Raw genomic sequence first — 72089 nt, 5'->3', positions numbered from 1 at the left:
CCTGGAATATTCCCTGGCCGACTAGTGGAGGCTCATATGGTAGGTCGGCCCGACCTAACAACCTTCGCAGGCTATAAAAGCTAAACCCCTTCGCAGCCATCTCACACTCATCTTTCACCTAGTCAGAGTTGTTGTTCCAGCTAGCCTTAAGCTCTTCACCTATCTTCTGTCTAGATCGCCATCTAAGCTTCACACAGTGGAAGCGCACGGGTGGACAGAGCCATCTTTGTATCAGTTGTTTGAAGTTAAAGAATTTACTGATTCTCCTCTTATCTGTTGTGTACTCTCTATCTCTTTCTCAGATTCTGTTCACTGCAACGTGTAATATTTTACATGGTATCAGAGCCCAGGGGGCTCTAGAGATCGGAGAGCGTGCAAGAGGCAAAGGCTTCAACAACAAAGAGAAACTATGTCGACTTTCGGAAGCGGTGCAGGAGGTGGTGTTGCTGTACCGGCTATTCAAACACTGAGGATTCGTCCACTAACCTTCAGCGAAGGCAAGTTAGATGGTACAAACTACACCTTGTGGAAGTTCAAAATTACAACTATCCTTGATTCTTATGAGCTTCTGGAGACTGTGCTGGGGACTGACGCAGAACCACAGCCTACCCCCGACCCATCAAATCCTAGTGTGATGATTCCTCCGAATGCAGATCTTCTACGAGCTTGGAAACGAAGGAATGCAGATGCATTGTGTGCCTTAGTTACAAGCTGTTCTGACAGTGTTTTGACTTTGATTCAACATACAACCAAAGCATCAGAGGCTTGGGATGTACTAAGGAGTCAGTATGAAACACGAAACCAAACAAGGATTCAAAACTTGGAGAATCAACTAGCAGCGGAGAAGTTTGCAAAAGGAGAGACGGTTGAAGCATTCATCACTCGGATTAAGAATCTGCGCGACCAAATGGCTGGCGTTGGGATACAAAAGACTAGCGAAGAGCTAGCTCGGAGGTGTCTTCGGATTTGTCCACAAAAGTTTGATGGACTAGTAACTGCCCTTAATACTCAGGTGAGACCTCAAGCTTTGACTTTTGAGGAGTTTTGTGCATTATTAATGGAGGAGGAGTTGAGGTTGAAAGCCCGAGAAGGAAGCAACAATGGAGATGTTGCATTCTCTGCCAATGCAAAAGGCAAAGATGTTTCCTCCACCAAAAATGATGGTGACAAAAAGAAGAAGGGCGGCAAGAAGAAGTTTCAAGGAGAGTGCTTCTACTGTAAGAAGAAAGGACATGCAATTGCAGATTGTCGTGTCAAGAAGGCAGATGAAAAGAATGGTACCCTTAAAAGTAAAGGGAAAGAGACAGCCAATACGACTGAAGCAGAGTTGGAATTATTCATGGCGACCATTGAGGAAGTGTGCTCCTCGGCGCAAGAAGAATCTACCACTGACTCATGGGTGTTAGATAGTGGGGCCTCCCGTCACATGACCAACAAGAAAGGTCTATACAGTTCTATGCAGCCTCTACAAGAATCCATCACTGTGACGGTTGGAAATGATGCTAAATGCCCTGCTGCGGGCAGAGGTACTATTTCTTTTGTTGCTGTAAATGGTGAAGTCAAAAAGCTTTCAAATGTGTTGTATGTTCCCGAAATCAGGAGAAATCTCTTATCAGTTGCTGCCATAACTGATCTTGGTCATGAAGTGATGTTCAAGAAGACAGGTGCATAAATTATTGATAGTGCTGGCACAATTGTTGGCAAAGGAGAAAGAAGGAACAACCTATATGAGCTAAGTGCTCTTACAGCCACCGCTGGAGTGGGCACAAGTAAGCTTTGGCATGAAAGGTTTGGACACATCGGATTTGCAGTATTGAAGGAGATGCAAAAGCAAGGTATGGTTGCTCACCTACCTACAATAACTAAATTGAAGGAACCATGTGAAGCTTGTATGATGGGCAAGCAATAGAGAAAGGCATTTCCACAAGAAAGCAAGAATAGAGCACAGGCTCCTCTAGAGTTGGTGCATGCTGACTTGTGTGGTAAGATGCCTACACAGGACTTGGGGGGATCTTCTTATTTTATGTTGATTTTCGACGATATAGTAGGAAGATGTGGGTGTACTTCCTTCGTGATAAGGCTCAAGCTTTTGGTAAGTTTAAAGAATGGCTAATACTTGTTGAGAATGAAACAAGGAAAAGTGTGAAGAAATTTAGAACAGATGGTGGTGGTGAGTTCAACTCAAAGGAGTTTGAAGGCTTTTGCAAGAGCAAAGGGATCAAGCGTCAATTGACGACGCCTCACACACCTCAACAGCTGTAGATGCTTGTGTGTTTGTAGAGGGCTATGTGTTTGCAGTAGCATTAAGTGGGTCATGTGTCCATTCCAGAGCAATGTACAATGGATTTCTTGTTTGCTTTTGTAGGGTTGGTGGCTTGGTAGAAATTGAATGTCAATGGCAATGCAAAGTGATTAGCAAGGTTATAAGCAATGGTGGTTATTGCCTTGTAGGGCTGGTTACCACCTTGTGAGTTGGTAACAGGAAAATGTGGCAACTATGTGTTTTGAGTTGGCAATGTAAGTGGGTAACAAACAATGTAAATGCTCGTGTGTTTGTGGTAGGCTATGTGTTTGTAGTAGCATTGAGTGGGCCATGTGTTCATTCCAAAGCAATGTAGAATGGATTTCTTGTTAGCATTTTTAGGGTTGGTGGCTTGGTAGAAAATGATTGTTAGTGGTTACTAGTTAGAGGCATGGCCACTAGCGTGAATTGCAAATAAAGGATGGGTTAGGCTTTGCAGAAACCTCTAGTGGTGCTACAAGTGGATAGAAGATTTGTTATGCTTTGTGGCAATAGCTTGGCAATAGTTAATAGTATAGTAATGTCCATAGCAATGTTGGGTTAGTATCTTGTAGGGTTTGGTGTCAGCAGCAATCATGGCTAGAGGCATGGGCAGACAGTTTTAGGGTTGGTTTGTGATTTGCATAGTGGGTAACATTAAGTGTGGCAATGTTACATTGAGCATGGAAATGCAAGTGGGTTATGTTAAGTGTTTTTAAATGTAGCAATGTAAGTGGCATTAAGTGGCAATGTAAATGATTTGGTCAACTTGCAGTGTTGGTTAGCACATTATAGAGTGACAGTAAGGGTAGTAAGTGTAGTATTGTCAGTAGGCAAGTGCTAATGCTTAAAAGAGACCAATTGGGATTTCTAATAGGTTAAGATGGAGGATCAAATCGCTCATGGTGGTGTGAAATTCACTAAATAGTCAATTCTTGGTAAAACAATCTAAGTCTCTTGCTGCATGATTAATAAAAGAAACAGAGCATGTTTATAATAGCTTAAGAATGGTACCTTGGTCCCACGTCTTTGTGGCTTGGCACTGACGGACATTGTAATAATAGGTAGAGTTATGTGACTTATTCAAGGTTGTTATAGATTATATATCTTCAAGCTTACCTACGTAAACATGAGTTTGGTTGGAATGTGCAATTTTTTCGTTTGGGATGCACTCTCTAATAGGTCATACAATCTTATGTGTGACCTACATGGGGCATCTCTCTTGGGAAACAAGGTTTCAAGTTATATTTAGGTACCCGGCATCTCATGTTTCTTGTTTTTTGTTGGTTGAGCATTGTATTACATGGAGTAATGCATTGAAGACCATGTGAAACTAAGCAAAAGCATTTTAAAATCATTACATTGGCAAGCACTTTAGCAAGCATTACATTGGCGAGCTCACAAGTGAATTAAAATGCAAATGTGTGTGGTTTTCTCTTGTGTTCGACCTAAACGGTCTAAGGCTTGCACTTTTTGCTTTGTCTTGGTGTCTCAATCTTGTTTGGCACACAAAGAAACAAGGCTTTCCTCATCTCTGCATTGTGCATGGTGTCTGGGTCCTGCGTCCTCATGCCTTGGCACTAAAGGGGCACCATGATTAGTGTAGTGCTACACCTGGCCTAAATAAACTAAGGCATGCACTTTCCATTTTGTGTCGGTGTCCCATGCTTTGCTTGGCACACAAAGACAAGGATTTCCTCATGCTCGCATTACGCATGGTATTTGGGTCCCACATCCTCATGGCTTGGCACTAAAGAGGCACCATGCTAATTGTAGTGTTGCACATGACCTAAACAATCTGAGGCTTGCACATTTTCACTCTCTGTTGGTGTACCATTTGCCTAGCACACAAAGACACAAGGCTTTCCTCATGCTTGCACTGTGCATGGTGTCCGGGTCCCCTGCCCTCATGGATTGGCACCAAAGGGGCACCATGATTAGTGTAGTTGTGCACCTGACCTAAACAGATTTGAGACTTGCACCTTTTGCATTGTGTTGATGTCCCAGGCCTCGCTTGGCACACAAAGACACAAGGCTTTCCTCATGCTTGCACTAGGCATGATGTTTGGGTCCCACGTCCTCGTGGCTTGGCACTAAAGGGGCACCATGATTAGTGCAATCGTACACTTGACCTAGGCAAATTGTAGCTTTCTCATTTCAGGGAGAGAGGGGGGAGAGAGAGAGGTAGAGAGAGAGAGAGAGAGAGAGAGAGAGAGAGAGAGAGAGAGAGAGAGAGAGAGAGAGAGAGAGAGAGGCTTGAGTTATCTTATATGTACTTACTAAACTTAGTAGGTCTATGTACTATTGAGAAAAGAATGCAACAATAAAATCTATGTAAATCATATAGGAAGTTGCTTGTTGAAATATGTAAATATGAGTTATTTAGTGCCATTTTAGCTATGGATGATGATGAGATGAGGAAGGTTTGTTGGAACCTTGGAAAAAAGGGATGTGTTAAGGTGCAAGGTGATTTCTAGAACTAAAAAACACACAGAAAATGGAGGCCTTGGACACTTGTTGGGAAAGATAGACTTAGATATCACCATGACTAGATGGATTTCTAGCATGATTGGAGATCTTATGAAAACTTGGAATAAGAGTAAATCTAGTTTTAAGGAAGAGTTAAGTATGAGTTGCCAAAAGCAAATATGATAGAAGTGTCAACTTTCTTGGCAGAAAAAGATGTGTTTTGTGTATGTGCAAAGTCTCGCATACACTCCAAAGATAGGATTTGAAGCACAAGATCTCCATAGTCTTTGTGCTTGTATGCCCAATGTATATACAACGACATATCTGAGTGAAAATGAGATAGTCCAAGGAGAAGAATTGGGAAGAGGTACATATAATCATATGGTACATTATTCAAAGTGAAAATTATAGGTGTAGTTGGGTTTGATCCCAATAGAATCTATTTTGGAAAGTGTTATAAAGAAAAGAATTATAGAATGCAAGCAGAGCAACGCAGGGAGATCATAATGTAGATTAGACACGGAGTACTGGTGTGTGTCATTGTAGCCATTACTGAAGAGCCATTGTGGACAATTACACAGCACTTTAATGGAGGTAGCCTTGGGGGCTTCATGACCCAGCTCCCTTCATCGCATGGACGATTCACAAGATTTTTTCACCCATGTAGGGGCAAGAGAAGGCATGATGAAGATAGTCAATTTTAGCAAGTGATCAAATTAGACGAATCACTATATTTTGCAAATATGTCTTGTATGTTATGCATGCTTTAATTTTGGGAATGTGTTGGCTACACAAAGTGAGGTGGATGCACATAGATTTACATCCAAGAAATATTTTTTTAGATTTTGTTGGTGAAGTGTGCCGTGTGGGAATAATAGACTAGGGTAGGACTTTGGATTTCTCAGAGCAACGAAGGGCATTTGCAAAGCCACCTAGAGAGTGTCATGATGATGATGAAACGTATGCAAGAAAATTGAATAATTGCAAACTAGATCATGCATGAAGGAAATGGCTAGCCCCTGAGTTAGAAGATATAGCATTGAAGGGTTGTTATACACCCATGTCAGATATTTATGCATTAGGATGGGTGCTAAGGGAGATTTGTCAATTCTATGAGGATGCCTCAGACTACTTTGACTTAACAAAAGCTATCACTCCCTCCTTTCAAACCATAAGACACTTGTCTCAAATTTTTGAAGAAAAAATGATGAATACAAATCTAAGAAGTAGGGTTTCCTTTGAAGAGATGAATGAGCTTTTTTGTAGGCATCCTAGCATGAATGGGGAGTTGGCCATGTGCCCCTTTAAGAAAATGGATTCAACTTCCACATGAATAATTTGTGGCACCATGTAAATCATGATACAATAGTGATTACTGACTTCCACTTCACACTATCTTAGGGCATATCTTTTCTGTTGTTCTTTTTTCTGCTAGACAATGGAATCTCTTGCATAGAGGCATGTATCATTTTGACCAAGTATATTTGTCACAGTGAGCAAGAATTAGTGCTTGTACCAAGTAGTGGAACCACAAATCATATCTGCGTTACATGATACAATTACTTGTTATGCACATACTCTTATATAATACAGTCATTTGTGATTTTTTTCCTTGATGTGAGTACATGTTTCCTACCCCTAAGAAGCTATTGATTAATATCATCTCTTTTTCTATCATGTATTTAGATACAAGGCAACTAACAACTCATGGCTTCAAAGACTTGCATGAAGGTTTTTGAGCATAAATCTAGTGAGAAAGTGCTTTTGGGGTATGTCCGAGTTGTAGTTGATTTCACATATGGTGCAATACGACAAGAGATAATACAGAATGGGCTTATTTGTGGTTCATTTAAATTTATCATTGAAGATGAAATGAAAATATGGATGCTGCACACTAAACCCAATACAAAAAGAATGTTGGCATGTAGAAATCAAATTTATTGCTATAAGGAGGGATTCAATCATAGTAGATGAGATTAAGGGTGAGGTTCGACCCACAAAGCAGATATGTAAGGACTTGAGTGATATTGTAGAAATTACAAGCTTCAAAGCAAGTGATAAAGCTATGCACAATCTAGTTGATAACCCAAAGCAAGCTATAAATAAGCTCAAGGGCACATTGCTTTCAAAGTCTACACTTCAAAGTTGGCTAGCCCAATGTGAGAGTACTCGCAAGAAGTTGAAGGAGCTCAATCCACCAAGAGACGATAAGTTTGAGCTTACCATGGAAGATCTAGATGGTGGACCCTTGGTTCACGTATGGTGCCATGAATGTGGATCTCCTTATGGATCAAGAGTAAGCGGCAGGCAATCCTCAAACTCATGCCTTTCCAATTTCATGAGAACCCATGTATTGGAGAATCAAGCACATCAGAGAAGGTATCTAACAAACCAAGGGTTGAAGGTTGGAGCAATATCTAGCTCAAAGGATATAGAAGAAAGCAATGAAGATGACATTATGAAAATTTTAGCTGTTGTAGAGGACATTAATATTTTCAATAGCACTCATGAAGGCAAGTCACTTTTTTCTGAAATTTGAGACCTTGAGTAAACCCTTTAACAATTGCATGTTCAAGCATTTCATAGCTGATCCCTAATCCCTTTGGATATTAACTTTGTGACTTTTAGCTTGAAATCATGCAGGACCTAATTGGCTACACTTGTGTCCTTGAAGACCAAACTTGCAAACACTCCTTACAGAGCATGTAAAGTCAAAGTGTCACATCATGGTTAGAGAGGCAAGGTCATGGAGATACCCAAGGCTGCTGTCAAAGGGTACGAATCACATCCAAGATGGAGATGGAGAATCTAGGATGGGAACGTAGACACATGGATGTCATTTTGTATCACCCTACCCTATGAAAGAAATAACCCAATGTACATGCCATATCCAAGATGGGTAGGGGTGGACCCCGACATCCATGGTCGCTGCAACTTCCCTAAAATCTACAATGTAAATGCTATTAGGCCGGAGGAAGCTCTAGCCCTTTATTCTACAAAAACAACCTAGTACCCTCCATCTCCCACTTCCTTAGCGAATTTCCCTCTTGCCTTGATACTGACTTTATCATAACCTGTAACTACCTTAGGCTACTTAGGGTTTTTCTTAAGTAACCGCCTAGCTCTCATGAATACTGCCTACCACCCCTATTTTTTTATTTGAATTCCGGCATAAACAGTTGCACTATGGCCAACAGACTCATGATGAGAGCCACCCTCCTCCCATCCTTTTGCATGGCCTTACTAGAGGGCATGAATGACAACCAATTCACTAGGTGTAGTCATTCATTTTTGTCAACAACTCCTCTAAATGTATACATGAACCTAAAAGACTATATGAAAAGTAGAAACTTCCTTAGTAAATCGCTTAAGCCCCCAGTCTCCTCCTCTCATGACTCGAAATCCAAGGATTAGTTCCTCACACACATTCAAAAAAAGGAAACAAAAAAAAGAGAAAGAGAAGAAAATCAAAAAAGAGAAAAAAATTAAAAAATAAAAGAATAAGGAAATAAGAAAAATAAAAGAGAAGAAAGAAAAACAGCAGTAAGAAGGAAAAAGAAGATCAAATGGAAAACATGAAAACACACCTCAGTTGATGAGTGCCATAATCACTACACCTAGGGGTATTCAAGTTAGGCACATCCAGTGGCCTTGGTTGGCCAGCTCATTCCCAACCCCCTAGCCCTTTTGCCCCCACTCCACACTTAGGGCACATTAAGGGCAAGACAAAACTAGGGAGGTCACACTCTTAGACCTATCTCCCTAAGCTACACTCACCACATTTTCTCCATACACGAACTGGGTACTCAAGTGTGGGGAAACACCCTAGGCTACCTGCAATTCACAACCCAACTCCCAGTTCCATTGGCACAGACACAATGCATGACATGGTGAGGTAGGCACGCCCCCATGTAGCGCACTCTCTTTTCTTTTTCAGGAGAATCTGACAACCTGCACCTAACCACCGACTTTGAAGGCCCCTCATCACCCACTCAATATACCCTTGGCCTCCACAACCTCAACCATTTTGACATGCTTCTCTTCCATGCCCAATCCCCGCGAAAGCCCCATCATCAACTCACACAACAACCCTTCAATCACCCGAGCCCTTATCAACAAAGTCCCACACGTGCCATGAGACTGGCACTCGACTGGGAGGGGGCAAGATAGAGAAAAAGAAAGCAAAAGAAAATTCAAGAAAACTCGAAAATGAAAAGCAAGGCAGAAAAAGGTGGCCCCCGACTAAAGAATAAGAGAGAAGAAGAGGCCAAAAGCACAAGGGCAGCCTTGAAAGTTGAGGCGAAGGCAAAGGCACATTTTGAAATGTAAAAGCGCCCCCAAATTTTTGTAGAAGAGCACCAAGCTCCCTCATGTGCAAGTTGTAAGTATAGACAGGCATAGGTAAAGGCATAATGTAGTAGAGGGAAATAGGAAAAGAGGACCTTGGCAAGATGTCCGGTCATGTAAAAAAGGGGATAGGTGCCCAAGGGGATGAGGGCATGTATAAAAGCCAAAAAGTGAATAGAGAAGCTCATTCTTGGTGTGTAGCAAAAGTGGCTCTTTCTTCTTCTGGCTTGCTCATGCTTGAGCTTTGAGAGAGGGAGTGTGAGGGTGTGAGGATGAGGAACTGTGTGAGGGTGAGAGACTGTAGTGGTGGAGAAGCTCTCCATCTTCTCCTCTCTTCTTCTTCTCTTCTCTTCTCTTGTGCATGGCTATGGGAGGATGGAGCTTGAAGGTGGAGAATTAAGCTTGCTTGAGCTTGCATCTCAGATAGTGGAGCTAATAGTGTGCTTGAGAGAGAAGCGTACTCGATCGGGCATTGAGGTAAGCTCACTACATTTGTAGGCTCTAGAGCATGTACAGCTATGTGAGAGGTAGCCATTAGCATTTGGCTTGAAACGCTTGAGTAATAAGCAGTCCGTGGGTCTTGGTAGTCAAGCAAAACCTCCCACATGAGCTCCAAGAAGGCATTCGTCCAGCCTTACAAATGGTAATCTAATGACTTAGGATTCAAGAAGATGCATTCCTAATAGTCAAGCAGGTTCTAGGAGTGTGGTAGATTTACAAATCCAAAATTGGAGAGAATAGTTGAGAGCAGGTTTTAAAGACCTTAAAGTGCAAATTAGAAGCGGATATGTGCAAATTTTAGGCGGAAATTTAAAGCCAACGGAAGCGAAGCATGAAGATCCGACAATTTTAGAGATCAAGGAAGAAGGAAATGCAAAACATCGGCTATTGCAATGGTTGCAGATTTTTAGTAAATTTTTCAATTACCGGATTGAAGAGAGACAACTTCTCAGCCATTTTGGATGTCGAGTTGGTCATGCAAGATTTTTCAGAATTCAGTTCAAGCGTGGGAGAGATGAAGCTGGGCGCGCGCCATAGGCCAAAAGTACCAAGAAGTTTTAAAATTTGGGCATGTAATTTGGGGGGGGCCAAGGGCCCAATTAAAATTCATAATTTTGGGGGGGGGGGGGGGGAGGGGGGCATTTTTTGAAACGGCATAGCGTAAAGCTACCGCCCCCCTTTCACAATGATTTGGTTAGGAGAGGCCATGACAGGTTGCAAAGAAGCCAAAAATCAGAGCAAGGCAATGAAATTCCTTCAATTTTTGCTCTCTGACACTGCCTTTGAATCGTACAATTGTTGCCTAATCAGAAAGCTGGAATTCTAATATTTCTCTCTCCTCCCTCCTCTCTCCTCTTGAGGGTTGTTCACATGTATGGATCTATACAAGAAAGAGAAGAAGGTGGATGTGAGATGCTAATGAAATAATGGTCCCGAGGCAGAGGACATCATAGACCAGAGTTGGAGAGAGCATCAGCGGCCTCCCGACCATTAAATACGTGCCTCCAAAACCGGGTTTCTATGTGTAAGTACTCATTTTATTTGTTTCATGAAAGACATTTAATGAATTTTTTTTGTAAATGGATTCCTTTGATTGATAATGCTGAACTTTATCAAAAATCTAGAAGAAAACCAAAAAAATTAGTCATTTAATAATTTACATTAAAACATGCAAAACCCACAATTATGCGATTTTCATAAAAATGATTAATTTTGGGAGTTTTGTTGTGATTTTGGGATTCATATGGAGTGGAAATGAATATAAAATCAATGCTCAATAATTGTGATCAGTCTCAACTCATAAATTAGAAATATCAATTTTTTATTTAAATAAATGAAGAAAAATAATAGAAAAAGGAAAAATTTTAGTTTTTTGCACTTAAGAAAAATTATGTTTTATGTCCATGAGTGTACAACATGGCTAAAGCATGAGGGATAAGCCTCAGTTTAGTTGTGTCTTCATGTTAAAGTCCATTTTATCACTTTTTACAAGAAAAATACATGGAAAATCCACTCTTTACACCTATCAATGATGCACAACCTAAATGGTAGGGGGGAAGAGGGGTTTTGATACTGATTAGTTACTGAGAACATTGGGAATTTTGATCTATTTGTTTGTGCATACCATATAGGACGTTTATAAATTAAGCTAAAAGGGGTTAAGTAGCGCGAGGATGCTTGGGTCTCTGACCCTTAGCAACGAAGCATGACATGCAGGCTGAAATCATGAAAAGAAATGTTTGTTGCACTTCATAATGCTAATTTATAAATCATAAAATGTTTGAGCACGATGGCATTCACAGTTGCATTGCGCATATCACATGGTAACTCCTGGATGCATTGCAATTGGTTTTTATACATATGACCTACGCTGGGTTGTGAGGCACCTAAGCTGTAGGTTTAGGTGCTTGGATTCCTTGGGAAATTGTTAAGTGAGAAAATATATTATCTTATGAATCATTTAAAATAAGAGTGGAGCTTGTTACGTCCGTATCATTTGTGTTTGCGGTGTATCAAGGGGCCAATCCCGTTGGTGTAGGAGAGCTGTAGTGGGGCCACGGCATCCAACCGGGGGGTGCCTCCTTTTATTTGTGATTACGATGTAATTTATATCAATCTGTGTGTAGGGACTCCCTCTGAGGAGTATGGAGCTTAATCGTTGGACTACAATTCAAAACAAACGTAAGATTCACAATAGCAGTTAGGGCAAAGTGTCCCTTATACAGTCTTGGCTGCGAGGTCGACAGGGTGTGGTTTTTTTAGTATAGAGAGGCCCGACTAGTGCTTAGAGCCAGTGTCGGGCTTGTTTTAGGTCCCGACAATGAGACAATAGTCAATCCAATCAAGAAGGAATCAAATCAACTTGAGGCATCAAGTCTTAAGCATATAGTCAATGATGATTCTCACGAAGACCTTCCAAATTAGTAGTTTTGGAATATTCAAATCTAAGCACATTGAGCTTGTTGCAATTGTAGTACTTCTATTTGGGCATTTAGCTTTTAGTTCCCCACTTTATTGCAAGTGTAGCATCGTCTAATCCCTTGACTCTCTTGACAACTATGAGAGTTAGGACTTGCATCACAAAAATTTGTATGCACTTTTCTATTATTGTAAGTATTCTTAGTATCTTTTGTGAATTATTTTATCAAGGGCTTAGCTTAGATTCAAAAAAAGTTTGAAATCAATTGGTATCATGGATTTGAGTTAGGTATCACATGCATTCAACCCCTAAAAAAAGACTAGCAACTTACTAAGTAATGTATATCTAGGATATATACTTCTTGATTGTCAAAATTTGGAAGTAATATGCCCCCAAGGTTAGGTCTAGTTGCTTAAAATCAAAGAACTCTCGTTCACCTTTATTGATTCAAAGGAGACTAGGAGATATCTAGTCTATACTACTTTCTTAAACTATTGCTAGGTCCATGAACCTTTTGCTATCACATTGTTCTAGAACCACTACTTCCACCAAAGACATGATTCAGCCACCATCAGACAAAGATAAGCAGTCCTTGACTAATTTGCACTAATATCATTTGTTATCAAGTAATAATCCTCCATGGTTTTAATCTAGATGTTAACCCTCATAAGGAAAACTATTGAAGCAAGCTAAAGTGTAGTGTGCCCGCCTATCGGCTATCTAGGCACATTTTAGTGGTCCATCAAGAGACAAATCTAAGCGACACCCCCCAGCACTCCCATAGAATGTTATGAGGTTTATCACCTAGGGTTTCTCGAGTCTGCCTCACAACGAAATGTTTGCGGCTGAACCCACTAGGACCAACCTGAAATTTGGGTTCCTAGTGGTCAAGGTCTCTCGACAGCATTCTAGCATCGAGTCATGGACATCCTACTTTACGCAGAGATACCCAATCTAAAGCATATCTATGCTGCACTTGGTTCAAAGAGAATGGGAAACGAGAGGGATGCACTAGTCAACCTCTCTACCCATAGGGCATAGTCCCATTCCAGTCCCCTAAAATGGCACGAGTCAGGGTTCTAACCTAATAATACCTAAAGGTGATAGTAAAACCTTGTGAGAAGCCTCCCAGTTCTCTGGGACCACCCTGACGTAGGATGGACCCGTCAGGGGTTCCGCCCACTTGCTTCCCTTGATAGCTTTCATTTTCTAATTAGGTCCTATCACATTTATGTGTGATATTTAAAATCATATTCCTTAATTAAGCCTTTTAAGGAACAGGGCTCGTTCGTGTAATTTACAGCACAAACACAAATACAGAGCAAACAGTCCTTTTGGTAAACAAGTTCCTTAACTTATCTTCAAGTTAATCTTTGTCTCCTACCCATACACGAGAAATTATATATCCCTTCTGTCCAACAGAAATAATTGGTCCAAATCACATGGCACCCCAATTTCCATCATTTATCTAGAATAGGATCTTCCAACGTCATAGACGTTCAGTCTTTAACTCCATTCCAGACTAGGCAAGGGGTGTCCAGAGCTCCACCTGACCCACAAGCGGCCTAGGAGTGAGACACAATTTCCGTGTTTGGCCTTTTCACCACTCAACCTTCGGCCCGTGAATCGAGCAGTGCCCTATCGGGTTGAAGCATGTGTGACCTTGGAGATGATCTACCCACGCAAAATATCCTTTCCTTAATTAATCTAGTTAAGAATCAAGCATAATCAAGGCAATCATCCTAATATCATCTTCTAAGAAAACATTCCTTTATCCCCATGGTAACTTGTCATCATAGACCCCTGCCATTCATTTACCATCATTCACAAGCATTTGGACTAATCATCCAAACAATAAACCAACAAGCAGTTGAATGCAGAAGCATTTAGGGCATTGCTTGATCAAACAACAAAACCAATTGTATTTCCAAACAATGCAAGAATAAATGCGATCGCATTTCCATTGCATATTCACTCTCCCCCTTGGGGTCAAAGAGTGATTCTATGTAAAATTTACTTAACACTCCCTTCTTTTGGCTAAGGCATATGTTAAGGATTCAAACATTGTACAAGACACAAGTTTTACAGATCACTTATGTTGATTGATAATCCAACTGTGAATTGGAGTGATGAAACACAGTAGCTATCGAACGGATCTCAAGGCATCTTAGTTGTAATCCTTATGATCATTGTTTGTACTAGCTACGCACATCTTCAAGATCCCAATCTATTAAATATTATCAATTCATGCTATTAGTAAGATCTTGGGCAAAGACCTTAGCATTTCAAGAATGGATTTCCTTTAGGCTAGATTGCCTACCATGCAATCCCTCAAGTGTGCAAGCTACAACATACCTTCACTGGGATAGGAGTCAAAAATACTTTGAAACCTTATATGCTATTTATGTTATGCATGAATTTTATTGCTTAGCATCTAGTTGCGGTTTTACTTCTCTTGATACAAGCACTTTGCAAACTCCATCTTTCGAATATTTGGGATGAACTTTATCCTTTTAGTTAACCTATTCTCGTGTGGCATAGTATGGGTCTAATGCATCTAAAGCAAACATCTATTAATTTGGAAATACATTACTTACGACCGGTACCATAGTTGGATTGGCAATGATGCCCTCACTCGAGGCTTTCGTTGCAGGATTCCCATCCACATGTGGCATTCTCCACTTGGGAGCCATTCTCGACCTTCTTTGCTTCTAGACGTAGCTCGCACAAGACTTCAACACCTTTTATTCGAATAGAGGGGCCAATTGGGGGGAGAATTAAGCTTGTAAGTAGAGGATAATCTCACGAGAAAAGGGGAAAGAAAGAACGTGTGTGGACACCCTCTAAGGAGGGGAAGAGAAGAAGAACCTTATTAGATGGTTCTCTCTCTCTCTCTCTCTCTCTCTCTCTCTCTCTCTCTCTCTCTCTCTCTCTCTCTCTCTCTCTCTCTCTCTCTCTCTCTCTCTCTCTCTCTCTCTCTCTCTCTCTATCATGGGCTCTGGCGGCGACAGCTTGATGAGAGGCACGTGTGAACCTAACAGGTCTGAAAGCGGCGCCTATTGACCTGCTCGCTTCTGCCAGACATTCGCGAGAAGTAGGGCACAGAGCAAGGACGCGACAGATCGTTCAGTTCAACGAGCAGACGGGGCGATGCCTGGGCTCTGGATAGTGGAGACGACACAAGCCGCCAGGAGAAGTGGCAATTGACATTGCATTCAGTCCATCCGGCAAACAAGTGTCCACAGGACAGTCCGACACGGTTTTTGCAGAAACAGATTCGCGACTGAATAATATAGAGATAGACTATCTTTTGTCTCCTGTGGACTCTACACTTGGAGAAGTTCGAAGGAATCTACAAATTGCTGCAGCCTTGGGTGGCTTGGTTATGTGGCAGACATTGCACTTAAATCAAATTCAAGTGCTTGGCATCTTACTTGCCCTTACTCTGGCCTCGGGCATAGATCTGCACGAGGCAGGACATTTCTTGATTGCTTATCTATTGGGAGTTCTTCCAAAGGGTTACACATTGTCAAGCTTAGCGGCATTGCAGAAGGAAGGCTCTTGGAATGTGCAAGCTGGGACAGCATTTGTGGATGTGTAGTTTCAGGAGGAGGTGAAAAGTGGAAAACTTTCTTCATTGAAGGTGGTCTCTCTGACATTCAACAGGTCTATCGAGGGGGCTTTTTCCCCGTGAGTCGACATGCCGCTCGAGCTCCATAACGTGGAGCTTCTAATCAGCTAGGCTATCAAGGAGGCAAAGAAAGATTTCAAGAAGGATGCGGACAATGCCTTGAACCAAGAAACCCGCCGGCTCCATGAGAGGATCCGGCGACTGGAGGAGATGGTGAAGACACTCACGGAAGAGAAGAGGGATCTCAAAACCGACATGGACAAGCTACAAACGGAAGTGTCACATCTACGGGAGGCAAGAGAGGACGTGGATTTCAAAGTGGACCTCCGAGAGGCTATCACGAAGGAATGCCGAGAGGACCTCCAGGTATGCATTAAAACCGAAGTTGAGGCTTCGAGAGAGGGATGGGAGGAAAAAATCAAAGCAAACATGAAGGAAGAATTAGAAGGGAATAAGGAGGGGTGGATTGAGGTAGTGAAGAAGAACATTAAGAAGGAGGTCCAGGAAGAAAATAAAAAGGAGGAGGTAGTCCGGGTTCAGGAGACCTTAGAGGAGAAGAGGCTCAGGAACGCGCGTAGATTGAATGTGCGTATTACCGGGCTCCCCGAAGGGGCCTCTCCGGAGGAGGACGCACGCGGGCTATGCATCCGACTAGGGTACACGAGCATGCCCTTTACTCAGGCATGGCGTGCAGGACGAGATACTACGAGGGTCAGAGCTCTGATATTACATATGAGCACACCGGAGGACATAGCCGCTTTCTTTCGGAAGCGGATTTCACTCCAAGGGATGACTGGGGCTCCCATCTTCATGGATGAGGACCTGACTCAGATGCAGATTGCACACAGACGAGCATGCATGCCACAAATACTCCAAGCACATAGAGAAGGCCGTAAGGCCTTCTATCGAGATGGCCGGATTTTTATAGATGGACGCCCCACCAAATAGGGGGGCGTGGCCTATGAGACGAGGCAGAGGACTGTACAGGAGACCCCGAAACGTGTGGCAGTTTGGAACTGCAACGGCTCCCTATGGTCACGACCGGACAGACTTGAGGAGATTTTACCCGACCATGATGTTATATGCCTCACAGAGACACATGAGAGCCCAGAGAGAGGGCTTCTGCGCATTACAAGATTTGAGTGGGTATCTGCATACCGGGCTACTACTAGGCAGAGCACATCTAGGGGCTCAGGAGGGGTGGCAGTTCTATTCCATCAGGGGATACAGAGACATATCCAGTTAGTGAGATGAGATGAGGAGGCCAGTTACATATGGATCAGAGTGCAGATATCAGATGAGAGATGGATCTATATGGCAGTATGCTACTTTTCACCACGAGGGTCCAGATATGCTACTACGCAGGGTGATATTCAGGCCAGAGATTCCCCCTCCCCTTATTCACAGCTCTCAGAGGACATTATTCTGTATTCTAGTTTGGGTGAGGTCTTCCTTATGGGGGACTTCAACGGGCGAACACAGAGCCGACAGTGTGAGAGTTTTGATATGGAGCAGCCAGAGATCATGAGAGCATTAGACCCTGAGGAGTTGGGGATCAGTAGGGAGTCAACAGATACTGGGCCAGACGCCACAGGGTATGGAGGGCATTTACTTGAGCTTGGTAGTAGACATCATCTCGTTATTTATAACGGGATGGCACGATGGCCATATTCAGGAGGTCTTACATGCTTCCCACATGGGGGGGGCAAGAGTATTGTAGATTATCTGCTCGGACCAATCGATGGGATGCATACTATCGAGTCCTTCGGCCTTGGGAGACTTCCACTTGGTGCCGATCACACCTTTCTCAGTTTCTCACTCCTCACCTCATTACCATCACCACCTGCAGATGTCATACCCCACATGCATACTACCATACACTTCACTCATGAGCTCTCACATGTTTACTCACAGCATCTGGAGGAGCACATCACATCACTTGATCCATACGCACCCTTGATACACTGACCACTGATATCACACGCATTCTGCATGATTCTGCTACACTCAGTTTTCCACATCACACATACACGCACCCCCCTCGGACCGGTACCATGCCACAGAACAGGTGGTATGATGATGAGTGCAGAGATCTACGTCGACAGCTACGCGATTTGGAGGCCAGAGGAGAGATCACACATAGACAGGCGCAGAGACGCATGCACCGCTTGACCCGCCGTAAAAAGCGGGAATGGGAGGAGGAGAGATATTGGGATATATACCACCTTCTTATGAGCAGAGATTGTGCAGAGGCATGGAGGCAGATCAGAGAACCACGCTCACCCACACCGATACATGACCCTGCAGTATGGCATGGATATGCACAGAGTTTATATCATGTACCTGCACAGCCGCTGATACCCACACCATGTACACCGAGACCAGGTATTTCATCATTTTTCACCACTAGTATGGTGAAACATGCTATCTCATGGTTACAGCATGGCCGCGCTCGAGACCAGTTTGATCTTCAGGCAGAGCATATTATATATGGCAGAGACATATTGGCTCCACTCATTGCTCACCTCTTCAACCATGCATTGTCTAAGGGGTTCCCTGACTCGTGGACAGAGCACACCATTGTACCTATCCACAAGTCAGGGGATCCTATGGGTCCTAACACATATAGGACCATCATGATTGGGCCAGTTTTGGCCAAACTTTATGGCACGATGATGGAGAAGGAGCTTAGCATGCTGGCAGAGAGAGAAGGCATGCGCACACCTGGACAGGCAGGGTTCAAACGGGCATTTTCTACCATAGACCACATCTTCACTCTCCGTTGTCTGATCGACCAGACACGAGTGAAGAAACAGAGATTGTACTGTTGCTTTGTGGATTTCCGCAAAGCCTTTGACATGGTTCCGAGAGAGAGGCTTTTCAGACGCCTACTTGATCTGGGGTGGATGATGACATGATGTGGGGTATTTATGCACTATATGAGCGGGTTACTGGCAGCCCACTCTCACCGACTCTATTTGGGCTATACATTGATGAGATAGCAGAGTTTATTCAACAGCGAGCCGGTGGAGGTATAGATCTCAGTGGAGCCACAATTCATATCTTACTATATGCAGATGACATTGTGTTGGTCTTAGACTTAGCTCAGGGATTACAGCAGCATTTATTAGCATTGGATGATTTTTGCATACAGAGAGGCATGACAGTGAACCTTGGTAAAACCAAGGTTCTTATATTCCATACATCAGCTCAGATATGCAGACAGAGTATTTTCATGGCAGCAGGAGGGAGTATTGAGGTCACTGGATCATATGTATATTTGGGAGTTACCTTTACAGTAGCTTCAGGGACTTTCTCGATGACACACGCAGCTCGTGACCGCCTCACTAGAGGATACTCAGCATTGGCTCTTATGGAGTGACAGTGTCATCAGGCACATTTCCAGGAGCCCCGCACCAAGGGGTGGCTCTTTGATACTCTAGTCACTCCAGCACTGATGTATGGAGTAGCTATATGGGGGCCAGACCTTGCCGATTATGTATGGACATTGATGGAGAGACCTCAGGTGATCATGATATCTAGATTGATTCGCAGCAAGGCCTCAGTCCCACATGACATTGTGCGAGCAGAGCTTGCCACACCGCCCATGCTAGTCGAGGCATTATTTCAGACAGTCTGCTTCCTGCACAGATTTTAGGATATGGACAGAGATCGCATTGCATATAGAGCATATATGGCATCTCAGGAGATGGCTCGAGCAGGGGATACCACATCATGGTATGCACAGACTAGAGCTTGGTTTGACAGACATGGGCTGGACATTGATAGACTCCCACCTCTTCTATATGATACTCAGGCTCCCACTTACACCCTCTCTCTCTCTGACAGGAATAGAGTCATCAGACAGGAGATATGGCATATTTATATACAGAGGACATGGGTCAGCCCTGCACAACCACTGCCATCGAAGATGGCACATTATTATACACAGTTCTTGAGCATATCAGAGCAGGGATTCATAGAGATTCCGAGATATATGCAGATCTATATGCCACATCGATTGAGAGTTCTTATTGGACAGCTCAGGGTATCATCACATCAGCTTATGATTGAGAGTGGCAGAGCCAGTGGCATCCCATGGGAGGAGAGGATATGCCCCCTTTGCAGATCAGAGGTGGAGAGTGAGGAGCATTTTGTTCTCAGATGCCCGGCATACTCAGAGTTGAGATCTAGATACACATTGAGTAGCTCACTTCAAGGATGTATGACTGATATGGATCAGCGATCATTTGGCCATTTTCTAGGAGAGGCATGGCACATCAGAGAGCAGAGCACACAGCGGGTCCCAGTCAGAGAGGGGCCCACCCAGACGACTATTACTCAGTTCTTTCAGACAGACAGAGTGAGAGCTACTGTACCAGCCTCCAGCCAAACCTCCGGGCTCACACTACAGCAGGCTGAGGACCAGCGTACCCGACGTCGCACGAGGATCCGTGGGTTTCGGACCCCACAGCCACACCGACAGGAGATCCGGAGGATTCTTGATCTACATCGACAGCAGACTGAGATCCAACGACACTCGACACATTGGATCTCAAATCTCCAGTTTGCTCTTTCTCCACCGTCGATGTACCACATCCTGCATCCAGGAGGGATCACCTGCTATTAGCGACTTGGACGACTGCTACTACATCCCAGGATAGTATATCTCCCTGCATCTGTTACATATACACATCGCACCACTTTATCACAGCTGACAGTTGTTCCCCTATCACAGCCGACATTTGGTCCCCCTTTGTAGCCATTATCTGGAGTACTAGAGCTACATACACACATACACATACACAACACTTATCACACTCACAGCACCGTATTTTCAGTTTCCAGTTTTTAGCTTTTTATTCAACACTTTTATTTTGGATAGCTGGACCTCATCAGTTGTATCACAGTTTGTCTCATAGGCCAGTTTTGGTCTTTAGAAGATGTTAATATAACTCTCTCTCTCTCTCTCTCTCTCTCTCTCTCTCTCTCTCTCTCTCTCTCTCTCTCTCTCTCTCTCTCTCTCTCTCTTTGTGCAGCGTGCTAGGGCATCAAGACCTCTCTCCCCCTTCTTACGATGGGGGGAGGGGGGGGAGGGGGGGTGTTTATAGTGCGGAGGGAAGGTCTCTCCCCTCATCGACATCATCATTATCTACCTCTTCCTCATGTCATCCACTCCCTCTCCCTCGTTGCCATCGTCCTGCTTCCTCCATGGCGATGACTTCTCTCCTTCTTCCACATCATCTCCCTCTTCTTCCTCGTCATCTACTCCTTCTCCCTCCACGTCGACATCATCTCCCGCTTCTTCTCTGTCATCGTTGCCTTCCTCCTCTACTCCTTCCTCGCCATCATCGAACGGCTTCCTCCCCTTCCACGTCATCATCATGATCTTCTCCTCATCCATGTCATCTTCTCCCTTCCCATCATCGTCGCCTGCTTCCTTCTCCCTCTTCGACGTCTCCTTCTCCTCCACATCATTGCCTCCTTCCCTCCCTTGATGCTATCGTATTCTCCTTCCGTCATCACCTGCGTCATCTCTCCCTCATAGTCATCATTACATTATTCCTCCCCCCGCCACCTATTTGGCGATGACAAGGGTGATAAAAAAATTTTGAATTACCTTTAATTGCAAGGGGGGGTGGGGTTCTATGCAGAGAAGTGAGGAATATTACATAAAGCAAAAGCAAGCTAGATTGGAAAAGACCAAAGGGTGCCCCAAGTTATTTTTTTTGGATTGTGATCAAACAATAAGATTGGAAAATATTAGTCTAGGCATTGCATATCCATAAGTTTATCATGTCCTATGGATAAAGACATATTGATTTTTTAGTTATTTAATGAGATCTAGGCTCATCCCATGCAAATTCTACTATTGCCAAAGACTATGTTTAAAATGTCTACAATGATGAGAAGGATTTGGGTAATCTCTTTTTAAAAAAAAAACATAAATCATGTCACAAAAGCCAAATTGAATGTAGAACAATGATGCCAAGAGGCATATTCCACGGTGGATTCCGTGAGCTTTTGCGGTGGATTCCGTAAAATTATATTTATTGCCCGGGCTCGTACACAAGGCGGATTCCTTGTGCGAAAAGTCAATGGGGACGCCTATCCTTTTCGGGCATCTCGTTAATTTAATGTGCAAGTGGGTGATTCCATAGCGGGTGATTCCGCAAAATACATATTTAAATTAATGGACGTTTATGAGTTTAGAGTGTGCACTCGTAATAAATTAAGGTTAAGATTGAGTTCCAACCTATTTATTTATTTTGTAGCTAAAGACTGCTAGGTATTCACTTTTGTTGGTTTAATTTTATTATTTTCTAACAATTGTGAATGCTTTAGTTAATGTGTAGAGCAGGTGGCGGTGGCGTTGGGAAGCACTGGGCGATAGCATGTATTCAAGTTATTTAGAAAAAATTATCATTTTTGATGGGCACATCTTAGGCATGGTGCCAATATTTATTTTGACGTGCTTATTTATTGAAGTGCTTGACATATATTTATTATTTTGCATGCACATGGGTGCACGATTTAAATATTCGTTATTGGATATTATATTTGGGCATAGCCCGACTCTTTGGATGCCCAACCGCTTTATTCTTTATTTTGGACAAAAGCCAGCACAAAAGCTAAAGCGTGCTAGTTGTAAATTTGGGCTATTTTTGAGCTTGGAGATGAATAATACATTAAAATATATGCTTTGTGGAGCACTCACACAAGGCATGGGGGGAGATTGTACCCAATTGGTCTTCGTGTTTCATGTCGTCCAAATTTTCTCTCTTGGATTTTAAGCAAAAAGTAGAGTTATTTGTTCTTGGGGACCTTCCGGCGCTCGCTACGTACGCATATAGCATCCGATTTACGCATCAATGGTATCAGAGCGAAGTTGAGATCGAGGGCTTCCAATCGCTTACCATCTCGCATGAAGGCAAAGCTCTTGGAACGATCGAGCTCTACAGTGAGTCTTGCGACAATCCGTCAATACCAGCGCGTTCTTACCATCTCGCACGAAGGCAAAGCTCCTGGAACGATCGAGCTCTACAGTCAGTCTTGCGACAATCCGTCAATACCAGCGCGTTCTTGGCGGTGAAGAACCCTTGCTACGCACTCAGATTGTGAAGTACCAACCTCCACAAGCGGAGGACCACCTGGGAAGTTCCAATTGTTAAGTATATTTCTTCCCAAAGACTTCCAATTTGATTAGTGATAAATCTTAACTTAAGCTTTTTTTTTTAAATCTTAGCACTTAGAAATTCACGACGCTGCGGCGGCAGGACGAACTGCCATTTGATAGCACCATCCAACTTATATTGACGTCCTGGTCAATTCGATTTCGACTGAAAACGTTTTTTCTTTTAAGAGCTTTAAGCTTAAAGCTTATTAAGCTCTAAAGGCTAAATTCCCAAAGGATTCTAAGTCTGATCTCCCATAGTAGGAGTTTATACACAGCAACTCCTGAGCTGGTTTTAACTTCTCTACAAGCCCCCATTCGCACCTGCGCTCTAACAGAGCTAAGTTCCAGCACATGGATTGCTATAGGCAGTCTACACGGACGACATAAACTTTTGGAAGAAGGACGACATCAATTTCCATAACCATGAAGAAGAAAGATAATCAAAAGCCACATTAATTTATTTTTTAAAAAAAAACAAGTCTTGTAATCCTGAACTTGAGCTATGCTCATCCCGTTAACATGATTTCGAGTGTGTGAGGTTGTTTGAAATTTTACAAGATGACCGATCAAAATATGGAAGATTTTATGGCCGAAGGTGATTTACCGAAACCAACGATGGAGCAAAAACTGGACCTAATTATGATGCAACTTCAAGAGGAATGAAGAGCACATCAAACTTTGCAAGCTCAATTGGCCAGTCTACAATGATCTTATGCCGATCAAGATGGACCGCAATCTAAAGATATTATACGATGTACAATCAATGCGACACTTGAACCGCAATCTATTCAGAAAGAAACAAAGAAAAGTAAAAGAAATTTCAACTTTCATACTTTCAATGGGTCACGCGATGGAAAGACTGTACTAGCTTTTATCAGCTAGTTTGATTATTATTTCCATGAAGAACAATATGCTGAAAAAGACAAAATTAAGTGCGTCACTAATCATTTAGTGGGCATGGCATCCTTATGGTGGATTGTTGTCCACAAAAGCATTGATTGTCCTGCTACTTGGGAGACTTTTCAAAAGAATTTTTTGCAGAATTTTCTTCCACCTCAATTCCACGAAAAAGCAATCAAACAGTGGGATCTTCTACAACAAAGAGATTGCGAGCCTATTTCCCAATATACCGAGCATTTTTGGAATGCCTTATTGCAACACAAAGAGATTGCGAGCCTATTTCCCAATATACCGAGCATTTTTGGAATGCCTTATTGCAACTACGAATGCTCGAAGATGTACCTGAGGCAACTCATAAGCGCGAGTTTATGTCTGGGTTACTTGGTCACTTCTATGCAGAAGTGAACATGTTTAAGTCAACAACTCTCGAAGATGCAATTTCCTTGGTCCATGATGCTGAAGATAAGATTCGAGGACAAGATAAGTGACCACAACAATTTTCAAACAATGGTAACTTTGGTACAAAACAATTCAATTCTAATTTTTGAAGATTCAATCAAAACCGTTTCCTTCCATCTTCATTCCATAAATCTTGGACACGACCCCCTACTTAAACATCAAACACAAATCCAAATCCTAAGCCATCTCTTCAACCAAATCCCAACATTCCTAAACTTCCCGCTATTACCAATAATGCGTCTAAAGCCAAATCCATAGTCTGTTACAAATGCCATCAACCTAGACATCTAGCGGCGAATTGTCAATCCAAAAAGCCAATTGTTCACATCAACTATTTGGGAGCGACTGAAGATAAAGACCATGAAGAAATGCCAGATTTCACGGAAGAGAATGACGATAGTGGTACTACTTCAGATACTTTACCAAGTATATACCAAATCCCTATTCTTTATTAACGATGAAATGTTTTGTGCATGGTAAAGAAAAGATTGGTTTACATGATGATGGGAGTACACACAACTTTATTTCTACAAAATTAGTCAAAGCATTGAAATTACATACTGTTTCTACTCATTATCGCATCAAGGCTGCATTCTTAGGCACTAGATACAATGGAACACAAGAAGTGCATGACTTAGAAATTAAAATTGGTAATTATTGAACGTAGGAATTTCCTAGTTGTGCCTTTGCAATCTAGTGACATTATTCTAGGCATGCCTTGGCGTCATCAGTATAATCCTAATATAGATTATTTTACGCATTCAATGAAGATTCATTCTCATGGAAAACAAATCACATTGCATGGTATGCACACTTTTGATAATTTTCCATTGCTTAGTCATACACAAGCTAAACGTGCATTAAGAAAAGGTAGTAAATCTTATTTAATCTGGGTGAATGAAATTGAAGTTAAGGAAAATAAGATACATCCTAGGCATACATAATTTCTTTCACAATTTAAAGACTGTTTTGTTGCTGACTTACCACGTGCTGGTTTACCACCCACACATCCTGAAGAAATAGATCTTGAATATTGATACCATCAAGTATGATTGGACACATCTGACATTTTCAAATCTGCATTTAGAACTCAATTTGGACATTATGAATTCCTAGTTATGCCTTTTGGATTAACTAATGCACCAACTACATTCAGTCGTATGATGAATCGCATCTTTTTGAAGCATCGGCATTGTGTCATTGTTTTCTTTGATGACATATTGATTTTCATTAAAAATGAGAACGAGCATTATGAACATTTATCTTTGGTTTTCAAATTACTAAAAGAGAATCAAGTATATGCTAACCCTGAAAAGAGTGAATTTTTCTAAACATAAATTGAATACTTAGGACATATTGTTTCATCTGAAGGTATTAAAGTTGACCCTAAAAAGATAGAAGCAATTTTGAATTGGCCGATACCTAAAAATGTGCATGAATTATATTCTTTCTTAGGTCTTGCTAGCTTTTACATAAAATTTGTGAGAAATTTTTCATTGCTTGTATTACCTTTGACAAAATTATTAAAGAAAGGTATTGTGTATCATTGGTTCGAAAATCAGCAAAAGTCATTTGATTTACTGAAACATGCTTTTTAACTCATGCTCTTGTATTGCAACTTCTTGACTTTACTAGTCCATTTTTCCAAGTAGTCACTAATGCTAGTGGATCTGGAATAGGAGCTGCCCTTATGCAAGATTCCCATCCCATAGCTTACTCCAGCTCTGCAAGCTTAAACCCTTTGAACTCAAGTATTCTACTTATGATAAGGAATTGCTAGCTGTAGTACAAGCTTTACGTCAATGGAAACACTATTTTATGGGATCTGAATTCATGATCAAAACTGACCAACAAAGTATTAAATATCTCCTTAGTCAGTCACAAATATCTGACCGACACATTAAATGGGCTGCTTTTATTCAAAGTTTTCATCCACTTATCCAATATCAATTCGGAAAAGAAAATGTTGTTGCCAATGCCTTAAGTAGAAGACCAACTATTCATAATATCTCTGTGATATATTTTGATTCTCTTATCCCTATGAAAGATACCTATCACCAAGACCCTACTTTTCAAGCTGATTGGAATAAATTAATTACCAATAACTAGATTTCAATTGATTCATTGTCTTACACTGATGGATTTATGTTTTATGAGAAAAGGTTATGTGTAATTGTTCCATTTAGATCCTTTGTGTTGCACGAAATTCATTGTCTCCCATATCAAGGCCATAGAGGTATTATTTCTACTTTACGTACTTTGATTGAAGATTTTTATTAGCCATAGATGGAATCCGATGTTTCTAACTTTGTATCTAAGTGTTTAATTTGTCAAAGAGTTAAGCGACACCATGGTAGGCAGTATGGTTTGTTAATGCCTTTACCAATCCTTGAAAGACCATGGAAGCATATTTCAATGGATTTTATTATTGGTCTGCCTAACACTCAAGCTTATCACGATATGATATGGACTATTGTAGATCAATTTAGCAAACATGCATATTTCATTCCATGCAAGAAAACATTAACTGCATCTCAAGCTGCTCAATTGTTTCTGAAAATTACTTTCACTAGCCATGGTTTACCAAAAGTTACTATTTCTGATCGAGATTCTAGATTCTGCAATATTTTTTGGACTGCTTTGTTTGCTAACTTAGGAACAAAGATTGATTTTTCATCTACATTTCATTCTGAAACAAATGGACAAACAGAAGCTACAAACAACACAATCTTAGATCTTTTACGTACATACACAATTTCAAAACCACAAACCTAGGATACACACTTGCATTTACTTCAGTTTGCATATAATAACACACCCCATATAGCTACACGAAAAGCACCTTTTGAATTTTGTATGCGCATGGGCGCACAATTTAAATATTCATTATTGGATATTGTATTTGGGCACATCTCGACTCTTTGGGCGCCCAACCGCTTTATTCTTTATTTGGACAAAAGCAAACACAAAAGCTAAAGCATGCTAATTGTAAATTTGGGCTATTTTTTAGCTTGGAGATGAATAATATATTAAATACATGCTTTATGGAGCGCTCACACAAGGCATGGGGGGAGATTGTACAATTGGTCTTCTTGCTTCATGTCGTGCAACTTTTCTCTCTTGGTTTTTGAGCAAAAAGTAGAGTTCTTTGTTCTTGGGGACCTTCCGAAGCTCACTACGTACGCATACAGTATCCGATTTGCGCACCAAACAAAGAAGGGCTAGTCATGATATTAGTGCAAAAGGGTGAGAGTGTGCAATTGAAGTCCAAAACCTAAAGCAAACCCTAATGTATATAACATATAAATTTGTGAATAGAGAACTTATTCTTGTAGGTGAAACTTTGGAGCTTCCATTCTTCTTACTTCTTGTCTATTCTCTTGTGCACCATTGCTTGAGAGTGAGGAAGATAGGGAGTGAGAGTGAGAGCTTCCATTCTTCTTTCTTCTTTGTCTATATTCTTGTGCACTATTGCTTGAGACAGAGGAAGACAAAGAGTGAGAGTGAGAGCTTTAATGAGGAACTTGGAGAGTGAAACTCATCTTCTCTTCTTACTTTCCTTCTCTTTTTCCCCTTGGCTTACATAGCTTGGAGGTTGAGAAGTAGAGTGAGAAGTTGAGAGTAAGTGAGAATGTAAAAGAGAGAGAGTGTGAGTGACCAATTGGAGAAGCTCTTTTCCATATCTTTCTTTTTCTTCTTCTTCTTCTTCTTCTCTATCTTCTCTTCTCATTATTGGAGCCATTGCAAATCTGATTGAATATAAAAGAGTAGTAGAAGCAAATTGAGGAGGACCACATGGATAGCGAGGCCACCATCAAACCTTCTATAACATTTGAACTACAAAATAGTGAAGGTTACTAGGCGATTCTACTATACTCCTTGAGTTAGTTGGTTTTCTTGCTTGTGTTTGCATAAGGATGTGAAAAGAGAATTATATGGCTTACAATTTGGAGTGTAAGCCAAGAAGGTGAGAGAGAGTTGAAAAGTAGAGTGAGAAGTTGAGAGTAAGTGAGAATGTAAAAGAGAGAGTGTGTAAGTGACCAATTGGTGAAGCCCTTTTCCATACCTTTCTTTTTCTTCTCCTTCTTCTTCTTCTTCTTTTCTATCTTCTCTTCTCATTATTGGAGCCATTGCAAATCCGATTGAATATAAAAGAGTAGTAGAAGCAAATTGAGGAGGACCACATGGATAGTGAGGCCATCATCAAACTTTCTATAACATTTGAACTACAAAATAGTGAAGGTAACTAGGTGATTCTACTATACTCCTTGAGTTAGTTGGTTTTCTTGCTTGTTTTTGCATAAGGATGTGAGGAGAGAACTATATGGCCTACAATTTGGAGTGTAAGACAAGAAGGTGAGAGAGAGTTGAGCCATGAGTGTGTCAAGCTCTTGAAAGGATGAGTCTTCATTGAACATCCCACCATCGAGATCTCATCATAAAGGCCACTTCTTTCCCTCCCTATCTCTATAACATTTAGTATCAATGCCTCATCTTGCTGCCTCACTATATTTCCTTTCCTTCTCGACCATCCCTTTACTCTATCTCTCATCGTGCCTCTCAATCAGCCCCCTTCCTCATCACTATCCTTCTTGTTCTTACCTCTCGGCTCACCACTCAATTGCCACCCCACTACTCTATTGTCAACCCTCCTCACAACCTTCCTCTGCCACTTTTCCCCACTAAACTTTACTCACCCTCATCGTCACATCCTCACCATCACTTGCCTCTATCTCCCTATGAGTACACTACCAATCTTCTTGTGACTATGAAGTGCCACAAATGCTATCTCATACAATAAAAGCCCAAACAAAAAGATCATCCAACAAGCCTACCACATGGCCATTGACAATACAATAGGAAGCATCATCAAAATATCACAAACACAAACATGGACACAAGCACAAACTAGCAACACAACTGGAGAGGGGTTGCATATGGGCAACACTAATTTCCATGCAAGTTAAAATGTGTAATTGTTTCTAAAAGTGGCTAAAGCCCTCCCACCAGATAGTCCTTATCACCTTGTCCATTGCATCATTACTAGAGCTTTATAGATGGTAGCATCATCATTCCTTCCCTACTACTATGATCATCCTCATCTCCCCCTCACCATCACCATAGCCTTCATCTCACTAATGGCCTCTCTACCTTTCTCCTATTCTTGTAAACAGTAGACTTCCCATTCACCAAAGAAGAAGAGTATCAAGTGAATGAGTCAAAAGGGGACGAAAGAGACTACTACATTGCTAGTACTCATGACGAATCCACAACTATTATAGCTACGTAAAACAAAAGGGTTTTGCACTATCTCAAGATTTAATCCATTAGGGGAAATATAGATTCAAATAGAGCCTTATAATAATTCAATTAGGAAACCTTAATCTTGAATTAGTCCCTCTTCTACGGTTATCATTGCATATCTCTTGGTTCCTTTGCCTATATATTATTAGGCTCCACCCTACTTTTTTGTGGTGGGACCTAGCTAGAAAGGAGAGGTTCTCCCCTTCTTTTTCAGTTTACACTTTTTAATACCTATATATATGGTGCCTAGGACCCTTCAAAGATAGTCACGTACCCACTTTATACTCCACTATTTCCCTTGAGTGCCACATTAGCAAGGCATGGTAATTTTGACCCCAAAAAGTGAAATTTTTCCTCCCCTCTCAAAATGTAATATTTTCCATCTCTTATAGTGCTTCACCATCTTATCTATTCATCTAAGTATTTTTCATACTCTATTTTTCTCTCTAATCCATTTCAATCAATATCATATTGAAAAAGTCATTGTACATCATAACCTCTCCTACCTTGCATTTCCTAATGCAATCTTTTAGGGACATAAGCAATCGTAAGAGAAAAGTGGACTTGCATTCTTTTGTGGATGAAGTGTATACCATTATAAAGATCCCTTATAGCAAGTGAGGCCTAGATGCAACAATTGCTTCTCAATATCATTTAGAGGGAAAATTTTGTAGTTGACACCCTAGCTAGAAAGGAGGGGTTCTATCATTCTTTTTAGTTTACACTTTTTAATACTTATATATATGGTGCCTAAGACCCTTCAAAGGTAGTTACATAACCACTTTACACTCCACTACTTCCCCTAAGTGCCACATCAGTAGGGTAGGATAATTTTGATCCCAAAAAGTAAATATTTCCCTTCTCTCTCAAAAAGTAATATTTTCCATCTCTGATGGTGCCTAACCATCTTATTTGTTCATCTAAGTATTTTTCATACTCTATTTTTTTCTCTAGTCCATTTGAATCAATATCATATCAAAAAAATGAATGTACATCATTTCCTCTCCTACCTTACACTTCCTAATGCAATCGCTTAAGGACATAAGCAATCGTAAGAGAAAAGTGGACTTGCATGTTCATGTGGATGAAGCGTATGTTATTATAAAGATCCCTTATTAACAAGTATAGCCTAGATGCAAGAACTACTTCTCAATATCTTTTAGAGGGAAAATTTTGTGGTGGACCCTAGCTAAAAAGGAGGGGTCCTCTCTTTCTTTTCAATTTACACTTTTCAATACTTATATACATGGTGCATAGGACCCTTCAGAGGTAGTTACATACCTACTTTATGCTCCACTACTTCCCCTAAGTGCCACATCAATAGGGTAGGATAAATTTGATCCCAAAAAGTGAATCTTTGCCTTCTCTCTAAAAAATTAATATTTTCTATCTCTGATGGTGCCTAACCATCTTACCTATTCATCTAAGTATTTTTCATACTCTATTTTTCTATCTAATCCATTTGAATCTATATCATATCAAAAAAATGAATGTACATCATTTCCTCTCCTACCTTACACTTCCTAATGCAATTGCTTAGGGACATAAGCAATTATAAGAGAAAAGTGGATTTGCATGTTAGTGTGGATTAAGTGTATGATTTTATAAAGATCCCTTATAGCAAGTGTAGCTTAGATGCAACAACTTCTTTTCAATATTGTTTAGAGTGAAAGAAAAATAACGATCTTTATGTAGATAGTTCTTTTCCAAATGACCCTAGCACTATGCTAAATCCACCTTTTAGTTCCATTTATTTGTTACTCACTTTTGTTGAGAATGATGAAAAATGTCTATTAGGTTTTTGCAAACACTTAGGTGACAATATTCATATGTATCCATATTATCAATCAATGCATATTATCAATCAATGCTTCATAAGACTCATCTTTGTTACAATTACAAGAGTCTTTAAGTGTGTTGCAAAAAGCCTTGCAAAGACCAAGAAAATCAATTGTAAAAACTTGAAGACAAATTAAGGTAGTTTAGAGACAAGGAACAAGAGATGGGAGAGGATGCGTAAATAAATTTGAGAAGTCACATTACCATGAAGAATAATTGCCATGGAGGAAGGTCACAATAGAAAAAGGAGATTCCTCATTGAAATATTCAATTGGTTCTATAGGTGCATCTTTGGTTGTTCAATCACATTGGAAAATGCAAGATCATTACTATAGCAAACTCTATTAGACATAAGATACTTGGCCTAAATTTGAATATCGTTTCAATATAACATATATCCACAACTATCATTTAATGGACAACATCATGTATTTGTAGTTTCATACATGAGTTGAATAGAAACAAGATTGAGATACCATATTTGGATGTACAAGTTGTATAGAAAGAGGAAAATACATATGGATAACATCACGTGCTCGTAGTTACATACAATAGTTGAATAGAGACAAGATCGATACACCATATTTGGGATATACAAGTCATAGAAAGAGGAATATATTAATATTAAAATCCTTTTTACATTAAATGGCTTCTTAATTGAGCACTAGTATAGAGTTATGAGGGAGTACAAAGGTAATCCATTACTTTGCAAGGACAACTTCTTTATGGATTCAACCACTTGTTTGCAGCATTTATTTGATGTTGACAATCACCCTATACCATGCTAGCCATGATATTTAGCTTTTAAGCCTCAAAAGCACCACATGAAGCCACAAATCTCACAATTCTCCACGTATGCCTGTGCCAAAAATGTGTCTCACCAACTCCATGATGTGGAGAAGATGTTCGGTATACAAGAGGATAAGATACTCTCCATGCTAGCAACAACATGTGAGTTTACTTAAGTCACCATGTCAACACTACTAATTTCTATATTATCCTTGAAGCTCGAAGAGATCAAGGATGCACTTGATGCCCTACTAGTCACAATTGACACCTCTGAGTAAGCTACCATTGGGGTAGAAGGATTTGAGGCCACCTTCACTAGGATGGATGTGATGATACACTCCACCTATGCACCTCAAGTATCCCTCCCTTCCCCAAACGCATAATAGATGACTTGAAATCCAAGGGGACCTAACCAAAGAGGTTGAGGTTGAGATTGATGAAGCTCAAGAGGTATATTTAATTGGTCATATGCATATTTTTATTTAGTTTAATTAAATTCCACTACTTACTTTTCTTATAATTGTAGGCCATGCTAGATATAGATGAGTCTGCTCTAGTAGATAGGGTGGTCAAGGGGCATTTGGAAGAGATACCACCCTAGCTCATCTACAATATTGTCTCACACTTAAGGACCCAAATTGTCTACATATTTTGTACAAACACTTATGTGAGTGCACATGCTTACTTAACTAGTTATTTAAGTAGAAGATAGCTCCATTAGTTCTTCATAGTGACTTGAATGACAGAGCGAGGACACTTAGAAGATGGAAGTATTATCCCATTATCACTACTGAGGAAAAGGGTGCTTGAAGAAGATTATGATGAGAAATCACTATTTGATTGGCCATTGATGTAGGTCAGAGACTCTCAGGGTTGCAATGAGGGTGAAATTATACAAATTGTTTTTTGTTTCAAGTACCTTTTCCACCCTGGGTCTAATGTTGAGCTGATGGCATTGAGGTGAACAAAGATTAAAGAGAGGCATATGTGACTAAGGGAGACATGTCTAACTAGAGGGGGCGAGTCAAGCTCTCTAGGTGTATCCTACCCTAACAGGGCCCTAAGTGAGTGTGAGAGCATGGGGAAGGGGGGCTAAGGGGTTAGGGATGCGGTTGATTGACTAAGGCAATTAGGCATTCCTAACTTGTGGACCCTTATATGCAATGCAATGGTCATGGGTGCATATTTATTTGCCTTTGCCTTTCTTTTTCTGAACAAATGTACACATGTCCTACAAATGAGGCTTCCATCCTTATATATGTGTATAAAAACATTTGAATTAGAAGGCTAGCCATGGCGATGATCCATGCTCTTTGTATTCTTTGTGCATTGATGTGTCTCAAATGGATGTTGAGCAAAGGCAGTTGAAGCACAAGCCTCGATACTAGAGTAGATATTCTTGATAAAGAACCTTAGCTATTGATGATAATTGGATTTCTTGGAGTGATTTACATATTCTTTTGAGGAGGGAGAGGCTCTTGAGGTAGAGTTCAAGGTATATGCTACTTCATGAAGTTGTGCCCTCCATGTTGATGTTGTCTCATACACCTTGAGGTCAATTGAGGCTTTGACGGGCACTTGCATCTTTGATGTTTTTATGCTATTGGCCTCGTTTTCTTCGTCACTTGTTGCTGTCAACTTTTTGTGAGTTAGAGGCTTGCTTATCACTTGTTTTCTCCTATATTCACTTGAAAAAGCTTGAGAGTACATGTTGATGATCCTTGTACAAGCTTGGCTTGTTGATTGTTGGTGCTCCCCCTTGGTTTAGTTTCCACTCATCGATCCCATAGTAGCTCAAGGAACTTACATGATTGATTGTTGGTGCTCCCTATCAAAAATTTTTGCACTCATATCGTAGCAACTTGAGTAGCTTATCTTGTCGATTGTTTGTGCTTCCCCTCTCCCCACACAAAAAGGGTCATAATTCTAGGGGATATGTTCCTTTGGTGTACATGGATTTTTAATTTTCAACTTAGAGAGTTATTTATGTACAACAAAGGTTATGAGTTATTTATTTATATACAAGTGGGTGGCCATTGTACAAGTCACTCGATCTAGGAATAAATAATTTATAGAATTTGGAATTATGATGGAGTGTTGCATAAGTATCTAGGAATTGTTGCACCTTTTCAAATAACATTATATAAGTAGTAGCATCAGGTACCACACATTATTGGTCCAATCTACTAGCAATATGAAAATCTTCCTATGTGAGAAATTTGTTTAATAGAGAGTGGTCTAGGACCATCTTAGATATTTCTACATTGTGTACAATTGTGAGTACTTGGAGGGAACTGAGGGCTATATATGTTGAATCATTTTTGGAATCTCATATCGCCTAGCTTTCCTCAATGAGTCATTATTTGAGCTCCAATTTTGGCTACCAAAGCTCATGTAGCAAACCATTCCTTGTCAAATTCATTTTATCCTTGTGCTTTAGTTATAGTGCTTGCACTTCTTCCATGCTTTTTCTAAATTTCCAATGTGGAACAAAGGGATTGTGCAAAGCTCTTCCATGTTAGCTTAAAATGTGTGTTGTGTAAGCACAACAACCATTTTTGGGTAGCATGCATAGATATGCTCTTGCTCATCCCATGTTAATGGTCGTTCAAGGAGGTTTTCATACTCCTCAATCAAGTTGCTAGGTTTGCATGAATACTGACGTACACAAATCAATATATCTTGTTATCAAATCTTTTGAGACATTCTATCGCATTGGTCGATTTTTTTTTTCACCTTTTCTTTTTCCATTTCCATAATATAAATTTATTTTCATTTATGGTTTAGGCTTATTGGAGGTTTCAAGTGAGAAAAGTACTTCCCCACAAGAGCTAGGTCAATGATGCTTTAGATATCAACACTTATAACCCGTTTTGTGGAGGCGTTAAGAATTTGTTCCTAGGCGGAGTTGATAGTTTCAATCACACAACTAGGTGATGCGACTATCCTAGATTCCACTTTGGATTAGGAGGTCAAAGTTATGGGGTCAGTGTACTTGGTAGCATCGACAATTGAGGATAATTGCTTAAATGGGTTTTGGGCCAAGGGTTTAGTAGCTTTGGAAGGTGAAGTTTTGGGTTTGGGCTAGATCTTTTGAGCAATAGCTAGGGATTGTTACTGCTCTTATTCAACACTTGATTTGGAAGTCTTATAGCTATAGCTTTTATAGGCTTGGGCATGTTAGTAGTTAATGATGGTTATTCACTCATATCCTTATATCAATTGGAAGTATTCTTGGCTTTAGAAGATTGAAGAATGGTTTTGATAGAAATTTCCACTTCCTATTGTTGGGCCTTCAACGTTTTGTTCCTTTAGGATCCATTATCTTGTCTTGAGCAGCAATACGAGGCTATTGTTGCTGGGTTGCTTATTTTGGCTTGGGGAACAAAGGGCTTTTTGATTTGGGAGACCTTGGGTGTTTTCTTAGACTAGGAACTTCCTTTGGTTGTTGCCCGTCGTTAGTGTTCAATGCCTCTATCATCTCCTTCTTAGATTTTACATGTTTAGATTGGGCACATGGAAGCTTAGTGGTTTACTCTATTTTCTTTGTCAAGGCGATGGCACCTTGGAAGCATTTATCTTCTCCTTCGAGTCAAATACTATTTGAGGTCATAGACTTCGTGATTTTTACACCAAAGGGTTTTCTTCCCCTACACAAGCCTTAACTTTTTTGTACAGTGAGGTAGCTAGTTTGGACCCCACATGGCTTGGCTTTGGATTGGCCTTTGTGTTTAGATTTGTTCCTTTTCCTTTTTGAAGTGGTTGGAGCTTTGGTAGTAGTTTGTAGAGGTTGCCATGCAAAAGGATTAGGCAACCATAACCACTGGTTCCTTGCTTAGCAACCTTGAGTATGCAAGAGAGCCTTGGGAATCCATTGCTACTTTGTGCTGGCTCTTCATAGCCACTTGCAATTATATGCTCTAGGTCACCTCATTTGCTTTGTTAGAGCTTTATAAGGGATATTTGTAGATATTCCTTATCAAATGTTCATTAGAATCCATTGAATTGACTTCAAAACTGGGACCATTGGAAATTGGATGGATAGTGGAATGATGTCTTATGAAATTTGTTACTAGAGCTAGTGGAAGATACTTTAGGAACCAAGTAGAAGGGAGAGAAATATGACAAAACTAGAAAGCCATGCTTGTCTCAGCCTAGACAGGGATTACCTAGGACAACTTGCTGATCAGAGCCATTGAGGATAAGGATTTGTGTGTATCCTAGGTTTGTTCTTCCTTACCATGTGCACATGGATCGAATGCATACGATAACAAGATCTTAAGGGACTAATGCAAGAGATGTTGACCAAAGGTATGGTGAAGCGCAATCTCAATGACCTTCAATCAAGCTAGCCCATAATGCTATAATCAAGACACAAATAATAATGCTTAAAGACAAGGATGAAGCATCAACACTAAGAATTGAGGTTAGATCTAACAGACTCACATTTGTGAGTGCTCTCATTAGGCTCATTAATGAAGCTTGCAATAGATTGAAGGCCCCATCACCTATCGAAAGGGAAACCTAGATCACCATTAGATAAAGTAGACTTCACTTCAGATTAGAGGAGGAGGAAAAAGAATAGTATGAGGGCGATCAACAAGATGACCAAAATGAAGGCAATCACCAAGAGCAAGAAAAAGGTGAGGTTAGAGACAACACACTCACATTTGGGAGTGCTCTCACTAGGCTCATTAATGAAGCATGCAAGAATATATCAAATGCCCCATCACCTACCATAAGGGGAACTTGGACCACCATTAGAAGCAGACTTCACTTCATACCATGAGAAAGAGGAAAAAGAATAGCAAAAGGGTGACCACCAAGAAGAACAACATGAAGCCAATCTCCAAGATAAAGAAAAAGGTGAGCAACTTAAAAGAGAAGAGGAAGAAGAACAATCTACATGGTGTAAAAAATTACACGGCGCAACGAACAGAATATGAGAAAGAGATAGAGAGTACACAACAGATAAGAGGAGAATAAAAAAATTCTTTAGCTCCAAATAGCTAATACAAAGATGGCTCTGTCCACCTGTGCGCTTCCACTATGAAGCTTAGATGGTGATCTAGACAAAAGATGGGTGAAGCGCTTAAAGCTAGTTGGAACAACTCTGATTGGGTGAAAGATAGATGATGGATGGTTGTGAAGGGGTTTAACTTTTATAGCCTACCAAGGTGGTTAGGTCAGTCTGGCCGACCTACCATATGAGCCTCCACTAGTCAATCAAGGAATATTCCCTTTACTGTTGGGCCAGGGGGCCAGCCAAGGGCCACTTCCGTGGCCCCTAGACCCCAAAATAGGGGCCACTGATAACTCCCTTACCCTGCAACTCGATGCAATATGCGTTGAGTTGCTACTAGCTTAATTACTCCGTCTAACCCAAATATTAGACCCACAACAATCACCTTTTGCCATCCGGTCACATAGACCTCATCTGACATACAAGTCAGGACTCAACCAATATCTGATCTCACATATGGCTTCTCCTCATAATGGGGGCCTTTCAACTTTGAGCACCATGGATCATTGGTGGAACCTTATGAGGGTGGGGCATTGAGCATATCTAACACATAGGACATGTCTAAATATCAAGGATAGAAGAAAAGAATCAAGAAGAAGACTTCAACTAGGAGTGAAGTTGAGGAAGCACGGTTCTATGTTGCTACACTAGAGAAATGAATAAAATAAATAAAAGCAAGAGAGGTTTCTCATGCCAAGGAGTAAAAAGACACCCTCATAGCCATGTGTCCATCCTTTGAGGAAGACATAAGACAATAAGAGCCCTAGGCACGATAGGTAGAGATGGAGCAAGACAAGGAGAGTGTTCTAGCACGGGCAAGGGAAAAGGTAGTAGAAGAATATTCTGTAGTGGTTGCTCAGAGTGAGATTTAATAGCTCCTAGCAATAGATGATTGGGTTGAAGAAGAGGAATGTCATGAAAGAAGTCACAATTACTTCACAAATAGGATGATATGTTGAGTCAATCAATGACCCATAAGAACAACCTAACTTGATGATCACATACTTGGAAAGGCCCTTATCCTAGAGTTTATGCGAAGAACGTTAGGTTGGACAAGAGAAGTAATCAAGAAGTGACAAGAGCTCTAGGTGGCATAGCTAGATGACAAATAAGCAATCCATTAGGAGTAAGTGCATCAATCCACACAACAACTCTTAGATGTATATGCTGCAGAGTTAGATGAATGAACCAAAGAACTAGAAAAGATGAAAGCCAAGGTGACATAAATAGAATAATTACAAGGGAAATATGTAAAAGCTAGAGCATCCTTGACAAAGCTGACCATTTTGATGGAGCATGCAAAAGCAAAGACCACCACCTTGACAAGACAACTATAGGAGAATCATTAAGCACACATGCAGTTAAGAGTGGAGCATGCAAAAGTAAAGACTAGCACCTTGACAAGACAACTATAGGAGAATCATTAAGCACATGGGTAGTTAAGAGTGGCCTTCACAAGAATTCAAGTTGTCATAGACTCCACCACTTGAGTAGCAAAGAGTGTAGAAGAAGAGGCCATGGGAGATATTATGTATAGACTCCACCTAGCATTATGTATCATATGCATTACATTGGTTAGAGTTTAAATGGATAGATTTGTTACATGTTTGGTAAAGGTTGTTGGTAAAGGTTGGTGAGCTCAATTGAGGACATCACATTGGAGACAAGTCTAGGTTGAATCATGAGTAAGGTGCATGGGAGCCACTTGCATCGAGAGAGTGCTCATTTGTGACAACAAGTGATTTGTGTAAACTTTGAACAATGATATTCTTATCGTAAAGGGGCACCAACATTTGGGGCCTATCATGCATCTTTTGTTTATTTGCTAATGTACTTTATGTGTGCAAGCTAGTTTATGTTTAGTGCCCTCCTTTAGATTTTTTCTTTAGGTCAGTTTCATGGTTTTGTTGGGACATTGCCAACTTTCTTAGTAGGCAAGGTCTTTTGGGCTAGGTTTGAGGTTTAGCACACATTTTCTAAAGTTTATAACCGATGTACAACAATGTGTTTAAATTTTTTTTAGCAAGATGCCACTAAGGAACATGATGAAAGTCATGAGGAATTGTTATGTGTGGTGGAGGGCACAAATTGCAAAGTGCTAGGTTTTTGAAAGACCATGCTAATGTGAGACAACAGTAGGGAAATGTAATTGCAAGTGAACGTGTTCAGTTGAGCAAATATTTGGAGCTTTGTCGACTGAAGAGGGGAAAATATTGTTGGTCCTTCAATATAGATAAGTTGAGATCTATAGTATGTCCTACTTCAGGATTGAATATGATCAAGGTACAAGTCCTTATGTTTTTTTTTTTGTAAGTTGGGTATAAATGCTTATGCAAGTATTATGTATCGTATTTTTGGGACAATTGTGGATTGGGATATATGTAATGACGTGTTTATGATAGTAGGTCATTTGTTTTACATATGAGTGTATTTGGTTTGGTATAGAGACTATAGGGTATTGAGCATTTGTTTACTAGGAATGTTTTCTAAGGTATTAGATGTGTCACCCATGTGGAGCTAATCAAATGGCTATAAGGGTAGGGCTTGTGAAGCAACATGGGTCTCTAGGATGGCTACAGCCATAGGTCTTTGAAGTAGCTATTATGGGTGATTAAGGCATCTAGTGGAGCATAGTGTTTGAGAAACCATTATAATGGGACATGTGTATCCATGCATGGTTTGTCTTTCACTCTTGAAGAACAACCAATACATGCGAGTCATTGTGATGTAACACTTTTGTTATACACGGTATCTTTGCTTGTGGATCTATTGCTATGGTTTTTCAAATGCACTTGAGGATATTGCTTCCATTTGCGTTGTTGGTGAATGCATGTTTTGCACTAAACATGTCTTAAGGTTTCATAATCTTGTAGGCTTCAGTCATGGACTTGTGTTGAGGGCTTTTGCATAGGTGGGTTGATTGTTTTGGTGCATCTAATTTGCTTGGGCTTGGAGGACAATCACATAGCTAATATGGGAAGGGGAGAATCTCTCATTCTGGCAACTTTGTGTGTTGGGACGTATAGTAAGGCAAGCATATGCCATACTAAGTTTGATAGGATTGAGTGGCAAATGCACGATCATCTTTGGTGTTAAAGATATTGTAGTGTGTAGTCGAACGGCATTAAGGTATTGAGGCTACTGAGAAAGTAGTTAAGACTTTCTTTAGCGAGCATCGAGACAAGAGATGAATGCTGTTGTAAGAGAATGGCATTGCTTGAAGGAACCTATTGGGCTTGTTGCATCATTTTGTCTTCTATAAACAATGAGCTTTGAGACTTGTATAATGACATTGTAGACATTTGCATTTTTACAATAATGCTTGGCTATTTACCTATTCAATGAGTACTTGGGGAAAATTAAGCAAACCTAAAAGTTGAGGATTTAGCAAACCTAAAACACCAACTTCGTGCTTACTTGGCGAAAATTAAGAGTACCCATTGGATCTTCAAACTTTTTTGTAAGAAACTTGATAAGTTTAAAAAAAAAAAAAAAAGGACTGCTGTGAATATCTTTATATATAATGGAACCTTTTGTCTTCCAAGCATTAAATTAAAAACGGTAACAATTGTCGCGACTCGCAAATGCGGCACCGATCATGAAAATTTCTTTATATATAATGGAATGGAACGTTTTGTCTTCCAAGCATTAAACAAGGAGAACAATTGTCACACATGCGGCACCGATTGTGAAAATTTCTTTTTCTTTATATATATGTAATGGAACGTTTTGTCTTCCAAGCATTAAAAAACGATAACAATTGTCGCATGTGGGGCAGCGATCATGAAACACTCCGATAGGTGGCTCGCTTTGATTTTTGTATTTCCAAATTCCCCCCCGTCGCCCAGAGGGAGGTATTCAGCAAGCGAAGATATTTTAATCGAAATCATCACCAGCTGCGCAGATTTTCAACGTTGAAAAAGCGACTGCACGCTTAACGACATGCATGAGTAGAGACGGTGCGAGTCCGCGTGCACGGATGGAATTGGTTTTTAATGCATCCACGATTGAGAGAGAGTACGGACCGTTGCTTGATTGGACCAGCAATGATGGCTGGCAAGTGGCCACAAATTACAATTAGTTGATTGTTATTCGTAATCATAATAATAATGATGTCGTGCTGCGCACGGACGTGCAAGCTAGCACATTTATTGTTGAATCGTGGTAATGCTCCTGGTAGCGGGCACAGGCCTGAGCTATGGAGGAGGGCGCGGCGGCCGTGTTGCTGGCTAGTGTCGGGCTGTTGCTGGTAGGGTTCGTGGCCCAGAGTCTGTGCAGAACGTTATGGTGGGAGCCATTGAGCATCAGGAGAGCCTTGGAGGGGCAAGGCGTCACGTGCCTGCCGTATCGGTTGCTGGTGGGGAACCTGCCGGAGATTTCCAGAATGTTCGAGGCCGCCCGCTCGTCTCCTCCTGAGCTGCCACACGGCTGCCACGACATCGCCCCTCGCATCTTGCCCCATTACTGTCGGTGGAAGAAAGAGCTCGGTACGCATCATTGAATCCCTCTTCTACCCTCTCAGTTATTCTGAGAACATTCATGGCGTATATTCACATTTCCTTTGAGGCCGAACTTCTGTGGGTTCGTCCTCTTTCGAGTAGGGAAGCTTGACCTGACCATCATGCATTATGATATCCTCTCTCACCATACATGAACATAAATCCTCCAAAAACTTGAGAAGGGCACCACCATAAGGCAAGAAGGCAAGAGACAAGACATGGCGCTTTAGGAAAGCTTCGAGGAGAGATGAGACAAGGGCCTAGCCATCTTGTCAATTAGGAAGTAAGGACATCTAAAGTCGCTTAAAGGACTATATGTAAAAGTTGAGGGTCTGTATGAATAGAAATCCGAGTCGATGTATACACTAAAAGGAGTGGGTTGAGGGATATTAAAGGAGTGTTTTATTCTTTGATGGATCCCAGATACAGCAACGAGCCCAACTTGATGCTAGATGAAGAGGCTTAGATGCAAGAATGAGCTGACCAAAGTGCGAGGCAGAAGTGCACAGGCAAAAATGCAGCTGTTCTGGCAGATAAAATGGTGTAATTGGCTGATTTTGAGAGTAGCACCAGCAGGTGACCTCTTGGGTAGCAAAAATACAGATGTATGGGCAGTTGCGGCAGCTCCAAGGTAGTGACCGGCAAGGTGTCGTTGTCCAAGGCTATCGTAGGCAGCAGGGCAGCAAAATGCAGCACAGTGTTGACTGTTGGAGAGGAGTAAACAGCATGCGAGGGACAGCAGCTGCAACTCCTCTCTAGATGCTGTCATGAGGGGAAAGATGAACAGAATAAGGTTGCGAGAGTGCTGAGAGCTAATGGCCATGATGACAAAGTTGATGCTGATGGTTGTGGCGGGAAAAATGAAGAATTTAGGATGGAAAATGTTACCAGCCATGGATCCCTTATAGAGACTGACATCTTAGGGTCCTTAGCCTATGTGCATGTGCACCTCACATTTGCACATTTGATTATTACTTAATCAAATGCTAAGCAAAGCACTAAATTTTCACTTCCTCGTGACACGGTTGGCCCTAAAAATTGGTGCTTGTTGTGGTATTTTTTTAGCTTCTATTAAAATTGGATGAAGTACATTGACATTTAGCGTCAATCTCCTTCATTATTTAATGTCTCTTGTTGTAAAATTTCCTTCACTATTCAATGTCTCTTGTTGTAAAAAATGACTAGCAAGCCTTTAAACTGATTTGCTCCTTGATCCAATAGGGGATTGGCCTCTAATTGACCATTGGCTAGTCATAATGAGCCCCAAATCCAATTAGGATGTCTAGTTTCTTGAAATCTGGCAATTCCTCGAATTCAAGCCGTTGATTTGAAGTACTAAGTCTTCAATTTCCTAGCATGAGACTTGAGGTGGTTGCTAAATCCTAATTTTTGTAAGTTAGGGTTTATAGTAGCAAAGACATAGTTGCTCTTCATTAGGGCTTGAAAATGGTTGAAATCTATAGAGGGATCTCTTGTAGAGGAGAAAAAAAAGTTGAGAAGAGAGATTTCCATTTTTTGTTGCAAGAAAGTGTTAGAAGTGATTTGGGCTATTCCCCTCTCAACGGTGAAGCTTATCCCCATCATCTCATTGGTTGACCCTTGCCTCCTCATCCTTCGAGGATTCATATCTAGTATTCAGAGTTTGCATTGATTTGGTACTGCGAGACTAGCTGCTGTCTGCTACTATGAAACAACATTGAAGGTTGTTGCCCAGTAGCTTGGAGGCCTTAGATGGATGTCACCTAGCCCTAGATGGAATCTCTAGCTATTGCCCTTCTTGTTATTTGTTGCTTATTGTAGGAGCTTTCTTGGCTGGCTGGAAATGGCTAAAACCTAATGGTACATGCTTGGACAACACTCTCTCCTTGTCTCTCAACCTCCTTCCTTCACTTGCATGGGAAAGTTTTGACAAGTGGCAGCTTGTTTTGCCACTTGGCAGCGTTTTAAGTGAATTAATAATTCTGAAAATTAATTTCAGCCTTTGTTCTTGTCTAAAAAAATTAAATGTACCCCTCCACAATTAAATTGGCTCGGCCATTTTGACTCCCATGTGGTCCTTTGTATAATTGGATCCTCGCCTTAATTAATTAATTAAGGCCTAGTTTCTAGTGTTACCACTGACACTTATTGGCCAAATAAATGGCCTAGGCCTAAAATGACACCAAGCACACCATCTAGTACCTAACTAGTATAAGTTATTACAATTTTTGTCTTCACCTACTAACTTCTTGGGGACCTTCACTTGTCATTGTGACTTAACTAACTTGTATAATATATGCACCTCACATTTGCACATTTAATTAACAACTAAATTAAATGCTAAGCAAAGCATAAAAAATTCATGTCCTTGTAACAGCCAAACACTTGGTGAAAATTTCCAGCCATCTATAACTAAAAGATAATACACAAAAAGAATCGAAAACTATTGTCAGAAACTCATTGAATGCATCCATTACTTGAATATCACAAATGTTTTGATCAATCAACCATAGTAAAGTATAGATTGAGCATAAGCCATGGTGGAACCATCAATGGCATCATATAACAAACTATTGTCAATAAAAACCAGTTGAATACCATTGATAAATGATGATCATCCCTTGTAAACCGACAAGTGGTAACTAACCTCTAATGCTCATACTCGGGAATGGAAGTTGCCTAGCTAATTTAATTATTGGCTAGTCAGATTATTTTGCAGGGGACCGAAATAATTATTAGATTAATTTTCAGTATTTAAAGACTGAAAATTAACATCTAATTATGGATAATGCTGGAAAAACCATTTGGGAAGGCTGTCACTTGTAAAAAATGCCCATGCAAGATTGAATAACATCTTTAGAGGCTGGAGAGACGTATTTTTAGTATATTGAGCCTGCAAGAGAGAGGGAGGAGATGTTGGTGGTTTGATTTGTAGCCATTGGAGGGCATTCTGAGGCAGCTAGGGGCAGGAGAAGACCAATCAACAATAGGTGACAGCATCTACAGGCTGATGAGATAGGGTAATAGTAGTAAATGACTGATTTTCTTCAATTCTTTGCATTTACAAGTTGTTGAGATAGGGCAGTAGCAGTAAATGATAGACTTTCTTCAATTCTTCGCGAAGTAAGTCTGAATTTTCTCTCTTCTCAGCATTCTCTCTCATCTCCCAGTCAATCTGAATTTTCTCTCTTCTCAGCATTCTCTCTCATCTTTCAGTCTTTCTACAACCTTGCTCCGAAGATTACGGCATTGAGATCACCACAGGTTGAGAAATTTCAGATTTTGCTGCTGTGAATCCTAATCTACAGCATAAATTAGGATTTAGCAGGAGCCTCGAGAAATGTGCCAAAAATTGAAAGCTTCAAGACTTGTATTCAACAGGGCTAAAGCTGTTTTTAGCCTATTCAAGTGGAGGGACAAGCAAATCATTGAATTTGGGGCATTTTCCATCTTCATCAAAGTGGATGAAGGCCAATTGATTGCTCGAATCAAGGGGCAAATCAGATTGAAGACTTGTTGGTCATTTTGGACAGCAAGGGGAGTTGGAATACCAAAAGGAATTGGGAGAATCCCATTGTACATCAACTTTTTCTTCAATTAAGTTAAATAAATACCGAAAGGGGCACCAGTTTTGGGGCCAACAGGGTGTCCAATGCCCAAGATTATATGATAAAGTGTGCATTTCAGTTTTGTGAATTTGTTAATTGCTGTAAATAGTGCTTAATCAGGTTATTTACCACCCTATCTATCGCCCTATCCGAGGAGCAAGGTTGGTTACATGATTCCGTGGTTGGGACACCACTAATTCCTTGATTTTGTGGGTCCGAGTCACTTGATTGCAAGCCAAAGCTTTGTGCTAGTGATGATTTTTAATCTCAGCTGAGCAATTACAGTAATATGTCTTCATATAGTGAGATGGACTTAAGCAGTGATGATGCCTCTTAGTATGAACATTCACACGGGAATGAAGGAAGTGCAATGCCTGACTTTGGACAAGGCTCAGACCATGGACAACAAGTTGAAGATGATTAGCAAAGTGAATAGGAATTTGATGACCAGTTCAAGAATCGGATGAGGAGAGCAGCAAATCTCTTTGCTGAATTGGCAAAGGATTCTTAATTTACTCGATTTTTGAATGTTCCAAAGAAGGACAGCAAATGCAAGAAGAAGAAGTTGTCTTCTACACCTTTGGGACAGTAAGATGCACCAAAGATAACGCCAAACCCTTCATTTTAAGCTCCCAAAGATGCTAATGAAATAAAATAGTTGGTACCTACAAGGCAAGGAATGCAAATGCAAGGCCATCATGGGAGTGCCAATCCAATGGATTTTGGACAGCCGGGTATGTATGCTATGATGGGGTAGCCAGGATATTTTGGTGGAAGCATGATTTTTCATGCTATGGTTGGACAAGGACCACACACGGGAATGTATGGCACAAATCCCTATGGTATGCAACAACCAATGCATGGTGTGCAAGGCCCAATGTATTCGGGTATGGTTGGAAATATGCAAAACCCTATGTATGGCAGCATTGGTTCGATGCGTGGGGCACAAAGTAGCATGTTTGGTACTGCAATCCTTCCATTTGCAGACAGATAGTCAGTCTAAGAAAGCAAATTCCATAGTGTTAGATCTTTTGAGGTGCTATGTTTCAGACCACAAGACACAATGGGAGCAGTATTTGCCCTTGGTTGAGCTTGCTTACAACAACACCATGCATAGTTCTACGGGCAAAGCTCCATTTGAGGTGGTTGAGGGTGGTGAGAAGATACCACCTATTCTGCAAACTAAGGATAAGATCTTTGAGATTGATTGTTATGTGGAAAACTTGGATGTAGCCTATCAAAGATAAAATATGCACTTCAGAGATTGCAAGAAAAGCAATAGAGGATATCTGATCGCCACAGACGTCCTTTGCAGTTTGCAGAGGGTGATTATGCATTGCCGCATTTTGAAAAGGCAATGTTGAAAAAGATGAAAGGAAGAGAAAGATTCGAACTTGAGTATGAGATACTATGGGCCCTTCCAAGTGTTGGAGAAGATCAACAAAGTGGCATATTGGCTGAAATTAACTCCACATTGCCAGATACACAATGCCTTTCATGTTAGTTTGTTGGGGCCTTTTCATAGTGATGTGTCAAAGGATATGTTTGCTGAAATTCAGCCTGAGATTGAGGAGTTGGATGAGATTTTGATACTTCAACAGATTTTAGCACATAAGGAAAAAAAGATCCAAGGTAAAGCTTCTAGGAGATACTTGGTGAAATTTCAAAATTATTCACCAACAGTTGGTGATACTACAGAAGTGGAATTTAATGGTACCTAACTCCAATTTGATGGTCAAAGATGGCGCAGAGATACTCGAAAATGGAAGTTGCCTAGCCAATTTAATTATTGGCAAGTCAGATTATTTTTCAAAGTATTGAAATAATTATTAGATTAATTTTTAGTATTTCAAGAGCGAAAATTAATATTTAATTATGGATACTGTTGGTAAAACCATTTGGGAAGGTTGCCACTTGTCAAAAATGCCCATGCAAGACTGAAAAACGTCTTTAGAGGTTGGAGAGGCATTTTTAGTATATTTAGCCTGCAAGAGAGAGGGAGGAGATGTCGCTGGTCTGATTTGCAGCCATTGGAGGACCTTCTGAGGTAGCTAGGGGCAGGAGAAGACCAATCAACAGCAGCTGATAGCATCTACAGGCTGTTGAGATAGGGCAGCAACAGTAAATGACCGATTTTCTTCGATTCTTTATATCTACAAGCTGTTGAGACAGGGAAGCAGCAGTAAATGATAGATTTTCTTCAGTTCTTTGCGAAGGTCTAAATTTTCTCTCCTTAGCATTCTCTCTCATCTCCCAGCTTTTCTATAACCTTACTCTGAAGATTATAGCATTGAGATTACCAAAGGTTGAGAAATTTCAGATTTCTCTGTTGTAAACCCTAATTTGGAGTAGAAATTAGGGTTTAGCAGCAGCCTCAAGAAGCGTTTTAGAAATTGAAAGCTCTAAGACTTGGATTCAACAGGGCTGAAGCTGTATTTAGCCTATTCAAGTGGAGGGACCAGCAAATGATTGAATTTGGGGTATTTTCCATCTCCATCAAAGCGGGTGAATGCCAATTGATTGCCCAAATCAAGGGGCAAATCAAATTGAAGACTTGTTGGTCATTTTGGACAGCAAGGGGAGTTGGAATACCGAAAGGGATTGGGATAATTCCATCGTACATCAACTTCTTCTTCAATTAAGTTAAATAATTACCGAAAGGGGTGCCAATTTTGGGGCCAACAGGGTGTCCAATGTCCAAGATTATATGGTAAAGTATGCATTTCGGTTTTGTGAATTTGTTAATTGCATAGAAACATGAAACGGGGAACGGGAACGGGAACGGGGAATGGGGACGGGGACGGGGACGGAGACGGGAACGCTAAACCTAGGTAACGGGGACGTGGGAACGGGAACGGCATTTAAAAAATCAAAATTCATGAAAAAAAATTAATATTTCACTCATAATCCATGTGGACTCTGGAGCGTTAAAACTTAAAACCAAGGTATATAATCCACAAGGACAAATCATTTTAAGTTTTAACTTTAAGATATCATGCATTCAGCCTGTCCATAGCCTCATATACCTTGCCAATGCAAGGTTGCATAGCATCCATAACCCTCAATAAATGTACAATGGGTGATACCATAGCATCTATCAGCTTTACATCATCCTAGAAAGTGGAGTTATTTGCATTCTCCAAGCATAAGATACCTGTAGGAGTATCTGCCAATGTTGATGAGGTAAACTCATCACTAAGAAACAATTGCCTCAAGGCACCACTGCATTCTCTTAACTTGCCTAGCATCAAGAAGTTAAAGGCAAATCTGGTATCGGAGTATTTTAAAAGTGTCTTTTTCGACCGCAAAGAGAAGTGATGGCGAAGAAATTGGTGATTCAAAACAAAGCTAACCATTTGAGCTCCTTGCTCTATGACAGGTGCAATCCATGACAGGTTACCAATATCCTTTAGTAGGTTGTTCAAGCAATGAGCCATACAATATGAAACTGTGATATGTGGATAATATCCCTGAATAATAGCACCTGCTGCCCTATTTGCAGGCTCTCCATCTGCAACAAATTCCACAACATGCTCTGGGCCAATAAGCTCAACACTTGTAACCCACTCTGTTGCATGTACATCTGCTGACTTTCCTGTCCCCGATGCATCATGTGAAGATATAAAATACATTTCCCCAGGAGAATAAGCAACCATACCATGAATGGATCGCTTGCGTGTATCACTCCAACCATCAGCAATCAAGGAAACTCCATTTTTAGCCCGCATGCTCTTTCTAGTCACTGTTGCTTGCTCAACAAGGCGCTTTTCCTTGTCGAGCAAAGTGGTGCGTAAGGTCTCTGATGATGGAGGTACATACGAAGGGCCATACTCACCAATCTTCTTGCACATCAATTTAAAATACTCTGACCTGGCTGCACGAAATTGAATGTGGTCATGATAAAAAAAGCCTGCCATTGATGTATCCATCTCTTCCTTCTTCTTGGGATCCCAACTAGCATCAAGTGTGCTTTGCCTACGTGCAACATGTGGCGTTGCTGATGCCATGGCCGATGCAATGCCTGTAGTAGGTGTGGAGGTAGCACTTCCTGATACTGGATTTGCTCTAGATACATCTGATGGGGATGGTGTCACAAAAGTTGCAGGGTCAACTGCAACACGTCGTGGTCTAGATGCAAGATAAGCTTGTTGACCTGCTACACGGTCACGAAGCTCCCTTTGCTTCTCCAATGTCACATTTGGACAAAACTGCACCTCTGAATTTGGCTCATGTAGGAGATGAGCTCGGACTTGATTATGCATAAATATTAAAATTTAAAATGGAACAAGTGGCAATTGGTAGTCCATATTCTAATATTTAAGTAACTTTGAAAAATTAAAATCAATAAAAATTTGAAATACAAATGCTCGGCTCAATGGATTACCTTGTTTGCTCCACTAATTCGCTTGTATGGGTAAAGCTTGCAAGTCCATGGTCGAGATCCTCCACCACTCAAAAGGTGGTCAGCATTTACTTATTCCCACCATGACCAATCATCAGACCTTCCTTGACCACCAACCCGACGAGTGGGGCGGGAAGATGAAGCCATTTATGATTTCAGGCTGAAAATTGAAGGCCTCAGGTTCAAGAGTCGAGAGAAGGAAAAATTGAAGGCTGAAAATTGATTATTGAAGGCTCGAGAGAAGGGAGAAGGCTCAAGAGTCAAGACTCACTCAAGAGTCGAGAGAGAAGGGAAAGGGAGAGAAGGGAGAAGAAGAAGAAGGTTCATGGAAGAAGGAAGAAGAGAAGGGAGAAGTGAAGAGAAGGTAGAAGGAAGAAGAGAAGGAAGAGAAGAAAGAGAAAGAAGAGAAAGAAGAAGAAGGAAGAGAAGGAAGAGGTTGGAGGTGGGAGGAGAAAGAAGAGAAAGAAGAAGAAGGAAGAGAGGGAAGAGAAGGAAGAGAAGAAAGAAGAAGAAGGAAGAGAAAGAAGGTGGCTGGGCCCTGGGGCCTGGAGGCAGGATGCAGGCGGGTCTCGCGAGCAGAATGCAGGGCCTCAGGCGGAAGCAGGCGGGAGCAGGAGAACTGGGCCAGGCGGGAGCAGGCGGGACGCAGGAGAACTGGGTGCAGGCGGAAACTGGGCTCGGGCGACCCGTAGGTAATTTTGCCACGTGGCGTTCCCTGTCCCGTTTCAGACAGGGAACATAGCAGGGAACCTGTTTGAAACGGGACAGGGAATGTTCCATCATTTGGAAACGCGGTCCGTGACGGATACATGCCGGGGACGGCGATTCCACGTGCAGGGGGGCCGTTCCGACCGTTTCTTGTCACTATGGTTAATTGCTGTAAATAGTGCTTAATCAGGTTATTTACCATCCTATTCGAGGAGGAAGGTTTGTTACAAGTACATTGAATAGTGATCCCATGGTAAGCATATAATCAGTAACAATACCTTGGGTGCATGCAGAATACATTTGAGATCCACCATACACTAGAGCTATTCATCACTAGAGGAGTGGAAGTGCTACCTTCTATACTCTATTTAGAAGTGGTAAACATCACATTGAATTCACTTCTCTTGGATTCCACACCTCTTTGATGTTGTCTTTGGGGGGAGGGGAGGGGGGAGATGTTGTCTTTTTGGGGGGGGGGGGGGGAGAAAGCACCCCTGTATGTTTGTGGAATTGGGGATCCTCTTGCTACAAGAGAAATAAACTTGGAAGAATGTTGCATTGCGTTCAAGTGATATGGCTATGCTCTCAAAGTACAAAGACAAAGGGAAGATTAGGTAGAATGTGAAAAATCAACAAAAGGCTGATGTTGGACAGCCATGAAATAAGGTTGCCCAAGACACAAAAAGTCCAAGAAAAAGGGGAAATGTCATTATAGCAAAAAGCCCGGTCATTATATTAATGAATGCAGGAAGTGATTGGCCAAAGACGACTCGGGTTTGGTTGTTTAGGAGACATCAACGAGCAAATCTTTTGATGCTTCAACCAACTTTATAGAGAACTATGCATTTCTTTCATGCAATTTTGACTTTTTGATGGTTGATTCAGCATTTCTTTCATGGTATTTTGACAGTGGAGCATTGAGGCATATCACTTCTAGGAAGTCTCTCTTCACATCTTTGCATTTAGACCTTGCAAGGAAGCATGCTACTTGTGTGAATAGTAGTAGTTATGATGTATGTGGCATTGGTTCAAGTCAGGAGTGTTGTTGTAGATGGTTCATATTTCATGCATCTAGATGTTTTGTTCGTGCCTGACATCACAAAAAAATTGTTAGCTATATTTGCTTTTAATAAGCATGGCTTTCAGATCATCTTTGAAGATGACAAATGCATTGTGAGAGAGAGAGATGGATTATGAACTCAGGCTATCTGGCACCTTGTATAAATGTCTCTTTTTGTTGGATATGTATGATAGATGGTTTCATAATACCTTGGGATTTAGTGTTCTTTCGCTTGCAATGGAGAATGTGGAGCTATGGCATGTTTGCTATGGATATATGAGTTTTGGCAATCTGATAACCCTTCAACGGTGTTAGATGGTAGATGCATTGCCGCTAGTGGAGATGCCAGCTTTCCAATTCTTGTGGGGGATATATTTTGGGCAAAATGTACAGGTTTGCTTTAAAAAAGGATGGTGTAGTATGTGCGGTCCGCAAAATGCAGCTTATACACTTAGATGTTTGTGGTCCCATGAGGACACGTGCACTTGGGGGTTATCTTTATTTTGTTACCTTTATTGATGACTACTTTGATATACACGGGTGTATAGACTGAAAGCAAATTTGATGAGTTTATGCATTTTAAACATCTTATTGCAAAGCTTGAGGCTAAAATTGGCTTGAAGGTGCAAACACTTCGCACGGATAGAGGGGTGGGGGAGGGAGTACATGTCTCATGCTTTTAAGACAATTTTACTTGAAAAGGGCATCATGCATTAAGCCACAGTTAGAATGACACCTTACCAAAATGGTGTTTCTGAAAGGAAGAATTGGACACTTAGGTATATGTATAGTCCACAAACCATATACATTGGCAACCTGTTAAGTGGATCTTTAGATATTTGCGAGGTACTGAGCCACATGCATTATTATTTCCTAGGGGGTAGACTTGCATCTATAGGCTTACAGTGATGCAAATTGGGGTGGTGGTTTAGATACTAGGCAGGCTTACAGTGATGCAAATTGGGGTGGTGGTTTAGATACTAGGCAGGCTACTAATGGACACTAATTCTTTTCTGGGCTGCTCATGCATTTCATAGCTAAGTAAGAAACAGTCTACAGTGGCTACCTTGTCTTGTGAGACTTAAGTATAGGGCATCCTTCATAGCAATAGTGGAATGTGGGTGGCTGCACAGATTGTTAGCTGATCTACATATACCATTCAAGGGTTCTACATCCATTCTTTTTGATAGTCAGAGTGCTATTGCACTAGCACGAAATCCTATGTTTCATGCTCTCACGAAACGCATTGAGGCACATTATCACTATGTGAGAGAGAAATGCTACGTAGGAGAGATCAACTTGGTGTATATGCCCACATAGGAAAATGTTGCAGACATTTTCACCAAAGCATTACCACATGAGAAATTTGAGGCTTTTCGAAAGTCCTTGAACTTATTACCCTTTGGTGATTGATCATCCTTGTACATCATCACATCGGCATTGTAGGGGGGTGTTAGAATTTGTGAATTTTGGGTAGTGCCCATGTAATTCGTGTGGTGTGGACACTTATTGAAGTGTCAAAGTAGTGTGTGCATATCTAATGTCATTAGACATTAAAGTAGTGACACTAGGAACTAGAGTAAGTTAGCCTAACTCTAGTTCATTGGTGGAAGGCTGGTTAGGTCAACCCATGACCTAAACTAGTGTTGTACTTTCACTCTATCTTTTAGTTCAGCAAGTACACTCTACCCTCTTGCTTCAGCTCATTGGCTATCACTGTCTCTCATTTCTCTCTCCTCCATAGCTGGTACATTTCTCGCAAATTTGATGCGATTGTTGCTACTCTCTTATGCTGGTGTACTGTGGGGTCTCTCTCTCTTTTTGCTGGTGTGGTATATTTCCCACATTGTAGATTAGTAATTAAGAGGCACAATGGTGACGGTATCGCTGTGACATATTATTAGCTCTTTGCAATGCATCACGTTAACTTGGACTTGCTCCAAAGGAAAGGATCGATAAGAAGATTATCTAGGAAGAAACTTTCTGCTTTGGGGTTGTTTTTACTGCATTAGAAAATTCAATATGAAGATTGTCATGTGCACTACAAAATTGGACAAGCTTTTTGCTTTTAGCCAAAAACATTAGTCTACGTTATTCAATTGGGATGGACTTGCTAGTGACGAGTTGTACCAGTTCAGTTAGAGGTTAATAAATTCTCCTTAATCTATGATGGTTTCAGGTGATCGGTTTGTCTTTTGGATGGGTTATCAAGCTGTGCTACCTGTATCTAACCCAGAGCTTATTCGAGAAATTTTGTCCAACAAATTTGGCCATTTTAAGAAGTTCATTTTGAGACCAGAATCTAGAGATATAGTGGGTGATTCTGTTGCCTCTCTTGAAGGAGGAAGGTGGGCTCAACATAGGCGAATGGTTGGCCCAGCATTCTTTACCGACAAAATTAAGGTTCTGGATCAAGTTCTTACATCTTGATTTCTTGAAGTCCTTTTCACCCTCTTAAATTTTGGATGCAACAGTTCGTGTCCCAAGCCCTAATCAGTAATTAGTATTTCATGTTGCAGTTTAAGTGAGGATTCTGGAAGCTGAGGGTTTGAGTTTTAGTTCACCAGTTTGTCTGGATTTACAGGTTGTTTTCGCATGGCTGGGGAAAAGTTATACTGCTTGTGCTTGGCAACATGATCTAAAAAGTCACACACCAAGTACAACACATTTCTTAATTTCATCATAGGCACATTTTCTTTCTTTTGAATGGGATAAGAGGAAGTCCTTGAAATATGTACATGTCTGCTGAGTTCAGAGACAAAAGTCAGTTAACTGTCAAATCTGCAATAAAGATAGCATACTATTAGCTCAGACACAGATGGTTATGAGGGTCTTAATATTTTTACTAGGACCATAGGCACCATCTGTTACTTGTAAGATTCCCATCTACTATACTTGCAGTGATGGACTTAAAAGATTTCTTGGTACCTGCAAGTGAGTAAAGATGTAACTTATACAAGTCCACACCCAAATGCTTTGATGGGATTGTCAAAGGGAAAGGTTGCTCCAATGTCCTTGTCCATGCATTTGTCCCCTGAAAAAAGGTATCACGATTGCCTTGTTGTGAGCTTGCAGCCTAAATGTTCTATTATCCAGGTCTGAACATCATCACACCAGCTGAAGACAGAGATTGGGAGATATGAGGCCATCGCAGCAGAGAATCATACCTACCAGCTTTTGGGGACAGAGGCACACTGAGGAGCACTACATATGCCACTGTGCTGTGTATTGTGAGATTAGGGGAGATACCACTTTGTCTTCTGAGATGAGTTTGGACCATTATGGTGGATCATGGAGTACGAGGATCAGAGCTGCCTAGGGCTATTTTTGCTGGAGCTCAAATGGCACAGAGAAACCCCCTTGAGACACAGAGATGCCGCATCTTCAGGCCCTGCTGGACAGAGAGTATGTACGCTTCACATGGCTGCCACCAGACAACAGTCCTCCTTAGTGACTAGTATTATGATTGCCTTGTGAGCTTGCAGCCTCAGTGTGCTTTTGGTCAGGTCTGCACATCATCACCCAGGTAAGGACAGAGATAGGGAGATATGAGGGCATCACAGCAGAGAATCATATTTGCTAGCTTTTGGGGACAGAGATGGACTGAGGAGCACTACATTTGCCAATGTACAATATACCATGAGATTCGAGGAGATTCCATTGTCTCTTCTGAGATGGGTTTGGACCACCACAGCGGCTTATGGAATATGAGATCTGAGATGCCTAGGACTATTTCTGCTGGAGCTGATAAGGCACAGACCCTCTTAGGATGCAGTGATGCAGCACATTCAGGCCCATCTGGACAGAGAATACTCACAAATTCCTTCAGTACACCTGCCATCAAAGAGCACTCCTGTCGTCTCCTCGTTAATGACTAAACCACCGGACAGAGAGTATGTCAAAAAATGACAAAGAGACTAGAGAGATAGTAGGGTTTGTGGGGAGAAACACAAAATGTGTACGGCAAACACTGAGAGAGAATAGAAACTCAGAAACACAAGAAGAACACGGTGATGATGCGCACTCAATCATGCTATGAGAAGAAAAGCTGATACGGTGGAGCTGAAGCTCAGAAGATAATTGCACTATCCTATTTGAATCAGGCGGCAGCACCTGTGGGAATCTGCACAGTGAAGGGAGCAAAACACAGTCATCTAGGCAGTGGGCTATCGAAGTAACCACTTGAAGGTGAAGGACAACTGTCGAGGGAGCAAACCGCAGTCCTCTAATGCCGTCGAAGATGTGGAAGATGATCACCAGCTGTGGAAGGAGTGAACCGCAGTCCTCTGATGTCGGGGAGTAACGTGGGTAGCAAAACGCAAATCTTAGAGTGTCGGAGCTGTCAAACGTAGGGAGACAGCCCAGATGCTGGCGCCAAGAACCAGGTGATAATGCCAAATGTAAAGGAAGTCCCCAAGCTACAAAACGCTAATACCTGGGCTGTGTCAAACTAGAGTAGGGAAAGAAGACACTCGTCAGTTGTAGAAGGCTATCGCTAGGTGTAGGAAGCTAACGCCTGGCAAAGAGAAGGCCTCCAGATGCTAAATGCAAATGCTAGCAAGTCGCCAAGCTAATGGGACCTCACCCTAGCTCAGAGAAGAAGATGATGCTAGTTGGTGGAGATTGACTCTAGGTGGAAGAAGGCCATGAATTGCGATGTCCCCTGCAAGGGGTGTAGGCAATAGCGGCGTGAGAAGAGTGTCAGAGTGACGGAAGAAGAGGAGTCGAGAATGATTGAAGTGGTGGTGTTGACTGAAGAGGGTGGTCATGAATGAATGAAGTGATTGCCTATTTATAGGCATAAGCTGTCTAGGGTGGTGCACCATCGTGTGGCGCCATTGAGAAAGTGACCAAAATGTGGACACTAGCCTTTTTGGGGCTATCAATGCGAAAAGAAGAAAAAAAGAAAAAAAGAAAAGAAGAAAAAAAAAACAAGGAGTCATATGGATAGGCCATTCTTACGAGGAGTTGACTTGGTGCGGGCTACAACCTTGCGCTAGGCAAGATGTCCACAACTTGTGATGACCCCTTCACCCTTATCATCACTAGACCCAAGCCATTATCACTTGTCGTAGGAGATGCCAACCCATGCTCCCTTATGGCTAGGGGCAATGGAGCTAACACCCCATGATAAACCTACTTCACACTGTAGTGACAATATGACGACAACACTTTTTGGGAATAGACTTAGATTATTAGACTTAAGTTAGATCTACTTAGTAGATACATGTTTATTGTTAGGCTTAGATCTACTTAGTATGCATGATCTAGCAACCTGATTTTAGCTATTATTCCATTTTATTTTGTACTTCATGAGGAGACATTATTTGACTTGTACTACATGTTCATGTGTCACAAGTCACTTTGGTCTTTTGTAGATGTTAATATACCTTTGTGTGTGTGTGTGTGTTTTTTTTTTTTTGAAGAAGTTTGAATTAATGAATTGAAATATTTACAAAGGGCCTTCTTGCCAGCCAAGCTGACCCAAAGACAGGTAGATAACAACACATGGAGCCAAAAGGCTACTAAAAGCACATGGCTACAAGAATAGAAGAAGGGGATTATGAATCTGATACAACTAGGGTGGTGTGGATGATATCCATCCATGGAGCAACCAAATCTCGAGGACCACATCAGCTGAAACCATGGAACTAATTTTTCATAATAACAATCCTTGAACATGGCCCACATGACCTTGGATACTTCAGGCTGAATAAAAAATAAATGCATTGCATATTTGCTAAATGTGTCAAAGACCAGTCTAAGGCAGAAATTGCAAAAGACAATGCTCTGGTTGTAAAGTAACCGTGAACGGTATCTTTCTCAAAACCCAAGAACAGATGATTTTACATTGACATGTCACTGAAGTCCATACATTAGAAATGAGAATCCAGACTTGTCTAGCAACTGGGCAAGAAATGTACAGATGAACAGGAGTCTCATCACATGTAGTATAGGAGATACATCTACCACTGGAGATCTTGTGCCCACATCTCATATCCTCTGTGGGGAGACCCCTGATAAGAAGCCTCCATACAAGAATGTTCCCTTGGTAAGGAAGCTTAGACCTCCACAATTGAAGCAACTGATCACGTCACTGAGCTTTACTATCCTGAATATACTTACTTCATTTGCCAGCCACCCATCTCTAATCCTGAACCATCTTATGATAAACCTGATTGCCTGATCGTTTCAGGAAAGAGATGCCTCAAAGCTTCATGTTGAAGCTGCCTGAATCCTCATTTTAGCCTTGATATTGTTACATTTTGTCTGCCCCAGCTTTTGATGCAATACCGTCAGATGCTGATGTAAAAACAACTTCTTTCTAGCTCTAGACACAAAGCCTCCTACAGCACTTTGGGTAGGTAGCAATACATGTTTTTTAATATTTCATTGGTGTGGCATCTAGAACTTTCAACTTTGGTCTTCCTACAAGTTTTGGAAGCATCTTCCCAGTAAATTACTGATTTAATAGGAAATGGCTGCAACAATGACCAGTTGGGATAATAATGTGAAGTTGTTGGTGTAGCACATATACTTAACAGAAAGCTCTCAGGCTGGATCCTTATTACTTTTGCCTTCCTAATAAAACTACTTATTTATCAGGCAATGGCTCCAACAATGATCAGTTGTATCAGATGCATGCTGGACAAATGGGATGGATATTTTCTCGCTAATGAATCAGGCACTACACCAGCTTCAAGGAGCTTTGAGGTTAATGTGCAAGAAGAGTTCAAGATGTTGACTGCAGACATAATTGCACATACTGCTTTTGGAAGTAGTTATGAGGAAGGAAAACTTGTTTTTAAGCTACAACAAGAGCAGCAGATTTTGATTGCAAAGCTTAGACGCTCAACTTACATTCCGGGATACAGGTATGTTTTATCATGCCACACATCTTCAGATGCACAAAGTGCTACCTGGAAAGCAATCTTGATTTGGGAACAGCGTTTAGAAATTCTCAAATCACAGCCGAAATTAGACTGCCCATATGGAACTTACAAGCGGTTGAGATGCTGATTTATCACTTTACTCTGGTTTTGTGTAGCTAATTATCTTTTTGTAGGAAGCCAACTGTGAAATAACTTCTGCATGCATGTAGGACAATCAAATTATACTTGGCTGTAACCTCCCCTTTGCAAAAAGATAACCAAGTTGTGAAGAGGGATTCATACCTGCCTTCTGTCTGCTTTCTGTTTCCAGATTTTTGCCCACTCCTCAAAATCGTTATGCTAAGAGAATAAACATGCAAATACAGAAACATTTGACGAACATCATCCAAGTAAGAGTAAAGCAAGGCACTGTTGGAAATGACTTGCTGGGGGTGCTTTTGGCTGCTAATAAGAATGAGGTAACTGGATCAAAGAAAAAATTTAGCTTGACCATGGAAGAAATCATGGGTGAATGCAAGACTTTCTTCTTTGCTGGCCATGAGACTACAGCAAACCTACTAACATGGACAACAATGTTATTGGCCTGCCATCAAGAATGGCAAGAAAAGACCAGGGACGAAGTGTTGCAGATATGTGGCAAGCAGATTCCGAGTGTGGAATCACTTAACAATCTCAAAGTGGTGAGTAGCTTTGTGTGTTTTTAGTCCTATATGCTTGAACTGTATCCATTTTTAGGAATGTTCTCACAAAGTGTGATATGTAGGTTACCATGGTGCTTAATGAAGCATTGAGATTGTACCCACCTGGAACTATGCTAGTGAGACAGACAACAAAGGCCATGAAACTGGGTGATATGCTAGTGCCACCCAATGTTGTGCTTTTGATACCCACTCTTTGCTTGCACCATGACACAAGCATATGGGGTGATAGTGCACTAGAATTTGATCCTCATCGATTTGCCAATGGCATTGGAAATGCTTGTAAGGTGCCATCTGCATTCTTTCCTTTTTCTATGGGTCCTCGTATCTGTATTGGGCAAGCATTTGCATTGCTTGAAGCAAGGTTGATTCTTACCATGATGCTTCAAAGATTTAAGTTCTCTGTTTCTCCCAACTACAAACACACTCCAGGGTTACTGATCACTCTACAACCGCAGGCTGGCATGCAGATCATTTTACAGAAGCTAATATAGCGTTGCATATAATCTGGTTTCCTAGGGAACAGGCCAGCTATTGTAAAAATTCAAAACACTAGCTTCTTAAGACCTCACCTTGATCATAAGACCATGGCTTCTTCAATACTGACCACTTCTTGGTCTGGAAATGATCTCAATGTATTACCAGCAGTATGTAGACCAATTGGTTAGATGTGTCTGTTGTTGTGGGGTTTTTAGGTTCAAGCCGCTGGTCTACCTGTATGGGGTGCTGCATGGTGCCCTAACTAAATTGCGTCCCAATTATAAGGTGTTTGCTATTATGAACTCTCATGTTAATGGCTTTTGTGCAAGTTCTTCCTTGGTAGATATTTTTAGAGGCGAACAGATAATATAGTAACTAGTTATATTATGAAAGAGAAATATGTCCCAAATACAAAATAGAGAATAAGCCCAAGGAGTTTAAAATCCTGGCTAAATCTTGTCTATCCAGTTTACCTGACGAACAGAAGGAACTCAAAAACTATTTTACTTTAGATGGAATGCCAGGCCCATTGATTTCAGGGCCCTGCTGCACCTTGGCTTTCTTGGATCTGAAAAGCCATAGAGATTGCAGAGTATAGACCTGAAAAAATTCAATTAGTGTATATGATAGGCTCTGGTTCGGAACACTGTAAGCCAAAAGCAAAAGAGCATATTATCTTGATCACAACCCTGCAGTTTGAGTTTGGAAATAATCTCCTGCCAGACCTGAGATGCTACACAACCATTCCAGAAAGTGTGCTTGAGGGACTCCTCGCTGCCACAGGAACTTTCTCCATAAACCAGTGCTCCCAAAGCAACTCTCCAAGCAAAGATACAATCGTTCAGAGGCAGCTTAAGAGACCAAATGCCTATTGGCGTGTCTTTGAATTGATCTTCAGACATGATGACTTGCCAATCTTTCTTGACTCTATTTAGTTCCTTAACAGAAGAGGGAAAGACTCTCCTGATAGATTTCTTACACAGCTCTGTGGGACGATGTCATGCATCTCTAGATGACTAGAATTGCTATAGACTGTTAGTGCAGATTTGACATATTCCCAAGCAGGCTTGCAAGTGCGAGAGCAACAAGAGGCTCTTCTAAATCCTTTGAAGTGAAGACAATCATCATTCTCATTGAACCAATGACTGAATTTATCATCCCTACTTTAGCTAAGGAAATACCCCTTGAAAGAGTTATGGCCAATGGAGGGGTGCAAGACCAAGACCAGAAGACGCTATCATCAACAGCAGTTTGGGCTTGACTGAGATCATTGGATATTTAGTCCAGTCATCTAAAATATCTTTCCACAACCCTCCAGGCTTGATAAAATTAATGGCCTGCAATTTGAATAGTTCTCTCCTGTCAAGCTTCTTTTATGGACTCATAAGTCAAACTCCACAAGCATCTCTGCTCAAGGCTTGGATTGCATACAGCATTGCTTTAGAAGATCCTGTTTCACCATGAGAGACTCTTTCTTGGCATTCAAAAGCCGAAGCCCACCAGCATCAAAATTTTCCTTGAGATATTCCACGGATAAAGGGGACAGATGCCTGTCCTTATCCGGCTTGTTCCATAAAAACCTACCTATGAGAGTCCCAAATCTTTTGCAACGTAGAATTCCATTTGATTAGAGGGAGGGAGAACCTTAGGGCTGGATATACAAATAGCTTCAAGATTTTGAGTTGAACATGTGAAGGCCAGGAGGTGGATGACAAGCTGCTGATCTCCTTCCTAATTTTCTCCAAGATCCATTTGGTTCTGTCCGACTCAAGACATCTGAATGTGTTTCCCCTGGGAATAAACTTGCCTTTCTACCAAGGTTTAAGAGATGATCTTGAGTAACACTGATTAAAGATGATTTGGTGAAGTTGACTTTAAGCCCAACAGCTTTCTCATATTGCTCCAAAATTTGCATGGCAACTTCCATGCTCCTTGTTTCAGCTTGCTGGATCATCAGGAGGTCATTGGCAAAGCCTTGACCCGCCAATCGCTTGTTTTAATACTTGATGCCTTGCAGGTGGCCATCAGTGACACAATTATCTATTAAACAGAATAAAGGGTGTGTAGCAAACAACAGAGGACTTAGTGGGCATCCCTGTTGAACACCTCCGAACTTGAATTGGCTTGAGCAAAAGTGCCATTGATTGACACAAAGGATTCAGCATTAGCCCCGATCATGAATGGGAGCGTTGCTATTTTCCTATCAAAACCCATTTTCAACATGACTTCCTCCAAATATCTCCACGAGATCTTATCAAAAGCCTTCTCCAGATCTAGTTGTAAAAAACAAATTTTTGCCCTGAAGTATTTGCTCAGTCCTTAGCCACCATTACACTTAAAACATTGTCCAGCAGGGACCTGACTTTCACAAATCCGTACTGAGCTCAATTCAGGCGCTCTTGGAGGATAGGCATTAACCTGTTGGCCAAAGCTTTAGTGAAGATCTTGTAGATAACACTCATACGTGAAATTGGGCGCCAGTGAGATAGCTCAATACACTGATTTTGCCTTGGGAGAACAGTTATGATATCTATTTTCCAGGAGGGTGGAAAGATTACCCTCCCAATAGTGATTACTGAGCTTCACTATAGGCTTCTTCAACTATCCTTGTCCCGTATAGCCAACGTGCTTCTTCCAACGTCTTTGAAATTGTTGCAAAAACATTTTTCCACCAGAAGTTTTCATTGGTAGAACAATATTAAGAGCGAATTTTTATTTGCTGTTTTGGCTATGCGAATGAATATTTTCGTACAATATTAAGCATTGGGAAGCAATACTTGACACATGTTTGATACGGAAAGCATCTCATGCCCGGCTTGATAGTGAAAATGAATAATATAGCGAGGAGGTGGGTGGACAGTCTTGGTATTAGTTTTATGGTGAGCCCGAGGAATCTACTGCACTAGCGACAAGGATTGTGACAAGCGAACATTGTTGCTTGACGGATCTTCTTGCGATAAAGGGATCAATTAAGGAACCATTAACAAGCACTTTTAATACTATAATTCTAAGAGAAACACCAAGAAAATACGAAAACTATAGCAACAAAATCTATCTTGTTACATCGACAAGCTTGTTCTTTATGTTTCAATTAACCACAAGAAGAAAAAGAACACCATAAACAACAAATCTTTACGCAACATTATATAATGAATCTTCCACAGATTTATTACAACATATTCTTCCTAAAAACAACCAAAGGATCAAAGTAACATAGATAAATGCTTAATCTTGAATGGAATTGATCGCATACTATTTATATTTCATTATCTTCATAGTCTTCATAGTCTTTTTCTCAATCTCTCTCATGTAAAAACAATGTTTCTTCATAGAAATTGGCTCTCTCTCACGTATGCTCTCTCTCAATAGTATATGAGAACAACAAAGAATAACTCTCAATAATCCTCTCTTGGTTGGATACACCTCCCATGAGGTATGCCTCATATGAAGAGATAATAGAGCTATTATAGCGATTCTTGAAAGCTCCCTATTGTCATTGTCACTTGAGTCTTTCCTTCAAGTCTTCCATAGTTACTTTCTTTGCTTCAAGTTATTAAGAGCTTTCACTTTTCTCTTTTCAAGATTTAAAAACATCAGCAAGCTAAACATCTCTCAAACAATAAAACTCTTACACAAGCATACAGAAGACAATATAAGGCATACTGAAACCCAACAATATACTATAGGTCTACAAAAGGCATAAAAATCATATAGCTTAAATTGAGATAAAATCAATTCATAAAAAATAATCCAATACACTCTCAATAATTCTTTAAAGAAATTTACAAGCATAACTTAAAAAAAAAAGAGAGAGATCAAGACAATGGCAAAATTAGACCTATTAGAACCAAGCGGGTACATAATAGAATCTAATAGAACATTATAACTCAATCAAAAACCATCATGAGCATTTGAAACACATTCAACCTTACCCAAAACACTCTAAAATACTTTCAAATCATTCAAAAATCAATAAAAAGTTATGAAATTTAATGAAAAATAGCTAAAAATATAATCATTTTAGCCCTCAATATATCTCCACACTTAATTAGGGAAGGCTCTCGTGATCATGGAAAAAGATAGTATAAAAGCTCTAAAATAACCTTCATCAATCACCAACTCTAACTCGAACAAATCCATGACTCCAATCAATACCTTGGGTCTGTGTCAAACAATTCTAATGGAAGGAAAGTATTGCTATCCTTTAACTCATCTTAAAAAGATAAAAGCATAACAAACTTGTATAGGATATAAGAGGTTTCTTTATATTTATTTCATCCAAATAGAACTATTTATCACCAACAAGGACCAACATCTTGATCACCTTCAAAAAACAAATTATATCATTATAGCTAAGCAAAAATACATCAAAAATCAATGGGGTATATTGCGCTTAAAAGCTTGATGATTTTTAAATTTGTATGGGAAGAGGGAATAATTAATAAATGTCTTGGAAGGATTTTGAAAAAACTGCAAAACATCACATTTTCTTCACAAATACAAGATATTTGCTCAGAAGACAAAGAGCATGGAAATATAATATGTCCAACTAATGTGGATCAATATCCACATTAGCATTAAGGCACAATGTAGGTATTGACTTAAAGATGGAGATTCAAACAATTTAATAGATTTATAAGAAATGAGTTAAGAAGTATATTGGAAAAGTAGAAAGGAGTGTGATAGACGATGGAGGACAAGGAGTAGGTGAGAGAACAAAATCTACAATAAACGAGAAATGAGCAAAAATAGGAATTTGGGGATCTTCTTGAGATTAGGAAAAAGGGAGGAATAATTTGTGGACTTGATTGAAATATAGACAAATATGAATCTAATTTATAGGCCATCTATTGATAATAAATGAGTGAAGGTACTGATGGACCTAAAACAAATCAACGATTGAAAAAAAAAGGATGTGTCATAAGGAGATTGTGTAGAATATGGGCTAAAAGATCCTCCCATAGTTGGTTAGCATTTTGTAAATGTTTAGAGGCTTTTGATTGTCGATGATTCAAGGTAGCAGAATCTATCATTGGATACCAAGCAACTTCAGGATAGTTAGCCACTTTGAATGAATAAGCTTAGAAAATCTCATCTATCCTTAACTCTAGATGTTGAACATAAAGAGCAACTTGCAAAATAATATCCCCCACATACCAAGACAAATCCTTGTCCTCTGGAAGCACAATATCACCTTGAACATACACATAAGACATCAACATGGTGTCAGGTGTAACCGAGTCTTCAAATACTATCCTAGCTACTTTTATAAGGAGATCAAAGGATCAAGAACCATTCCATTCATCCTCTGGAGGACACAAATCTATAGTGGATAACTTCATATAAAACACCAGATTTTGTTGTTGATAATGCACAAAAAAAGAGTGATTTGACAGGATATATTCCATAAATTGCTCAAAGAACGTCTCGAAATTCCACTCTAGATTGTAACCTCTCCACCTTGGCTTGAAATAGCGGATGTAGCATCACACTATGTTGGAGAGTTGCCAAGTTCCTAGCTAACAAAGAAGACATGGGGGTACACTAGGACTTGGTGAAACAAAGCGTAACTGAGCCAACTATTCTTTCAACTCCTTGATCTTGGTATCCTAATTATCAATTGTGGAGTTTGCTGACTATAACTCTACTATCTGGGCAACAATCAATTAAAGCTTTGAATTCCTGATTTTCATCAGGAAGATGATCTCTTTCCTTAGTAACAATAGCTACTTGATTTTTTGCTTTAGTTAACCGAGCTTGCAAAGAGAATATCTCCAATTTTTGGACTTTTAATAATTTAGTTTGCTGCTTCATTTGTTTGAATAGATCAGAGATGGTTTCTTTAGTAGAGGCAAGCTCTGTAGTAGCCTTGCATAACTCCTCATAAAAAGAAGAATATAATAGCTAAATACATGAAATAAGTGAGTCTCTATGGAGCTTTGAATATCCCTGCACAAGAAAGAAATGATATCTCTTGCTACAAGGCGGTGTAGAGAACCCAAAAGCTTGGGAAAGGCTTTGTCTCTTCCTTACCATGGAGAGGTTTTTCTAGCAGCTCATCAACTCTTAGCTAATGAGGATATTCTCAAGGTGCTATAGAAACAAACATGTACCATCCTGGATCCTAAGAAACTTCCTACTACCTCAAGTGGCTTAGTAGCAATGATCTTTGATTCATGGTGAAAGCTATTATGTCAATCTCTTTAGGACAAGTTCATGCAAACTCCATCCAATTACATATCAAAGGAGTTGATCATTGCCTCTAGAATGATACCTAAAGGCGTGGTCATAGACTAGAGTTCATATCTTTGTATAAAAATGGATCAACATTTTATCTCAAGGTCACCAGGGGTAATGTGACTAATGTCACCTATGGGTTGCTTTTATATGCTTTTCTGACATACTCTTCGCACATTGGCAAAAAAATTCCACCAAAACCCTTCAATGGTTCCTCCTCCTCCTATAGAAGATCTTAAACCCATTCTTAAAGACAACGATTCTCCTCCTTCTTTGGTGATTCAAAGAAAGCACTTAAAGTGTGTGTGGCTAAAATTGTTCCAATTCCAGTTTCGCTAGTGTTAGTCCCTATATCGCTAGTGCTCTTACATCTATAAATTTATTTTGGGCACATAGAGATGGTAATGTAGAAATATCAATTAACAGTGGAGAATGGTCTCTATAGACCAGAGGAACATATTGGATGGGTCGAGGTGCCATTCAAATGATAAAAAAATACACACACCACATATACAAAAAATGCTAAAAAACTATAAAACAAAAACAAATAAGAGACTGATAAAATATCAGCTCGTATACAAGTGATTGGATTCAACTTTAATTTTTGGTGGATTTAAAAAAAATTATTACTACTGGGTGATTAAAAAAAAAAGGTGATAAACCTTAGAAAAAAAAATGATAGTTCCTTTTATTCATCAAAATTTATGAAGTATACATGGTGCACAACATAGCCCAGACTTCAATTTCAACTCAAAGGGTCTCTAAATATAAATTCATTATTTAAAATTATTGTGCGTGGAGCTCTTTTTAGCCAATGCATGCATGAGTGACAATTGGTTTCTTTTATTACAAATTAAAATGCGTATGTACAACGCACGAAGCACGTGTAATGTAAACGATGAGTTTTTTTAAAAATAGTGTATTGGACACGAATGCATGTAGAAAATTTGATAAGTTAAGTTCATTTTATTAATTAGGAGTGATTTATTTTGCACAAAAAAAAAGATACATGTAGGATGTGTATATCCACTCTAATTTGAACGAGTACACTAAAAATCAGCGGGGCCATACTGTCAAACAAAAATCAAAAGACAATCCAAAAATTTGTAAATTTATAGTGTGATAAAAAAATAAAAACATTACTTTAAAAAACTATTTTTTATGGAGTTTTAAAAATTGTTTTGAAATTTATTTAGGTCTCGTTTGAATTCATTTCTTTGTCTAGTTTTTTAAAAGTTATTGAATGAACCAATGGGTGAGACAAATATCAATAAAATGCTTAGAATCAATAATGGGGTTTTTAAAGGTATTGTTCATAAATGTTTCAAAATTTAAGATTTTAAAATAAAAGTTTAAAATATTTATTAGGTTTGTTAGGTTTTCTTTTTCTTTTTCAATTTTCAAATGATATTGGCTGTTCAAAAAATATCATCTATTTTTGGTAATACATATTTTTATTTTTATTTGATTTTTATATGTTTTATTTTTCTTTTATTTTTTTTAAAATTTTAATTTTAATGAGCGGGAAGATGTGTACCCAGATCCGCTATGATATGTGTGAAAAACATCAATGAGTCTCGTGGCATGAACATAACCCCATGCACATTCTAGTATGTGAACAATAGCTAAAATGATACACACATGAACCATGAAAATTTATCTCGTGCTTGCACGAATGAATGTCAAGGAAAGGCTATGTGGCAGTGACATGGAAATGACGGCAACAACAAGGTGTGGTGGTGGGGCTGGTTGAAGGGGCGAACGGTTGTGTAGGTGCAAGTGTAGGGGGTTTTTGTTTTTTGTTTTTTTTTAAAAATTATTGTTTTTAGCATTGTAGGAGGGTGGGGGGTCCTATGTGGCAAGGGGGGGCTTAGGAGAGGGTTGGTGGTTTTGATTTTGGGCGGGGGGGGGGGGGAGAGAGAGAAAGGGGGGTTTTAATGGGGTGGGATGTGGTTTGGGAGGTGGGTGGGGGTGGAAGGTGGGTTGTGGGAGGTGGAAGGAGGGAATTGGAAGGTGGTAGGTAGGGAAGGTGGTGGAGGAGTTGGAGAAGAAAGAGGTGGAGGAGGATGAAGGAGGAGAGATAGATGGCCAGGGTGGCATTAGCCATAGTAGGTGGGGCAGGGCAAGCACGTAGGTGAAGGTGCTAAAGTGTGACATGGAGAGAGGTTGTAGGAGGGCGACGGGACCGGGGGGCCGACGGACTAGGGGAGTGGCGAGGGTGAGTGCCAGACGGTAGCGGCGTTGGATGGGTGGTGGTGGCGGAGTGGTCTAGGTGTCTGTGGGTGGCATCTTCTAGTGGCCCAGGCGATTCACTAGACTAGCATATTCTTTCCTTGGCTACAACAACTGATCCTTTTTTATGTTGAACACAAATGAGGGCCTAGTTTGAGGGATACTCACTTCTTGATTTGAGGATTCATCCTCTGAGAATGTGTCTAGGAATGTCACATAATAGAGACTTTCTTGTTAGATATGCTCAATACCCTACCCTTGCAAGGTGCCACTAATAATCCATGGTGCTCAAAGTTGTAAGCCCCCCATTATGAGGAGAAGCCATGTGTGAGCTTGGACAATAGTGGATTTTGACTTATATGTCACATGAGGTCTATGTGACTAGATGGGCAAAAGGTGACCATTGTGGGTTTAGCCTTTGGGGTTAGATAGAGTAGTTAAAGCTAGTAGCAACTCGAGGCACACCGCATCGAGTTGCTAGGTAAGGAAGTTATCAAGGACCCCTATTTTGGGTTCAAGGGCTGTAGAGGTAGCCCTTGACTAGGGGTAGGGAATATTCCCTAGCCAACTAGTGGAGGTTCACATAGAAGGTCAATAGACATATGTGCACCTGGAAGGTTAACAAACACATGTGCATATTGAAGGTCAACAAACACATGTGCACATGGAATATCAACATACATGTGCACATGGAAGGTCAATAAACACAAACACATATGGAAGGGCATCCATCATGACCCCCTTCACAAGCCATAAAAGGTAGACCCCTTCACAGCTTTCATGATCCATCCTTTCACCCAATCAGAGTTATTCCATCTAGCCTTAAGCTCTTCACCAATCTTTTGTCCAGATCACCATCTAAGCTTCACATTGGAAGCGCATGGGTTGGACAAATCCATCTTTGTATCGACTTGTTTTGAGTTAAAGAACTTTTTTGTTTTTCTCTTATTTGAGTGCACTCTCTTTCTCTATCTCTTGCTTGAATTCTATTTACTGTGTCGTGTAATTTTTACACTTCTAAATTTCTTTTTTTTCTTAGAACTGATGATTGGTGGCATGGTGCATCATCCTCATCTTTCCTTGAGAAAGGTAGCTCAAGGCAATAAGAACCATTGTGAAAGGAAGGCTTGTTTTGCTTAATCCACTTCTTGTACATCTTCTACACACTTTGAGGACCATTGAATAGACCAAAAGGGACCATTGTCATGCCATCCAACAAGAGGGGATCTTCAACTTCTAAGGTCTTCGGGACTTTATCATCATCTACTTCTAATTGGGCATACTCTTCCTTTTCATTGTCTAAATCTTGATCTTCACTTTCTTCATCTTTCCCTTCTATCTCTATTTCTGCATTTGAAGGGGCTATGTATGGGAGAAACAAGCTCTTTGTTGCATCTTCTACTTCTGCTTCTACTTTGGGCTTTGCACTGGGGCCATGTAGCAAGGGGAACAATATATCCATGCTATGATTTTAGCGTTAAGAACCAATTTCAAAAGTTACCCCAAGTTCGGGAAGGAGGTATTCACCCATTGACAATGACTTTACTTCTATTGGGAGTTGACTCAGAGCGCTCAATGTCAAGGATCGTGCTTGTGTTTTCTTTGAAAAAAATTGTTTGGTAAGGTCTTTTTTGTTGATGATCCATTTGCAGCTTCATTAGAAGAGTCATATGAGATCTCTATAGAGGTGAATCCATGTTCATTTTGAGCACTATACAACTTCAACACAACTTTATTTTGTATCGTACCTAAGGTTAGAGTTCCTTTAAACCAGTCAGTCCTTGCTGTAGCTTCAAATAGCCATGGTCTTCCCAACAACAAAAGGGTAAGATGCTCCACAAGAGTGGGGCTTTTACCATCAAGTAAGTGAGCCAATAGTCTTGTCTAGCCATTATGGTCTTGACATATGGGAGGATGCCTAAGGGCTTAATTCTACTCTAATCTACTAGTCTAATGAGCCAATAAGTTAGTTGCATGCCTTGCAAGCCCAAATATTTCATTGTCACTTCAATCATTATGTTCACCGAAGAACCTCCATCAATCAATGCACTTGCAATTAAACAACCTTCTATCCAAATGCCAGTCTCTAGAGTGCCAGGATCCAAGAAAGCATTGGCCACATCTACTTCTTTCATCACAAGCTTCATAGCTTTATTCACTTTTGATGTAGATGCATGATTGGCAAGCCTCAAGTATCTTCTTTGTGTTAGAATGTGAACCTTTTGTGGCAACTAGGAGATAGCATCAATAGAATGTCAAATTAGGGTAATGTAGTGAAAGTGATGGTGAGAGAAAGAGAGAGAGATAATGAGACATTGAGATAGAGAATAAATCAAACACTTGTAATGCACACTTTCTTACATAGTTACATTGGAATAGGTGAGAGTACACACATATATATAATACATATTCCTAGATATTCTCTAAGCACATGTTCATGTGAGTACATTCTAATATTCTAACATCCCCCCTCTCTAAAAAAAGTCAGCAATATCTTCTAACAGGTGGTAGAAGGTATCTAGGTCCTTCACCAAGTCATTTCTTTATGGGATGTACGAGCTTCTCCAATTAGCTGGGAAATGGAGCTATACCCATATTTATTTTGCTTCTTTCTTCTAGATGCAATAGTATATCTGAACTTCTTCTATCATTGGGGGTACATCCACCTCTTTTGTCTCCTAGAATTGAGATGTTTGCAATTGAATTGGACAAGTATTCCTTCAATTTTTCTCCTCCTTAAGCACTTGGAGTAGGGTTTTGGGGAGTCTATAATTATCACAAAAATTAGTTAGGTTGATGCAGAGGGTTCTCTGTTTTGATTTTGGTTTAGAGCTCCTATTGGGACTATTGTAGTTGCTAGTTCCTATTGGTAGGGTTTTACTATTGTTATTAATTTTCCATTGGAGAAACTATTTGAGGCCATTGTTGTTGTGGTTCAGCCATCACTTGAAGCATTGTTTTGGCCACTATGGATTCGGTGCACTTTACTACGTCACTATTTGCATCTAAGGATAGGGGTAGGGAATAGTCTCTTTGATTGTATTTGGTGGGTATACCATTCCTAGCATTGGAGGAGGTAGGACTCCTCTTCCAGAGGTCATATACCACATTTCTTTCACTTGGTCATACGATTTGGCACCTTCCATTGCAGCTTGTAGGTCGATTAGTTTTCTCAACTCCATAAACTTATAGACTTTTGGTTGTAGGTCTCTAAGAAAAACTCCCTTCTAGGTGCCTTCATCCATGTTATGGTTGGTTTAGCTCTTCGATATGGGTTCCATTCTAGAGACATATGCTTCCACCTATTCTCCAGAGGATTGACTTAAATTTATGATCTCCTCTTGCATCCACTATTCAAAATCTTAATGTTCGAATTTGGTGAGAAGGGTCACCTTCAATTCGTCCCATGTGCTAAAAGTTTATGCTGCTTGTCTCTCGTACCATTGAAACATCGTGCCTTTGAAAGTGGTAAGGAATATTTCCAACCAATGCTTTGGGGTTTTGACATTCTTGGCCATACACACTATCGTGAACTCGGCTACATGAAGATCAAGGTCTTCATTGTATTCTCCCTTAAAGATTGACAACACGACTACATTCGCTAGCCTATTATCAACATTTCCAGGATGGATTTGATTGGGAAGGGAATCTTGGCTCGCCATTGGGACTTCTGTAAAGAGTGCTGTAAGAATGCCAAATGAGGCTTCTACTGCTAGCTTATCCTCGGCTTTGAGTTTTGCCTTCTTGTCAAGAATCGCGTGGTGGGGGAACTTGCTCAAGATGTTGCGCCGAACACACACAGAATGCACAAGGAGAAGCTCACTCAAGAGACAAGAAGAGAGATGGAGGCCAAAACATTTTCTTGCTGGTTTCTTCTTCTTCTTTCACACTCTTTACAATGTACACAAAGTATAGATAAGATACAACATAAAGGAAAGTGGTCTACTAAGTCAAACAATGCATAACCGACTACACTAGTCGACTGGCGCTATAACTATGCCAGTTGTAAATAGGTGTAACAACCTGAATATAATAAGTAATGAGTCAGTAGCCATGTGAGAGTCATAATGACCATTGACGTGCTAAGTGTAGATATGTGGACCCATCTAACCAGGCGGTCCATCATCAATGTCCGCATGTGTTGAGCTTGTAAT

The 72089-nt window shown here is 40.5% G+C and overlaps 2 protein-coding genes across 2 annotated transcripts; both read left to right on the top strand.

Moving 5' to 3' along the window:
- The first annotated feature begins 17301 nt into the window (after positions 1-17301).
- On the top strand, positions 17302-18566 carry LOC148031918 (uncharacterized). The gene has a single exon (XM_087683863.1). The coding sequence runs from the start codon at positions 17703-17705 to the stop codon at positions 18564-18566; it is 864 nt and encodes a 287-aa protein (XP_087539989.1). The 5' UTR covers positions 17302-17702.
- A 22700-nt stretch (positions 18567-41266) lies between these two features.
- LOC148031917 (cytochrome P450 CYP72A616-like) lies at positions 41267-59769 on the top strand. Its single transcript, XM_087682507.1, has 5 exons — positions 41267-41626; positions 53575-53798; positions 58002-58270; positions 58599-58968; positions 59052-59769. The coding sequence occupies exons 1-5, from the start codon at positions 41338-41340 to the stop codon at positions 59478-59480; spliced, it is 1581 nt and encodes a 526-aa protein (XP_087538633.1). The 5' UTR covers positions 41267-41337; the 3' UTR covers positions 59481-59769.
- The last annotated feature ends 12320 nt before the right edge of the window (positions 59770-72089 follow it).

The sequence above is a fragment of the Lygodium microphyllum genome, chromosome 8 (genome assembly GCF_053477565.2).
Source record: "Lygodium microphyllum isolate KBCC chromosome 8, Lygodium_microphyllum_v1.1.10, whole genome shotgun sequence".
NCBI classification, from domain to species: Eukaryota; Viridiplantae; Streptophyta; class Polypodiopsida; order Schizaeales; family Lygodiaceae; genus Lygodium; species Lygodium microphyllum.
This window is presented reverse-complemented; position numbering and strand designations above follow the sequence as displayed.

Excerpts from the sequence above, each read along its gene's own strand:
- LOC148031918 (XM_087683863.1), top strand. The coding sequence starts at position 17,703 with ATGCCACAGAACAGGTGGTATGATGATGAGTGCAGAGATCTACGTCGA.
- LOC148031917 (XM_087682507.1), top strand. The coding sequence starts at position 41,338 with ATGGAGGAGGGCGCGGCGGCCGTGTTGCTGGCTAGTGTCGGGCTGTTG. Across the intron at positions 41,627-53,574 it reads TCGGTGGAAGAAAGAGCTCG|GTGATCGGTTTGTCTTTTGG; the intron begins GTACGCATCATT and ends TGATGGTTTCAG. Across the intron at positions 53,799-58,001 it reads TCTTTACCGACAAAATTAAG|GCAATGGCTCCAACAATGAT; the intron begins GTTCTGGATCAA and ends CTTATTTATCAG.